The sequence below is a fragment of the Eurypyga helias genome, unplaced genomic scaffold, assembly GCF_000690775.1.
Source record: "Eurypyga helias isolate BGI_N326 unplaced genomic scaffold, ASM69077v1 scaffold8924, whole genome shotgun sequence".
Classification (NCBI taxonomy): Eukaryota; Metazoa; Chordata; class Aves; order Eurypygiformes; family Eurypygidae; genus Eurypyga; species Eurypyga helias.
Window position 1 is genome coordinate 1 of NW_010248162.1, and position 70,633 is coordinate 70,633.

The following is a 70,633-nucleotide window of genomic DNA, read 5'->3' on the forward strand; positions in this document are numbered from 1 at the left end:
GTCCCCCTCCCCTTGTCTCTCCCTCGCCTGTTCTCTTTACAGACCTTTGTGTCGCGCTTGGCGTCGCTGTCTCGGAGGGTGCACGCCCCGCTGTGACCGTGCCACCGCCGGACACGAATTGCTTTGCACGCAGCCGGGCCGAAAGGGCGGTGTTTTTAGGGCTGGAAGCACACCACCTCCTCGGGGCAGGGACTGCAGTTCGTCGTTGCGATGGTGGTTACACACCCCCCTGATGCTTGATAAGCAAGGCTCACTAGTCACCAATACAGCGTAACTAAGCTGCCTGCACCCTACGCAGTCTGCATCCCACAGCCTCCAGTTCCGGCAAGTACGCTGGAGTTTCGGCACATTGTTGAGAAAAACTGCATGGACTGACCCTCCCGTGCTGGGAATGTCCTGCTTCTTGACCCCACTCCAAAACCAGCCCTGTCCCGGACAGCACTAAGCACTCGCTGACGAGGTATGCAGCCCATAAATGCCAAAACATCAAAACTCCACAAGGATCCCTTTTTTTTTTCTTGCTTGCAATCTTTCAGAGTTGGTTTCTTCCAAGCAAAAACCCTGATCTTGGTTCTATACTGTAACACTCAAAGTACAGGAGACGCATTTACAGCTGGACTCATGTTGTCACCCCTTAACACCTCCCGTGTGCTGCAAACTACATACAAAGAACAAACTGAGCCTGTGAACCATTCCTTGAATACACAGATAATTTTTCTTATTGATCTTCTGCAAGAGAACATGGTGGGCACGATGCCTGTCTCCTACCACCGAGATCCCAAAGCATCCTCCGTCCCCAGGATCTGTTGGCTGAATGAAAGGACAAAGCAGACTGAAAGCTGAAACTGTGCCAAACCCAGGGTAGCAGGAAGATCTACAGAATTACATACAGATACAGGGAAATGACATCTCAAAATATATAGGGCACATCTGGAGCTGAGTTAATTTGCCACAGCTGCAGGTCTGGTCCACAGAGACTAAAAATCAAAAAGTGAACAAACAAATAATTCAATTTTCATGGAAAGGAAGGGTTTTTTTGCCAGCTTTGTCAATAAAACATTCCAGCAGCAGCGCTCCCCCGGGCTGCTCCGCAATGGCGGACCAAGAGGAATTTCCCCTTCCCAACAGGTGTGGCAACAGCTATGCAGAAGTAGCCTCCAAAGCATTCCCAGACATATTTTATTAGAAGAGGAGGGGTGCATCACAAATTAGGAGAAACAAAAAAAGAAAAACTTCAAGTTCATCCTTCCTTCAGATCTCTTTCATGTTGATGCTTAGGAGAAAAGGCAAGGATTGCAGCCCAGAAACTCTTCCCATAGATGCAATTTTAAGGTACTGTGTTACTTCCAGGTCTGTATCCCGTTAGTCTTTTGTCATGCACATCTGCGCTGCCTTTTTTAAGCTTAAATTGCATCTGCTCAAACAGCCTCTGAAGACAACTGTGGCGGTGGGAGGATTACAGGAGATCAGGTCATCCCAGCACCCTGCTCTCCTGCACTGGCACACAGGGAAGCCAGACAAGAGAAAATGCCATTGCAGGGAACCTCTGCTCAGCAGGAAAAAAAACGAGATCTAGTTCAGCAAAGCTGTCCCTGAACCACAAAATCAGGGAAAACAGGGCCAGAAGGACCTTAAAAAGCTCAAGACCATCTCCCTGCCCCAAGGCAGAATCAGCTATATTCGGCTCATCACCTTTTAAGCATACAAGAAACTCCTCCAGATTTAACTATTCAGATGCAATTCTCAGATCAAAGGCCCTCTTCTCTTTGTTGCTGGCTCCAAGGAAAACTCTGCAGCCCTTGGTGAGCCACTGCAGCAGTCTCTGCTGACCCATAGCAATAGCTGCTGCTGGCGTTACAGGGGTGTTGGGGACTTAACACCCCAGCACCTCCTCACTTCTCATCTTCAAAGCACCTCACAGCCATTAACTAATTAGCACTAGTAATTACGAGGCTGCTCTTCTGTGTTTATTTACTCGGTCCTAAACATGAGCTGTGAAACTCTGGTCACTTTACCAGGCTGCTATGGCACTGCTACAAATGTAAAGTGATCCCAGAGACCACTGCATTTAGAGTTTTAGGACACCCAAGAGGCTGAAGGGGGGGCTGCCTTCTTTGGGTGATGAGTTTCAGTCTTTGCTGTCATGATGAGAGCCAGTTTTGTACACATGTGCTTAGAAGCTGTGTTGAGGAGCGAATGGCTAAGAAGGTCCTCCTTAACCTGAACTCTCTCAAACCAGATGCTGAAGGAGTCTTGACCAGAGGAAAGGGGACAAACAGGACACCCCACGCACAGGGCTGCCACCACAGCTCTCCAGCTATTGCTGACCTCAGAACAGGGTGGACCAGCCCTACTTCTTATCACACATCACCATACAGTAAGTGGCAGGAGCGTGGGGCCACTCTGAGGGAGGCTCTGCACTGAACAAAACCCAAACCTGAAGAGCAATCAGAGGAACCCCTACTCTTTTAAGGGGCCAAAAATCAAAGAAAAGAGTCACAGGGAACGAGAGGGACTGCCCTGAGGTCACACAGTAGCAAAGTAGCAGAGAAGGATTTGAAGTAAGAGATCCCAAAGCCCATCTCAGCCTTTATCTAACAATTCTCTCTGAGCCTAGAATTATTTTCCATCATAATATAAAATTATTTGCCATCTGGCTCCCCGATTGGCCATTGCTATAATGTAATCCAGCCCTGCCCTGGGCTGTCAAGGAGTTTGGACAGCCCTTGACTTGACACAACTCCATATAGTGATGTGTCACTCAGGAGTGCAGGACCGCAACTCTTCCCGCTCACTCAGGCAATATTCTGATTTTATAACCATCCTTCAGCCCTGAGGCTGGCAGACAGGGGTCTCTGCTTTAGCATCGCTTTAACAGCAAGGTCAGATTTCAAAAATACATGGGGAAAATAGCTGTAAGAAGATTCATTTGCAATGCCTGCAATTACCAGAGTAATTTAAGCAGACTTCAGCGAGCGGGCAGGGGGCCCTGGGAGCCAGGGCAGCGAGTGCTCCCACGGCCGCGCGTTGAAGATGAAGATGGAAGGTTTTCCTAGGTTGATCCCAAGTGGGAACGGGGTCACTAGCATGAGGTTAAGTAGATGGATGTAATTCACATAATGGAATCAGAGTCTTTTACATTTTAGATGTAAATAAGTTTAAACAGACTAGCGGGTGCAGCTCCAGGGAGGTGATGAAACTGATATTTTTCAATTAGACTTTGCACAGGGACCAGTCATTTTAACCAGCAAGACAGATTCGGCTCCTTGTGTAGCTCTCCAAAAGGCCACTGGCTTATCTAAACACCACACTTGGTCCAGCAGATTCAGGTGGTGGCTTTTGTCACGCTGACAAACATCAGATTAAAAAAAGGTTGTAGCAGATGTCCAAACCGGGTGGCAATTACTGTAGAGCAGGAATAGGTCACTATCTCAGCAGCTAGTAAAGACCAACTCCTGCCTTCAGTGTCCACAGGCGGAATTTAGCCTCCAATTCAGATCGGAGCTCGAGTCTTTTGCTGCACAGACTTATGAACGTGATAAAAATCACAAGCTTGGTCATGAATAGAGCAGTGAACCCTCATTAGACACAGCAACAACATTAGAATTTACTGTCAGAGAGATACAAGCCTGAAATCCTGATGAAAACAGATCAAGCACGATGATAGTCAGATGAGCATTAACAGTGCTAAGCAAATCTTTAGACTGTAAACTCAGATGAAAAATGTAAGCGACACACAGGAACTGTCATTTTAACTCTTTAGAGCCAAAGCAAGAACTGAAAACTGATACGGTTTCTTCAAAGCACACGTAAGCTCCAGAGGTTGAAGACTGACAGCAAAAACATTTCACGTGGAGATTTGAGAATTGAGATAGTAACACACCTCTTCCCTCAAACCAACCCCTTAAAAATTTATATTAACCAAAGACGCCCCCAAATACACACAGAGTATGATTGAATAGCCTCAAGACAGCCACAATATTGAATATAATTACCCATAATTACTGGAAGGTGATTTAAAAAAGCTGAGAGAAAGGAGGACGCAATTAGACAGAGGGAAAGGAAGGACCCAAATGTCTGCAGTGAGGTGTTCAAACCAGGGGAGGCAATTAGCTGGGTGTGGATGCAGCACAAGTGAAGCAAGTGATGCCAGCACCAGTGCCCTTAGCCAGCACCACCATGACTTCCCACAATGGATCCAGTATCCCCACAATGTGTCCTGACAACCAGAGGATGCAGAGTCAGGTCCCAGCAGCGCACAAAGCTCGGCAGCTTTTCAGTGCTGAAGGCTTCTTTGCGAGCAGAGGCTGCACAAGGCAGCCTGAGCTCCTGGGACGGGCTGGGGAGAGGAGGGGTTGTTGGCCACAACCTGCTACACAACCCAAGTTGGGCAGCGCGGGAGGAACTAGGTCAGGCAAATTCAACAACTCCGCCTGGCTGTGCTGGGTAATTATGCCAAGGAGGCAAACAATGGCAGCTAAGGAATAATCCTCCAACTGTAAAGCACCTGTCCTGTTTACCGGCATTCACACCTACGTCTCAATCCCAGTGGTATCACCTGCTGTTCACACTGCCCTGTGATGCACCGGACATCCCATCCTGCATCGGATGCTCCAAACTGCCAAGCATCTCAACTGGGACCAATTTCCCAAAGACAGAAATGCTGGGCTAAGAAAGCACAGCAAAGCAAGCGTCCACCTTTGGCACATTAGGGAGGGAAAAGAAAACACTAAAGCAGCAGGAGATGCAGAATATGATCCCCTAGAGTAGCAAATTAAAAGGCTAGTCCTTCTGACCCTCCCCAAAAGAGCACTTGGGGTTTGCACTCATGCTGTACAGCCTAGATGGCTCAGGGGGCCTCACAGCTACTTCACAGCATGTAGATGGTCCATGACATCTTTCGTGTCATCCACTAAGCCTGCCAGCCAGCCTGAGAGCACAACCTGAGACCGAACACAGCTCAGTACACATGCAGCAGCCGCCACCGCTCTCTCCTGGCAGGACCTGCTGCTTCCCACGTCAGTGGCTTAAGCCAACGAGTCAAAAAAAGCTGGTAGTGCCCTGAGGTGAGCAAAAGCTTCAGGTTTCTGTTACACCCTTTATTTTGCTGTCTCTGCCAGCCACCCTCATCCACCTCCCTTGCGTTTTGTGCTTCAGCCAACGCTTAGCTGAAACTCCAGGGACAGCAGGAGCTACTCTGAGACTTGTCTGCACAGTTCAGGGCAGCAGGAACACATTTAGTGCTGCTTTTTTTTGCATTAATATTAGAGTAAAAGCAGAGAACGGGGGAAGGACATAAAGACTTCCCTGTTTGTAAGCCAGGTATGTGACAGGTGTCATTAGACTTAACATATAATCACAGCCTTCCTCTTTCCTACCCCAGCACCACAGCGAGATCTCCAGCACGACCAACAACACAACTGGCTGAGCTGTCACAGCATCTTTATGCTGTGGCCAGATCAAAGGTGGAAAAACCTTTCCATCGTAATTAACGCTGGTAGTTAGACCCAGGAGGAGGTGACTGCATCAAGAGATGCAGGGTATGAAACTTTGGCTGCAAACCAACTAAGCCTTCCCATGCAATGGGCCAGCCCAGCTGGGACACAACCTACACCTCTGGCAACAGCCTCAACAGGTCCCTGGGGAACCATCACCCTTTACAGCAGGCAGCTTTGGACCAACCTCAATCCCTCACAGGGGACCATGTGGAGTCCCTTGACTACCACGGCCAAGTCTTTCCGCAAGCCGAGAGCAGCCCCATGTGAGCTCTCAAGATGTGACGAGTAGGGGGACCCATGGAGATTTGCCAGTTTACAGCAGCATGAGGGTCCTGCCTCCTCCTTCTGTCATATTTTGTTCACAGGCATAACCATGCTCCGTTGTTCTCATCTGCTGACATGCTGCTGGCGGGTTTTGGGCCACAAAGCTGGCTGCCAGCACCCATGGAAGATAACAGCCCTGAAGGTGCAGAAGAACGACTGATCCTACTGACCTTCATCCTGGGCTTTACACGTTCCGTCTTTGGGAGCAGAACAGCAAATACAGGCAATGGACAGAGCGTATTTTAATAGCCTTGGCTGGGATCAGACTACACTGTGTTACAAGGCTGCATGGGAACGCTCTCCCTTGAGATGGGGGAGAATTAGGAAATATCTGTCATAAAACTTTCGAGAACTCTCTGATATATGACCACTTTGCTCCCCATGAGCTGGAAGCCAGCCAGACTTTATGCTCGCACCAGGGGTCTGTTTCAACAGCTCTTCTTGGTAAGCAGTGGTCTTCAGGCTGCCAAGTACTCACAGGCATTGCTGTTCATGAAGCTATCACGGTTACACACTCCTTTGAAAACTTCCATTTCCTTTAACTTTTTCCTTTTTTTTTTTTTAAAGCAATTCTCACAAGTCCTTGAAACAAATGGGAAATTAAATAAATAAACCCTCGACACCCAAATATAGAGAGGAAAAGGGGAACACAGCCAACTTGACCAAGATCTTAGTTTACAGAACGTATTTTAAGGACTGGCAAAGAGTCAACCGTATGGCTGCAGAACTATAAGGAGGTTAGTCCTAATGCATAATAAACTTGACAGGGCTTTGCTAGCCAAGTAGGGTGTTATTTTTCCAAACTTGGCTGTTTTGAAAGAAAAGACTAATTTATCTTTCCAAATTTATCATCAACATGTGCGTGACCAGTTTTGACCCACCTCCTCAAAAGTATCCCAGCTATGGTCACGGGCTGTGCAATAACACACTGAACGTGTTACAAAGCTGCCCTACCCCTGTGCAAACACCTCAATTCTGAGATACCCATTTCACCTGAAACCAAGAGCTAGCCTTTTGCTATTTTAAATGCCAGTTGTACAGAAGATTTCAGAGATTGCCATAAATCTAAATCCAGCTTCTTATGTTCAGTGACAGGAAAGCAAGCTTTTAAATTGAAGTTGTCAGCGCTGAAGGCTTTCAGGCAGCAGTTCTCAAATCCTTGAAAAAGAGAGGCACATAGGAAAACAGAGCCCAGACGTACACAAAGCATCCTTCCAGCCATTGCATTCTCCCAAATTACCTGTAGATAAACGAGCTTGTAACTGAGTCACTGTGAGGCCCTTCCATAGACCTGGAGATTTAAGTTTTACCGGTTCCAACCTCCTGCTTGGTGACTCAAGCTGTTCCTGGCAGCAGATAAGGCTTCTCCATGCTCCGACCCAAAGAGCACGAATGCTGGAGAGCAGGAGCCAGGCAGCTGGTTGGACCACACAGGACTTAGCGGGCCTGGGGACTGCAGCCATCAGACCGGGGACAAAAATGGGCAGCTCGACATGAAAGGAGAGTAAGGTGAGAGAACTGGCAGCATTTATTATGTCGGCTGGAGGCCAAGGTTTATGCACGCACCAGCGGTGAGGAAACATCGGGTGCTCTTACGAGTGGAACAGCAAACCTTGCATTCAGTTCATATGCAAGGAGACATGGGGAGGGCAAGGTCAGCAAACGCCGAGTGGGTCGTGTTGGCAAATCCAACAGAGGAAGCTCATTCTCTGTGTAAAGCCGCGTTACTACACTGTGCCGAAGGAAGATGCCAGTGCTGATGTGCTGGCGAGTTAAGGTGGGCCGCGGTGGAAAGGAGCAGCCACGGATACCTCACACAGTGCACAGTGATTCTTTGCTTTGGGTGCAGACCTGTAATGCTGCTAAAACATGATTCACAAGAGTAAAAGTAAGGTTTCAGTCTTATTTTTGGGCAAACGAGACCCCCCTCGCTCCCCAGCTGCTCCAAGGCAGAGGAGGACTGCATGGAAAACAATGTAGAGGATGCACAAACCTGGCATGTGGCAGCAAAGATCCCAGAGGCACAACAGGGCTTTGCCCATATAGAAGAGCACGGAGGTGGGGGAGTGGGTGGCGAGTAGAAAGAAATACATTTTTGGCATCGGAGATTTCATTGTCTATCTTGTCTCTCCCTTGCCAAAATGCCTACAAGAATTGCAAAACGCACAAGTCCCAGATTCCTCCAACCCCAGGCAGGGACAAGTGGTACTGGATTTGCAGAAAGGAGCAGAGGGATTTGCAGGAAGGAATGCGGAGTTGGAAGGTAAGGAGGCTGTGCACTGCAGAGCACCACGGCAGCCTTCGCCCTTTTCAGAACAGTTATGCAGGTTTTCATTCCATTATTTATTATTCAGAATCCATGTTTGGTACGTGTTGTATAATTAATATATTTAATATACTATATCACTTATTCTGAATTTTTATTCAGCGGGAGAAAAACCTCTCTGGAGTCATCTGAGGCAAGACAGACAACAACCTGCCCAGCAGCTCCAGCCTAAACCCAGAGAGATACTTCATTAGGAGGATAGCACCCTCCTTCATTAGATACAGCCACTTAGAGGATTTCACACACAGGATCGCCCACAGATCTCTCAAAGAATACTGTAAATACATTTATGATGCAGCCTCCAAACCTTGTATGCCACGGATAAATCCCCTCTAGAGGAGGGTCTGGCATGAAGCCTTGCCAACACACTGACTGTATTTGCCCAAGCCTTCAGCCGGCTCTCGTGGTCTCCCACATGATTGCAGCAGCCCCAACATGCCCCATCTCTCACACAGGGCAACATCACCTGATCACCCTCTGCTCAGGAAAGCATCACTTTCCTTTAAAGCACACAAGCCATGGAAGCACAGGTTGGACAACACACTGCTGTGCTGTGTTGTCAACACGTGCCAGTGCTCAGGAATGTCGACAGAGCACAAACACAAACTCCTTCAGGCCTTTGCACCACCCTGGATTGGGGCTTTTCACACACTGTGTCCTCTATGGGGAACAAGCTACTGTGAAAACTTTGGGAAAAGCTTTGTGAAAGCAACTCATGAGTGGCTCTTAAACAATCTTATCCACGCAGGTCTTCTCACACCCCAGTACTGCAGCATTTTATCCTCTGATCCACATTCCCAGCCCACACAGAGCAGAAGCCTCATGCAAAGATCCAGGTTAGGATACAGCCCCAGCAAGGGCATCCTCCAGCACACCTCAGGCATTGGGGAGCATCCCGGAGCACATGGGATGGGTGCAGGTTGCTGCATTTTAAGACACTGGGGTTTCCTCATTCATGCAGAAAGGAAAGGAGAGGTGGTGGAGGGTGGTGGTGTTGGGAAGAGAAAAGCTAAGCCGAGGTCGAACCTCCCTCGGCTGGATTAACAACTGAGAAATGCCAGGGAACATTCCTTGCTGTCATCAGCGAGTAGCAGCCACTTGCTTCACCAGAGCTGGGAATCTGCCCGTATTCAGGAGCTGACACTGTCCGTCCCGCATCCTGCGCCCCCTTCCCCGCAGCATCACGGACCATACACCCTGTGTCAGTGCATCCTCCTATCCACACCCCATAGGCTTGAATATGAGAACTGGTCCCATGTGCACTTCATGTGCTACTTGAAACCTAGAGACTGACCAGAAGTTCACCAAGTAAGATTAAAATATTTTTAAAAGACCTAATTTGAAGGTTAAAAGCCACCAGGCCAAATGTGTCTTGAAAGTAAATAAAGTGGCTTGTGCTGAAGTAGCTGTGGGCTCCTACTGAAGCCGTCTGCGAAGCTGGCCGGCACAGAAAGTGCTGCAGGCAGAGCAGGGGTTTCATTACGTGCTGAATCGCTGGGCGCTGCTCGCACAGATCCTTCTCTCAGGAGGAAGCAATGCTCCTCATCCCTCCGCCGCCCACAGAAACCGGACACAGCAGAAAACCCTCTCTGTTCCTGGCAGTTTCACTTGCAGGAACAGGGAAGCCGACACTTTGGGTTGCTACCAATTAGAGCACACCCCTCGCGAGCCATGGGGGGAAAATGCAGACCAGCCTTCGCTCAAACCTCTCCCAGCTCCCAAAGCCCTGAACTCAGCTGGATGATGTGCAGCCTGCTTACTGCAGCGCTCCGTGCGTCATCAGCTCTTCACGGGCTCTCATCACTTCATTTCAGTCACAAGAAGTTATGCTGCTAGAATAATTACATTTATCCCTGACAGAAATGACTCCTTATTGGCCTGATAACATGTATGTGTGATCAGTGAGGGCAGGTTTTTTATGTTTCTCTTCTTTGTTTTCTCTTATGCTTTATGCATCTATAAATGCATGTACTTGCACCCAAGTGTTTTAATGCCGACTAGTGTTTGTTTCAATAGCAGTGGCATTTTCCCCATTCCATCCTAAAACCAGACCCATTTTCCAATTCCAAATAATTTATGTTGTCTGTCTAGTTAAACTACACCAGTTTTCCCTGAAAGGATGAAGTTTCCAGGACCCTTCATTTAAAAAGGCAGATATGTCAAATAGAGATTTGATTTTTATTAACCTTAACCAGTGAGGCCCCAAGTTCTTCACACATCTTTAAAACTTCAGTGTGTTGTTAAAAGGCACCAATTTCCTCTACTCCAACCATCAATTCCTGTACAATGCACAACTTTGCCATTAACCACTTTCACGTCAGGTTTCTGATCCCACCATAAAATAATGAATAATGGATACCGAATAAACCTCTAAAATATGAAGCGCATTAAAGGTGAAAACTTTGGCTAGCTACACCAAGCTCCACCAGCTAATGATACAGGATTGTTTTCCAAGAAAAGGTTTTAAGAACTGAGTGACCCTCTTAGACTGATTGAACCACGAGTAGAAAAGAAACCCAAAACCACAAATGCCCAAGTTTGACATTAACTGGAATATCCCAGAAACATCAGGCATTGCTAGAATAAAGTTCATGGAACTTCAGCTGCTATTGCTCCGCCGGCTGTTACAGGCATGGCAAAGGTGGCTGCCACACCACTTTTTACAGACCAAGAGGTGTGTGCAGCACATCAACCTTATTTTTTTAATATTTTGGCTACCCTGTCATGAATCAACTTTAAAAAATAATATTTCACCTATTTGAATATGTTAAAAAAACAGTGGAAGCTTCTTAACCAGAGAAAAAATACAGCAGGTATTTTAATAACTAGCTTTGATTGCTACCTTATAGGATTTATTACTTCACTACTTCCCTGAATTAAGGCAGGAAAACAGGGAACTAGGAACCAAGTTCACAGCGTAGGACCTTCCCCACAGGCCTTTTCTTCTTGAGACAAGTTTGACTCGAGATCAGTAAAGAGATGCTTGCCTTGAGTGTTTGCTATGCAGTGTACAGAGGGATATGCCACTCAGACAGAGCCTACCCGCAAAGTTACAACCCAGATTTCAAACAACTTAAAAGCTTTTGAGTATTTAAGATTTACACTGGTCTGAGCACACAGTGGGGCTGTGAAAACAGAACCAGGAAACCATCGTTATCTTTATCCATTTGCTTGCATCAGCATTTATTTGAAGGAGGAGAGTAAGCACACCAACATCTTAATACTTCAATAAGATCGAGAAATCAGACGCAGCTCCTAGCAAGTTTGCAGAACCACGTAGGTGGCGGAGGAGCAATACAAGAGAGACAGACAACAAGGAGCTCCGAAGGACGCTGAGCCTTACCTGGTGCACACAGGACTTGGCATTCAAAAAGAACAGCTCTACTGTAGTTTTGTCCTTGAGAAAGGAAATGCTTTCAATGTAGAATCTGCAAATAAAATAAAAAAAGAACACTTACTTTCTTGAATCAATTTCTTCTTCCTCCCAAATAATTTTATTTCCTCAATGTTTTGTTCTCTAGCAATAAAATGGCACAGAGGAACTATGAGCTACTGCGCTTGATTTCCTGCCTATTAGGAGGGAACAAGCAGAAAATCACTGGCCAACAGCACACAGGGAACAACAAACTCCTTGTTCAATAGATCGTAGATATCTGATGACTTTTCATCTCATTTGAAAACCTTGTTGAATGCTAAAGGAGCAAAGCCCATCCCTCCTATCCAATAAAGCCACAGAAGTGGAAAAGGTAACTCCCAAGGGCCTGTTGCAGGTCGGGAAGCCGGCTGGACACATTGTTAGAGGAGAGGGACTGGCAGCAGCCCCACAGGACCCTCTTTCCTCAGGAGGAGAGAGCTTCCATGGGCTGAGAGCTGTTAACTTTGCTCCAAGCAACAGAGACAAGCAAAAAAACCACAGGAGGAACGTTTTGAGGTCAGCTCTATCCCATCAGGCACATCCATCCTAACAGGAACAGAAACCCAAACCCAGGGGTTTGCAGGGAAGGGCTGCAGCTGGCTCAGCCTTACAGCCACCAGTCTGCCCAACGCCCACTGCCTTCCTCCCTGGCCTCTTCCCAGGGCCATGGGTTCATCAGAGGCACACATCAACAACAGCAATCCCATTACTGGTTACTCTGGCCCAGCCAAGGTCAGCCAGTGGCTCCCAGTTTGTTACAGAGCTACACCAAACATCACGTATGCCACTGGCACTGCAAAATTGCACACAACCTGCCTGCGTGCTTCTGACTCACTCAGGGCATCAAACCCAGCAGCGCTGAGATGCATTAAATGGTGCAGAGAAAACATCTATAATTTGAGGAGTGCGGAACTGCCAAGTCAGTTTAAAGAAACGAATTTGTGTGACTGTGGTCCTGTCAATCCCCCTTTAGCTGGATTGGAAGCAGAATACCTCTGCTTCAGCTCCTTACGGAGGATGAATGCGTTGGGTCCAGACTCTCTCATTCAATACTAAACAGAAGGTACATGTTTTATTCCAGCCAAGCAAAGATTTGGGCCACCACCACCACTGCCCCAGCAGTGCAGACCACGCCATGACTTCTCAGATGTCTTGCCTTCGCTAGCAGGAGGATGGAGGGCCAACACAGGGCAGGCAGCCCGCTTTGTTTATCAGAACCAGCCCAATCCCCCTCCACAGCCCCATGGTGCTCCTAAGGCTCCTCACAGCCTCAAGCTCTGGCCATTCATCTCTCCACGTAGATGATTTGCAAGACACTGGAAGAAGTCCACAGCAGCAGCAATGAGAGTGTGGTAGGAAGCAATAAAGCCAGCGCCTGCTCCACTTGTTAGGAACGTACACAGTATTTACGCTGCGACTTGAGACAAGCAACGCATTACATCGTAATTGTTTTAATATTTCACATTCCTAGAGCATGTTACATCCAAATAATTTTAAAGCACTCCCCAGAACGCCTCTGCAGGATAAGGAGGTAATTTACCCATTTTACAGGCATGCAGCCTGTCCAAGGGGCAGGCCCAAACCCAGTAGGCTGCCCCAAACACTGAAAGGTTATTTTACATTTCCATGACTCACCTTTCACTGAGAACTGTACGAGCCACATGTATTTCTACTCTCTCTTGATCACACCTGATGTGTTTGTTTTTTTCAAAATCAGCTTTGCTAAACCTCACTTGAAGTACACTTGAATGTTTCTCTCCAGAAGTTCAGAGCATCAGAGGGCAGGAGCCTTGCTCTTTGTCCTTTCCCAACCTGCTGCCAGAGTGGCCCTTCACAGCATGGAGCTTTCTCAGCCTGCTAAAGCCTTTCTCCCTCTGCTACACCAAAAATGTGAATTTCCCCAACTAATGACCTCATTTGCACTTGCAGTTTCTTTTAACTAAAAGTCAGACATGGCTGACTTATCAGAATTCAGTAGTACAGTAGTACCCCTGGCCCTGAAGACAGGCAGCTGCCAGTCACTGCTGGTAGAAAGCAGGAGACTCTAGAATCTATGGATTCAGGGAGAGGGTACTGGGGAGGTATTGTCCCCTGCCCCAGCCAGCCCTGCATGCACTATTTCTTCCGTGGTATAAGCTGTACACCCTTATCACCACAGTACAGATGGGGAACACTGGACCACAGAGATAAGGATGTTCATGGGATGACAGGCATGTTGGGGAACACTGTAAAGTGTATGTTCTTTTATTTCTGATGCTGTCTGCACCATTGAAACTACAATGACAATTTTGTAGGTCTTAAGTCTTTATTATAGAGCCCTTCACCAGCTGTCTGTGCCATATGAAAACTTACAGGACTGGATTGAGTTTGTGCCAGCTGAAGAAATATAAAATCTGAAAGGATTATCATGTGTTTCATTACTAAACAACAAAAGCTCGGGGTCAAGGAGTTACGAACAAAAGGAGGATCATAACCAGGTAAACTGGGGATCCCCCCCCCATTTCCAGTACTGCTACTGGAACCTGCCCAGCGCAGTGCTGAGACATACTGAGGAACGATGCTCTTGTGCATTTGGCCCTTGTTCTGAGACCAGCAGCTCAGTGCCCTGCCTCGTTATGTGTGCATCTCACACGCGAGGGACACTGAAGCAGTATTTATTCTATTCGTGGATGAACCTAGTTCAACCACTCAGAAGGCATGGCGGGTGCAGGAGGGCTTGCCCAGCCCCAGGGACACCCTGTCCCAGCAGCAGCACCCACCGCTGTCATGTCAGGCATGGCTGGAGACTGTCCAGCCCAGGGGAGCATGAGCCAAGTGCTGGGGCTCCCTGCCCATCCCCTCGCCCCACACCCAACGACACTTTTCCGTTCCAGCCGTGGGCATGCACAGCTGCCACTGTGTTATTTCGGCTGCTCTCATGGGAGTTTAATTAAGGAGTAGGCTATGAGAAGACAAATGTGTTCGCACGAGATAAGCATTTGAACTAACCACCCAAGGCATATGCCATGAAGCAAAGGCCTGCAGTCACTCACTTATCCCAAAAGTTCTAACAGAACAGAGAGCTGCAGTTTTTGAAGTGGCTCTTCAGCTGGAATATCTATTTTCTACAGATCAGAGCTTCTATACTGCCAAATTATTTCTGTATCCTCCTCCTCCTGCTCTGCTTCTTTCTCACTGCCCACCTCCTTGGCTCCTAATTGCTTGTTTTGGATCTCACGACCACAGAATGATCAGGCTTAAAATTAGCTTCCAAAGGTTGATCTTTCTAAGCCCACTCCTCACACATTAACTCTTCACCAGGTTTCTGCACACCCTGTCCTGCAGACAACTATTTTCCAACAGAGAAGGCCAAAGCAAACATCACAAGCCAACAGCATTAATCCCAAACAAAGAAACGCTCCAGTCATCTGATTGCCTTCACAGCTTTCTTGGACAGTCATAGTTTTTAGCCTCCCAGATCCTCATTGAAACACAGTGAATGTATTGAGGAGCCCATCATCCCTTTTAAAATGGATTGGTGTCTTTCTGTTAAAAGGGGAGAAGAGGAGCTCTGAACTCCATCACAAATAAACACATATTCAGCAAAAAGTGCTGCTTGTTTGAGCCGTTCCCTCAATGACCAGGGTGCAGAGGACGTGGCAAAGCGACGGTGCCAACCGACCCAACTACACAAGAGGCTCTGCCTTGGAAGTACTTCAAATAATTAAGCACACAAGGCATAAATTTACCAAGATATGAAAAGCGAATGAGGTCAGTCTGCTCTCGTTTTCCTCATAGACTGTAAGGAAAACAAAAACTCCAACAATATTAAGAATATGATGCTTGGTCTTTTTCTGCCAGCACAGCTCTGTCTCGTAGGACATGGCTTTTTCAGGTCCTTAACCAGCAGAGCTTTGCCAGCAAAAGCCCTAAAGTAATGCTATTACATTGGCCAAAATCATTGCTTTGCCAGGGATTTTATTCTCTCTTGGGGACTGACAAGCTGTGTGAGCAAAGAAGCCATCAGCAATCTCTTTCAAGTACAGACAACCCTTAAGTAAACATTAGAAAAGAACTGTGATTGTTTAAACAAAATGTATTAAAATTTAGCACTTAAAGACAAGTCAGGCCAAAGAAGATATTTAAAATACAGGGTTTCAAAAAAAAAAAAAAAACCCCAACAACTAGGAACAATGTTCTTGTAACAGTTTAAAAAGTAGTAGGTTCTAAACTACTTTATTTCATAGTTAAATGCAAAAGAAAGCAGCACTTATCCAGGACCTAATCTCCTTCTAAAAATAATATATTGCTTTGACATTTATTTCCTTTATCAAATCTGTAATCAGTTCTTTTAAACAAAAACCCCTGGTGATAAATAAACCCAAGCAGTGATGTTTTCTTTGTGGAAACAATTACTCACCTAACAGCAAAGTACAAAGTTGCCGGGCCTGGTTTCTTGGGCAAGTCATGGTCCAGGACTCGGTGATCCAGCTGCAGCCAGACACTCTGACCTCTGCAGAAAGAGGTTGGGAAGCAGTTAAAAACTGGGTCAGGAAATACAGAAACATTGTCTCTTCAGTGCTCATGTTTACTTCAAGCGTTACTTGAAAAAAATATGAGATTCAGCTCTGAGACAGGCAAACATCAAATTATTTCCTTTTTAATTAAATTCCAGATTTTGATGTAATTCACTTTTGGATTGTAGAGAAGGCTCTCTGCAGTCGTTTTTAGCTGCAGCATACAAGTCATAGCATGGAACCCAGAAAACACTAAATATTATTAAAATATCCCCAGTCCCAGTGTGACATAAAGCCCTATTTTGGAGCAGAAGGGTTTACCGCAGGCACTCTCATTTAATGAGCTGTATAAAACAGTTCTCTCTGCAGTGTTTGCCCTGACTGAAACTGTAAGGAAGCCAGAAAGTAAACAAAAATGCTCCCCAAACCCCTGTAACCTTCCTGAGGACTCCAGGGCCAAGCAGGAGAGCAGAAGCCTGTGGCTGCCCCACAAGGCTGGGGCATGGGTGCCCTCCTGAGGCCATACTCCCTCTCAAGCACCCAGCCCAGCTCCGCACACCCACAGCACCCTCTGAAGTCCCACTGGTGATTCTGGGGAAGCCAACAGCTTTGAGGTATTCCCCTGGTAGCACTTTAAAGCTCACCGTGAGGGCATGCCAACAACCAAAAACCTCCAGGAGAATCTTATGGCAGCTCTTCTAGGGGTAAAAATAAGCCAAGTGCAAACAGCATCCTCAAGGGATTACAAGAAGAGCTGGCAGAAAATACTTTCCAGCACTTGAAAGGACAAGGATGTGGCAAATATATTCCAGGGAGAGCCCAAGATGAGAGTGGCTGGCAAAAATAACACACTGCTGCAGTCAGGGCTCTGGAGCGAATGGCTCCCACTAGCTCTGTCAACACCAGCCCCTTCCCCAGGGCCAATCCTGCACCTGCAGATGGGAACTGCCTTGGCAAGGTGGCCCCAAACACGCCTCTGACATGGTTTGTAGGTGAAGGCTTCCAGCCACGACACCATAAAAAGCAGCAATGGACAGCAGCAGGGACTAATACTATTCCCGTTAGACAAAAGGAGGTTTATTTAGGGGCTGTATTAGTGCAACTCCATTTCCCCACTTCCCTAGGCAGCTGTTTCAGGGAGCTGAAGGTAGCCTTCCTGCGGACGTTGGCCCTGGGGAGCAGAGTCCTGCCTGCGGGTTTCAGTCCTGGACCCAGCAGACACAAAGCACTTCAGTGCTGCCGGAGGAGTCCAAACACCAGCTGAGATTTCCATTAACCCAGATGACTTCGGGTTAATGCCACGGCAGCAAATCCCCTGCGGTGCTCCGAGCCTGGCCACGACATCTCAGCCCAGCCCGGCAGCAGCTGCTGGCGGAGGGGGCCAGGGGACGGGCAGCGGCTGCCCCACTCGCATCCGCAGCGATGACAAACGGCGCCCAACACCGCCGCGCTCGCAATAGTCCAGCTGCCGGGAAGGCAGGGTTGTGCATTTCGAGCATGTTCTGCTTTGGCAGCTCTTTCTGGGAGTCTGCGGAATAGCTTGGATACCTAAAAGTAATAGGGATGCTAGAGAAAAGTTGTTTATGGGAAGGAATAAACTCATATTTCATCGCTGCTAGGGAACTTTGGGTCTAAAAGACTCAATAATACTTTTGAGATTAAAGTGCAAAGCAGTAGGAGCAATTAGTTTTGAAAATAAATGCAAAACTTTTTCGTTGTTACTGAAAGTGAGGAGTAGGAAAGCTGGAGGAGTCCACATGGGAAATTATTGCTGAATTAATTTTTCCACCTTGTGAGACAAACATGAAAAGTAAAAGCGTCAGGAAGGTATTTTACAAGTATTCTTTGGTTTGTGCCCAGAAGATATTTTCCAAATACTTTGTTTTGTGCCTTCCCCTTTCCTCAGCCAAACAGCACAAGCACATAGTAGGAAAACCTTTGCTCTTCAAAAGAAAACGTAATTTTTCCATCACGCTGAGGTGCCATGATGTTGGGGATAGGTTTCACATTGCAATAATCACACAGCTCTTGAAAATAAATGAACATACTTACGTATCATCTATAAACGTTATCCCAAAATACTCCTTTTCTTTCAGGTTGAAGTGTGAGGCCACCAGATCCAGTAACTCCCGAGACAAAAGTTTGGGCTATTAAAAGAATAAAACCAATTTAATTCATTTCAGTTCAGGCTTTTCATATGTAATAAAGGTTTTCTTTGCAAATACTGACATTTAAGTACACATGGTCATGTTAAAACCCTGTTGTACAACTCAGTACAGAATTGGCCTCATCAGACTCGGGTCAGTCAGATTTGGTGTCTCCGTGGAGCTGCACGGGACATGGGGAGCATGGAGAGGCAATTATGGGCTTAACCCACAACATCCAGCTGAAATGCTTGGGCCGACTGCTGCTTTCCTCTTTCTGAGGGACAAAGGCAGCAGCTCAGGCTTTCCTGCACTTACAGCAGGAGGGATTTTTCAATTAAGAAAAATATTGTGTACTAGAGGATCTCATGCTTTGGGTTCTGTTATGGGAATAAAACACCAAAAAACCAGACTTCTCTAAATTACAAAAAACAAGTATGAGGCGTGCATTTACTACACTATAAATTTTGGTGAAAGCAGATGAAAAACTGAATGCACAACCGATGGCAGGTATTTTGCCCACTGTGCACCAGTGCCCAAAGGAAACCCTCCTGCTAATTCAGGCCTGAGGAGGGGCATGCATGCCTGAAACCACGCTTGTGTGTTCCACTTCTACGCGCTGCTCTCGTGAGAGATGTAACTTTTCGTCAAGCATCACTTACGCATCAGCCCCCAGTAGCAGTGCTGAAGAAAATAGGCAGAGAAATGTGGCACCGTGCTACCAGTGTCCAAAAGAGAGAGGGGTCTGTACCTGAACCAGCAGCTCCAAGTTCCTGTCATCGAGGAGATGCACCTGGCAGTGCCGGCCCTCTGTCATCTGCAAAGACAGCAACACAGCCCCGTGAGGAAGGGCAGGGCCCACGGCAATCCTGGCTTGTGCAGGACCACGTGCAGCTCAGGGGCAAGGACGGCGCGCAGCCAGCACCTAATCTGCGCTGATAAGGGAATCCACTCCGTACCCAAGCGTCCTTTGCCAAGGACTCCATCTGGGGAGCCTGCCTCAGCACTCTCAGCTCCCATCAACGTCAAGCTGGAATTAAGGGTGCTAAGCAGTGCTCGGGATCAGATAAAAACAACATAAATGCTGTGAGAATTTAACGTGAGGATGAACCAGCCTGGCTAGCACCACGCTCACAAGTGGCAGCAGTGGCCTTTTGCTCTGGTGAGGAGCAGACATGACCAGGGACCCACAAAACCCCCATCTATCCAACCTCCCTGCAGGTGGCTCAGCCTAAATTTGGTCTGGTGACAGAGGATCTGGTCTCTAGTCTAGATGAAATCTCTACCAGCACATGAGTGTCCTCCCTTGGATAACTTCTTACAAGTATTAGAAGCTGTTGCCTCCACAGGATTCTTCAAGACAGCTACTTGAACTGAATGATTAAGAATGGGATGAGCTTTGCAACCTCTGATGTTATATCAGGACCACCTATTTCACATCACATTTATCGTGTCTTTCTCTTTAAGAGGTGAGCAATTCAGAAATAGCTGCACATTATGTCCTTTTAATATCTGCCCTTTGAAATCTAATATGTTTCCATGAAAGCTTGTACATTATTTAAAATCTGTTCTAATTCTGGGCCCCTTGGCACCTTCGGCAAGGACTGGCTTCGCAGCACTCTCTGGACGAGAACCGGTGAAGGAAACCTGGCTTTTTTATTGATTTGCCCAGCCTCAGAGTAACTCATTTTCCCGACAGCACAAGCTTCTAGCAGACTATAAATCCTGAGCTGTGAGCAGAGGCTGAGGGTGGTTTGCTTAGTTAGGGGGTCCGGGAGGGATTAAACAACAGCACCCGGGGGTTTGTCCTGTCACATTCCCCTGGGTCCACAGGGATGGGGACAAAGACAGGGCTGAGCTCTACTGCCACCAGCACCCCCTCATCACTTACTGGCCCCGGAATGTCAGCGCACATCCAAACCTTAAGGACTTAAAAAATAAATACAGTCGATACCCGACTGCAGTATAACTGACAAGGGACCTCCCACCTCTCCCCAGCGCTGACCCCATTTCAACACGCGGTGGTTTGCATCGGGCTGCCAAGACACAGCCTCTTCTGTCACCAGTCAGCCCGTTTCAGCTGTAAGAAGCCAAATCAACAAAGCTTTATTGTTTTAACTAATTGAGCTCATTTTGACTGAAAGCTGGGAGGGAGCCTGCTCCCAAGGAGCTCTACAAACAGGTCAGAGATGAGCGTCTGCACGCACAACTCTGTGTAGCAACCAGGAAAACAGAGCTACGGCATCTGTGGCACCAGCACCGGCACCGCTGAACACGTGTCACTACATCGCTCACCAAATACTGGTAAAAGGGCCCTTGGCAGAGTGAGTCTGGCTGGAAGAAACCCCTTCCTTTTTACTTCTACTGCTGTGAACGTGAAATCGTAGAGAAGTGCCAGATGAAGTGGCATGTGCAGGGGTGCAGAGCAGACACTGCACCACCACAGAGATGGCAGCAATGCCCCCATGCAAACCACAGCCTCACCCCACGGCACTGCACCCCGAGGAGGCATCAGCCCACAGCCCCAGGCACGTGCTCCCAGCAGGGTACTGCTTCCAGCTCTTCATCCTCTGGGTTTTGGAAGCAAAGCTGCACCATCCCAATACCAGCCTCTAGCAACCGCTCGGTGATTTATCTGCTCATGGTACACGCCACGTGGAGCCCTTAAATCCATTCTGATCCGATCACAGGTCCGTTTGTTCCCGAGAGCTTAAGATCTGCCATCGCACACTTATAACTAAGTTGCATGTTACTGTCAATTAACGATTTCATCGGTGCACCCTTCAAGGTGGTGCATATTTCTGGCTCTGACATGCTGTTACCAATTCGCCCCTGTTGTGCAGTGTCTGATCCAATAGCGTTTTTAAATCATTCCCCATCTGTTGCTCCGAGATAGCACAAGGGTTGCCATTATTTAATTGCTAGCTGCTTTAGCTTTCACCCAGTGAAATCACATTAATCACTTCTGACTGTTTTAATTGCTTTGGTTGTCTATTGTTAAGTAAAAAAGGTTTCTATTATGGCAAACACATCCACAAAGCTTTGTGCTGAGGAGAAAGGAAGGTTGCCAGGAAAACTAAAACATAAAAGAAATACCAACCATAATCTGTGCGTTTATTCAGCTACCCAAGATAATTGCAAAGCACCTTGAAAGTAAAGTAATTAAACCTCATGACACCCCTGAAGATAGGCAAGATATAACTATCCCTGATTTTATTGATGACAAAAATGTAAGGACACAACTTAGAAGTCTAATTTACAGATAAAGATACAGATAACTTTTAGTACCCAAGTCTCCAGGAATCTCATCTCAGGAGAATACATACAGTTGCTTCCCCAAATACTCGAAAGCTCCACCCAGAAGTTGCAGAAGATGCCAGGGTGCTCAGTCATAAAGCACAGTAAAATGCCATTACTGTGACAACGCTGTCAGCTCCCGCCTGCATCCCCAGAGCTCTGCGTGGCCATGGGCTCGTGTCACCCCAGGAACGCTCCGTCGTGTGCTGGGACACGACAGCAATGTCCAGGGCCATGACATGTCTACTGCTGGCTGTAGCTCAAGCAAGAGTGGGGCTCTGGAGCCATTTCCCTTTGCCGCTTGCACCCCTCTGCCCCCCAGCCAATGGATGCACACCGGAGGGCTACATCCCTGCTCCTCCACCTGGGATGAGAAGCACAACACGGATACTCACTGCGAGGCACCCCAGCCCAGTCGAGGAATGCAGATCTGCCGGGGTGACTACCAGCTTTGCATTTGCAGGCTCCAGTCCCTAAACAAAGTGGCATTAACCAGGGCAATCCCAACATCAGCCCTTACCCTCCCCTCCTCTGCAGACCCGAGGCTGCAGCCACCAGCATCCTGGTTTCTGCAGCTGTGCAAGTACTTGCTCCAAGTATCCCCACCCCATTCCTGATGGGGCAGAGAGCACTTCACTTGGCTTACTCCATGCTTAAAACCCCAATCAGAAGCAAATCACTCCCAATTAAATACCACAGAACAATACAAGCCCATCCTACATCAGGAATGTCGCCCACCAGAGAGGTCACGTCCAGGAGACAAGTCTCTCCTCACACTGAGCTGCTCCCCTGGTTGGGCAGAGCTCCTGTGTAGAAGTCAGTACTCACATTTTGCAAGCCTCGTTCGAACAGGGGGCAGAATCGAAAGCTTACAGTGCTTTTGCAGCCGTAAGACCACCTCTCAAGCTTTGGAGCATCAATCACTTTCCAGCTGCCCTGTACTGTCTCAGCACAGCGACACGGAGATATCGCACGACCGCAACGCAGCAACGGCACACGCTCCAGCACGGTCAAAGTACCAACAGTCTGGTGTTCTCCTCTTGCCTGAAGAGAGGCTGGAGAGCTTCACCACCATAGAATCACTGGATTACATACAGGATTTTGGCCATGGAAGAGCGCCTTCAGCTCGGCAACCAGAGACCCTGAGCTCCTGGAGCCGACGCAGCAAAGGACTCATTTTTAACTCCCCCGATGACACCCATGTGATTTATATTCCTGCAGCATATCCGCTGGCAGGCCCGTTTCCTCGGACTCTAGGAAGGGACTCAGACTTGGCTCCCCAGCTCTCAGGGTGCTGGGCTCCTCAAAGACCCAAACACCCTGCGGGTACATTTTCATCTTTAATTCAGTATGCCGTGCTAATCTGAACAATATAATTGATTTTCTATGTAGTTGGACCAATCCATCACGAGATGAGCACAGCTGTCTGGCACAGTTGAGAGATGGTGTGAGCAGCCTTGAGATGCATATATACACACATCTATGTTTACAGATTATTCTCACTGATTTTGTATTGTCTGTATAAAGGAACAATTCTGTTGTATTTTTGCAATATCATACAATTGCAGAATGGTTTGGGTTGGAATGGACCTTAAGGATCATCTAGTTCCAACCCCCCTGCCATGGGCAGGGACACCTTCCACTAGACCAGGTTGCTCAAAGCCTCACACAGCCTGACCTTGAAGACATCCAGGGATGGCCCCACGCTGGTCTCTCCAGCAGTTATTTTTAAAAGACTGCTAATATTTAAGTTATTATCTAGTAAAAGTAGCAGCAGCATAAAATTAACGAAGTATCCCTGTATCATCTCATTCCCAATAGGAAATTTGTGGAGCAATGTCACGCACAGCCTTGGTTTTGGCAAAACCACACAGATACAGGATGCTGGATTCTTATTCTTTTCCCTGAAGTCATCCCTGTGTTCTGCATACCAGTAAGCAATGTAAAACTCAAAAATGGAAAGGAGATAGAAATACTGTCCAATGGAGAAATGCAGTCATACCAAAATATTGCATCTCTCCTAACTTACAGGCAGGAATGGGCAGTAGGCTTTCAGTGGGAACCTGGTTAACCCTCATTTTCAGTGGATGAAGCTCTGCACAGGACGAGACTGTAATTCTATACAGCAGGTTAAAATGTTCAGACAGGTTTCATATAGCTGGAAAAACACCTCCATTTTTTTCCTCCATCTCACTTGTGACGCAAAAGTTAACACAAATTCTCTACTTAAAGTCAATGAGGCAGAGTTTCCAAAACATCATGCATTTAAAAAGATTAAAAAAACCCCAAAAACAAAAAACAACAAGGCAGAGAGAAAAAAACCCCAGCCTTCTTGGCTACTTAAACCAAGTCACTGTGATATCCTGAGGCTGAATGTTTATTTGGAAAAAAAACCACACCCAAACATATGCAGGATATTTATGCTATTTCTCTTGAGAAGAAACATCCTCCCTATTCGAAGCTGGTTGTTATGTGCAATATTTTTAGACATCCATGTGTGTCGTCCAGTTAGGAAAAAATAAGAAAAAAAAAATTAGGGTGTAAACAGGAAACCTCAAAAAAAACTTAAACCAAAAAAAAAAAGCTGACATAATAACATAAGTCCTGAAGCGTAACCTAGAAATGGGAAATTACAGAGGGTCCAGGTCAGAAGCAAACCCGAGTGTGTGTGTTGCACTCCCTCTAGACCCGATTTCACCTCGCAAACTGGACAAATTACAGAGACATTGCTCGGCATAGCTGGCTGCATGTGTCACCGACTCCTATTTTTAAGACTTTTATTGTTTTAGGAAGGTCTGGAGTCTTCACTACTAGAAAAAGAAACAAACCAAACCCTAACAACTCTGTAGTCAACGAAAAGAGGATTATACATAAACTGCATGTAATTTTGAGACAAAATTTGGAACTGTTTCTACCATTGGAAAGCTTGGAGGTCTGTGCATGCATCCCAGCTGCTCTCCTTAGGGATGTTCCACAACTTGGGGTTCAGATCTTCTGGCACAACCGTGTTGCACTGATGGGTAACCATGAGCTGCCCAGGGACAGGATGGCTGCACCAGGGTCCTGCATCCACATAAAGACACATGGCTGCAAGGTTTGCAACCAGTCCCTCATCCAGCAAGGCTTCATCTTTAATATTCCAAACTCCACGAGCCACAAGAAATCTTCTGGAAATGGCAACCCTCTTCCCTTCCTCTCCAGATAAACCCCTCTTGCTCAGGCATGGGTGTTACTGTGACACTGGGGATTTGGTCCCAGCTGCACAGAACTGCACATGTTCTTTCCATAAGCTCCTTGCAGGGGAATCATGTGAAATAAACCTCCACTGGCAGGTGAATACACTCTGGAAGATAATTTATAAGCAGAAAAAAAACCCCTGCACTGATGCATCCAGTAACAAGAGAAAAAGGAGAACCATTTTCACTAAATAAACGGCCATCACAAAGCCTTAAACCTTCAGTTTTCAAAGTGAGGAATTCGCCTGTGGTGCATCATTATAACAGGGATGGTAAAAGCCCGATCATTTATCCCGAAAGAGTCACATCACCCCACAGCAGTTCAAGCAGAGAGCAGAAGATATCAATACAGATAACGAGCAGCAAGATTCTCACTCACTAGATGCACATGGTCTATGAGGAAATGCTGTCCCTTTGCCACACTGACCCAGCCCCCACAAAGCCTGTGGCAAAGGAGGGCCCCCAAAATCCTGCCATCCTGCTTTTGATGGGTGACTCAGAGGCAGCAGCGCTGCTTCGCAGGTGTGCGAGCCCAGAGAACCAGCCTTGCACTTAAAAGGGAATTTCAGCTCAAAATCGCTACCTGAGCTGCATTTTACCAGCTATAAAGCATCACCAGTAATTTCCTGTGAGGTTTTTTTCCTAAATCTCTCTTTTGTAACTCATAACCCTGTAAGAGATTTCAAAGCATAATATATTGAAGCCCTTACACTGACCTCAGATTTTCTGCAGCATTTAGGTGGGTTTTTTCCCCCCCCTCAGTCCCGAAGGCATTTAGGATCAGATCCTCAGCTGCCTTAGATCAGCATTGCTTCATTGACTTTGGTACAACCAGCTTACTTCTGGCCCATAAATGTGCACGACCGGATAAAAACTATGAAATAAGATGCAAGAATGTATTGCAATATGGAGCTGCCCTAACTAGGCACATCTCAGGAAAATAAAAGGCTTTGCCTGTCCTTCTGGAAGGAAGGGGCCTGCATGCAGCTGGGAGGGAAGAGGGAAAAAGTTATAATGCTTGAAATGACCTCAGAGTTTCCTGGTGTGTCTGTTGGGAGAGCAAAACCTCATCATGTTCCAGCACTCAGCATCGCTCAAAGCTTTAAGGAATAAGCAGAAAAATAACAAACAGGAGTTTTATATCATCGCTTCCATAGAAACTTTATTTAGAGGATCTGCACAGGTCTCCAAAAATGCCTTGATGTACACTTATTGTGTGCCTGTTTGCAGCTCCTGGGTCTTCCCTGACCCAGCGTAGGTGCCCCATATCAAGCGTCCATGGCAGGAGGTGCTCAGGGGAAAAATGGTGGGTGGGAGGTTGGAAATGCTCCATCTTCCCACAGGTGAAGATCTGGGGAAAGGAAACACGCCCCCACCATCCCACTGCGTGTCTCTCCATCACCTCCTTTGCCAGCAAGGTGTGCAGCACAAAAGCCCCCAAGGTGATGCTTCCTCTGCATGGTCGCTCTCCCCTTGATGTCTCCTGGACTCACCAATATCTCCTGCTAAACATAAAGGTTGGCTCCAGGTCTGAAAACTCAGGTTTCCCCCTGCTTTCTGCACATACCAGCCCCAGGCATGCTGTGGGTTCCCTGCCACGATGCTGCAGCCGGGCTTATGCAAATGAGAGAAACTGGACATGATCCTTTCGAAGGTGCTGGGAAGCTTCCACCAGTTTACAGGGGGAAGGACCTTCAGACATGCTGCCTCTTCTGTCTAATCTTGAAGTCATAAAGAAACCTTTGGCTGAAGTCCTGGCTCCAGTGTAGTTGAATTTTGCCGTTACCATTAACAGGGACAGGATTTTGCCTTAAATCATTTGTTATCTTGTTATCAACATTAACAGAAGCCAGTATCTGCTTAACGTTAAATAGCACTGAAGTGGCTGGCTACATCTTTCACCCTTTGTGCTCTAGCAAGACACCTTGTAGGACCCATCTCACCTTGCCAGAGCAACTCCAAGCGCCACCTCCATCCTTCCCAGGGGCTACAGAGCCTACCCTGGTTCTGCAAGCCCCCACCCCAACACCCATGGAGTATTTACCCACAGCAATTGCTGTACATAACGATTGCCGACCTCAGGGTATGCCTGTGCTTCTTGTCTCAGGTCCAGCCAATCAAGGACAGACACTGAAAGACTCAACTGAGTACCACACGTACAAAACAGTGTTTTAAGATCAGACAGGCTGGAGAAAACTTAAGTGGAAGCTGGTACAAATGCCCCTTTGATGATGCTTTCCATGAAAATGTTGGCTCTGCTGAAGTTTGGCAAAGAGTTAGAGATAAAACACAGTGCCTGGAACAGGGGGCCGAGGGGCTCTCTGTGTTGCATGGCACCTTCCTAAAACATGGACTGAAGATACCGTGAAAAAACTGGATCCTGCAGAGCATCAACTGACTTTCACATAAGCCCCACCAGCTGAGCCAGTAAAAAAATCTGGCAAAGCAACAGGCCAAGTGCTCTCCCTGACTGCAGGCACTGTGGCTTTTCAGGGCCAACTGCCAACACACTTTCCATGCAATTCTCCTTTCCCCAAATTATCCTACTATTTCTCGTTACAGGGAATGGCAGATCTAAGGGACTCTTTCACTTCCTCTACTGATGGTTTGCTGATTTGTACAGGACAACAAGCACAGCCTCTTGTGGTCATTAGAAAGATCCCACTAACTGGAGCAAGTTGTGGGGCTCTAAATCTCCCTCTCCTCTCCCAAAATGCTCACATGCAATGCTCAGAAATAATGATGAGTACACCAATTAAAAATCAAAAATCCAAAACCAGTGATGAATTAATTAATTCTTCCTCAAAATGATAAACAGAGTATCCCAACCAGGAGATAAAGCCCTCTGTCAAGAGCAAAATATATATAGGAGAGTTGCTGCTTCTTGGTCTCTACCAGGAGCATGCAGTGTAAAAAACTAATCCCTCTCATTCCCACAAGGAGATTTTGCAGTGTTGCTCTTTCCTGATGCTACCGATGGTAGTCTCACATCCTCCCTGCTGCTCCCTCCCACACAGGGGGTGTTCACCCACGCACAACCTGTGCACCAGCGTGCAGACGAGTGTGCCACAAGTGTGCAGGCAACATCAGTTCCTGTGGAATGAAACAGAGGGACAAACTGTTGCCAAAGAGCCTTTGCTGGCTCTGTTGGCCCCGTACTTTGCAGCTGACAAGTGGCATCCAGCCAGCATTTCACCTCACCTGACGCTGCCAAAGACCACGGGATCTTGCTGGCAGTGTTATCAGTAGATGCTGCGTCCCTCTGACAGAGGGGCAGGGGTTAGTCATCTTCTTGAAGGAACAGCCCCCTTGCTGCATCAGTATTCTCCTTATGCTATCAAGTGTCTCATACTCAAAAGTGACATTTCTCTCAAATAAGTCATGTCATTCCATGGGTACTGGTGTTACCATTCCTACCACTTTGCAGTGTAATTAAAATAACAGCAAGAAAAGAATAGACAGGCAACTGTACAGCTAATCCTAAAAATCAGGAAAATTAATAGGAAACAATCAGCACAAATCTGCCATAAATACCACGTCAGTGAAATACTTCATCCAACATCTGCTTTCCTTGGCAGAACACAGCTAATAAATTAGTGTCTGGTGGAGACATGCTTATCACCAGCAGCACTGAGATGCTGCAGTCGGGTCATTACTGCACACAAGCCCATGGTGAAATTTTGTTCCAGTGCGATCTCCTGGGAACACAGGGAGGAAAAAAAGAGATCCTGTGGGATCAGTGAGCTTTCCTGACGCAGCCCAATGGAGCAAATGAGGTGTCAGCCATGGCACGGGCAGCAGCATCCTCTGCCCTTGAATAAGCAGCACCCACCGTGGGGCAGAGCTGGGCGCCTGCCCTCCTGTGACCTGACCTTCGCTCCTCAGCCAGGAGGTTGGAAGCACATCAGTTAAGCTCCTGCGTCTTCACTTAAGTCTCTACAAAACCCTTCTCAGGAGGTATTCTATTCAGAGCTTCTGGTAAATTTTCCTGTGTTTTACCACACCCCAGAAGCCATCCCTGACCCACATGAAACAAACTCAGCTTTCCCTGTTATGGCATTAATTATCGAGGGCTAAAACATCCCCTTCGCGAGGGGTTTCCCATCCCCAAAGACCCACACCTCCTGAAGGCAGGACACACAGGCAGAGCAAGCCTTCACCAAATAGCTGCCATCCTCTCCAGGCAGCACCACATCCTCTAAGGGCATCTTGCACCTCTTCCCCCACCCTTGCCCCACTGGGGTCCTTGCACCCAGCTCATCCCCCATCCTGTCCCCATGCTCTCCCTGGACCTTCCCAGCCACTCTCATGTTTGGCAGCAGCCCCTCAGGAAACCCAGATGCCATCCTTGGACAGACATTGGGTAAGCAGGTGATGAAACGTATTTTCTTTATTAAAAAGGGCTATATCACAAGTCTATCTGAAGAGCCTTTAACTTTTCTAACTCTTTGTTTGCTTGCTCTTGGTATTTTTTACTAAGCCTGAAGTCCTGAGCTCTTTGGAAACAGTGGGTATTGGCTGGAAGGGGGGGCTGAGCATTGTTTCTGCAGCCAGGAGCCAGCCTGCCCAGCTGCCAGCACCTTGCCAGGCTCTCAGGAGCTTTGACAGATTCAGACTGCTCCATACTCCACTTTTAAAGCAAAACAAGCGCTTTGGATCAAAGGCTCTTTCTCAGCAGCCGTTAACGCACTCCATGTGCGCTGCTGCATCTCCAGTGCCAACCTCTTCGTGAAGAGGTTTTTTTTTCTGGGCAAGAGGGGTGGGGACCTTACGGATGAGACATTTAATAGTTACATGCTGAAAGGAGCTACTGTACCAGGCACTGACCGCCTTTTCTCGGGACTTATGAATCTGTGCTTTGTTCGGTCTAAATCATATCTCAGAACAGCCTATACGGTTAATCTCTGAAAATGCATGTTCTCTGTAATCAGAAATTACAGACCTGCTCTCCAGCTGCAGCAGCAAAGTTACCAGAATCAAATTTGGATTCAGCACTTTTCCTAAAGCAGCCAAGGCAGCACTTATAACAAAGGCAGGAAAAAGCAGCTGTAAATGCTGGGAGTAAACAAACAGCCCCTTATCTCCACAACTGAGTGCAAAAGATGCAAAGAAATTTTAATAGACTGATCTTTCAGGGAAAAATAAAAAGAAAGAGCAAGCAAAAAGTACCCCAAAGCAAACTCACTTGGCTCCGTGCTGCTTTCTGGCTGACCGCTCCCCTGCTCTCAGCTCTGAGGTCTGCATGATGTTTAAGTCGGGGCACAATGGAACAAGCACTTAACGTTATCTGTCACTGCTAAGCATCAGAAATTAAAATACAGCCTCTTACCTCTAAGTCACACGCCTTCCTGGTTAAAAAGGACTGGAGAAACCCAAGAAGTATGCACTCAACAGTGTGCATGTACTAAACCTTCATGTTTTCTGTACATTCGAACTGGGCTAGAAGGGAGACACGATCCCAGACTTCTTCCGTTGCCATATAAGCTTGAGGAAGTGACCTTCGCATTTGTTGCTTTGATTACAGATTGAGAAACAAAAGCCCTTCCAGCGTGAGTCAGGGGACACAAGAGGTTGAAACGTGATTGTTAAAAATGGAGGCGAGCTGGGAAAGCATTACAATTACTTTTTTTTTTCCCCTTTGTAATATTAACCCCTTTATTATGAAACAAAACCAAGTGAAAAACCAGCAGGCATAGCACACGGTGCCAGCCCTGGAGCAGCAATTCACCTTGCTGCAGGACCACAGCTCCCTGCCAGCCCCCCTGTGACACGTTTGCCAGCCAAACACCCCCACGCCAACAGCCCTATGCTTGTTGGGAGCTGCCATCACCCCTCTGGCCCTCCCTCCCCGCACATCCCTGCCCAGGGGACAGAAGGAGCCTTTATGCTAAAGCTTGGCACGGTCCTAAAACTTCAAGTACATCAGGGAGGGAACTGGGAGTGTGGACAGAATTTACACCCTTGGCCATCAATCTGAATTTGTTCTGGGGTCAGGGCTATTTGCTGCTATCGCAGAAGTAAATCATCTACCTGCTGCTCCCTTTGCAGGACTCTTTTCTGTGTGCAAAACATCAAGTTACACTTAAAGGATGTCCAGCTCCTCTCCTGGATCTCTCCTGCTCTGGTGTGTCCACCTACCAGGGTTTGCAAACCTCTGGGCTTTGACACAGCAACGTTAAGTGTGTCAGGAGCAGCACAGGTATCACACAACAGCATGAAAACTGAGCTCTCCTCCAAAAGAAATGCTGAACAACTATATAACACTGCTTTTACTACAAACAGAAAAAAATAAAATGGAAAACCAAAGATCTGTGCACCTAAACGCAGGGGCCGTAACCTCCTGAGCTCCAACCTGGTCTCCAGGCAGAGGCACAAGATCTCAAATTTACACATGCAGTTACTTCAACATCTAAAACACAAGCCTCTTCCTCCTCACAAACACAGCAGAAATGCTAAACAACTATATAACACTATATGAACCAAAGAACTGTGCACCTAAATGCAGGGGCTGTAACCTCCTGAGCTCCAACCTGGTCTCCAGGCAGAGGCACAAGATCTCAAATTTACACATGCAGTTACTTCAACATCTAAAACACAAGCCTCTTCCTCCTCACAAACACAGCTCAGCCTTAATCTCCTTTTATGTGAGGTGAGTATGGGTCCCAAGCTTTTACATCACACCACTGACTCACATCTTCTGGCTGCATAAATTATGGCACGAAGGCTGATACTAAAGGGAACAACACAGTCCAGGACCACAGCATCCAACAAGGGCTGGAAGATACAGGCCAGGGGGAACATCACAAAATGCTACCAGGGTGGGGAGGAGCTCTGGGCACACACCAAGACCACCTCACCCTGGGGTGCGAACAACTTCTTCCCTTGAGCTCGATGCTCTCCAGGCATTTATGCTCCCAACTGAGCAGACATGCACAGAGAGGACAAACCATGAAGGACTTTTCCACTCAATTTTTGTAATCCATGGATCTATTTTAATAGAAAAGTCCAACACCTGCAACAAACGAACTTGCTTTTATCAGAATGGGAAGCAAGAACCTTGGGGTCAAAATTTTGAAAGCAACACCCAGACACTCATGGTTCCCACTTCTTAGAGGTACTGAGTCCTCTTGATCCAGCTAAAGTCCCCTAAACCGAGGGCTCCACGTACTGAGTGTTTGAGGCCAACAACAGGCTCTGTCAAGCTGCAGAGCACTGTGCAAAGCCAGAGCCTTACTGACACTGCTGGGAAGAGAAGCAGGGCTGCCTGGTTGACACGATCAAACAGCGAGTCAGCCCTGATCCCCTCACCTCCATAAATTCCCATCAGCCCAGACACATCCAGAGGGAACTCACCCCAGCTACCCAGACACCTGGGATGAAGCAAGGTGCCAGAGGTGTCTCGCCCTCCTTGTTTAATGCAGAGGGACTAGCTTTGATCAAACAGACACCTTTTAAATAGCTGCAGACAAAGAGGTAGGTTCTTTTCCCAAAGTTACTTTGTAAAAGCTAACAAACACCCCCATAGTCATGAGACTACAAAAGTTCTCCACGCAATGCTCAGTATCACAGGTTTCATGAAAAAAACATAAGCTGGCCCCACATCAGGCAGCAGGATGCCAGGTCTGGTCCAGCCAGCTGGTCCAGACTGCACCAGCACCCCAAGGGGTGGCAGCTGAGACAGTTTCGGGAGAGTATTTCAGAGTAACAAACTTAATTTTGTCTCCAAAACACAGACTCCAAAGCCCAAAAATAAGACGGAAAATAGACAGTGAGTCATTTTTCCTTAGAGAAATGACATGGAGGTTACCTGGGTGGTGCCAGCTTCTGCCCTGCTGGGATAACCACAGGAACAGGAATAGCTGGGAGGAGGGGAAGAGCACAGCTCCTTGGAGGATCCAGGGCTTCCAAACAAATACAGATCTGGGCTGTTTAAGACAGCTGTACTTGGGGCCACAGATAATTTTTCTAAACAAGAAAAATCAGAGTTTAAAAGAAATACAGTGCACCCATAAGAGGTTCCAGCAGTGAGAAGCTGTTGAAGCAGCAAGAATTGAGCAGGCAGAAGCCTCTGCAGCTCAGAGGCCACCAGAAGAGCTCCGAGCTGGGGCTTGGTGATGGCAGCGCTGTGACCCCTCGCCAAAGGGTCCGTAACCCTACGGCAAATGCAGCAAACCCCAGGCTCCAAGTAAGGTGAACAGATGCAATGTGCTTGGTGTTAGAGAGGAATTACTCACTCCCACTTTCGCCACAGCTTAGCAAACACCAGCTTGCACGCCTGCTAAGGGCACCTGCCTGACCAGATTCCTGATGGTCTTCATCCACACCAACATATTTGTCTCTCCCAAAACTGTGGCAGGCCGTGCCATGTCCAGTCTGGCATCAGCCAAACAGCTTCACATCCAGCAGGACAGGCACCTCTTTGCCTAGGGCAGGCACCTTTCTGGGGAGATTGTTCCCCTCATTTTTGCCTATCTACCACCTCAGCTTTCCTTTTCTACTGCACTTCTGCCTTTTTTTTTTCCCCCTCTACCTGCTTGTTCTCCCATACTTCCTTGCAAGAAAGTTTGTGCTCAGTTATTAGGGGCTTTGACCTATACCCAAGTGGGTTCAGAATGATTATTTTTTTAATTCCCTGGTCTCTCCCCTCGATTGTTCCCCTCATTTTTGCCTATCTACCACCTCAGCTTTCCTTTTCTACTGCACTTCTGCCTTTTTTTTTTCCCCCTCTACCTGCTTGTTCTCCCATACTTCCTTGCAAGAAAGTTTGTGCTCAGTTATTAGGGGCTTTGACCTATACCCAAGTGGGTTCAGAATGATTATTTTTTTAATTCCCTGGTCTCTCCCCTCTCTTTCGGTTGTGCTGCCTTCTCCTGCTCTTCCAACTTCTTCACTCCCATCCTCCAGTTCTTTGCCTCCTCACCCACACACAAGCCACTAACCTGCCTGCGTGGGATACCAACAAGCATAGCCTTCTCCATGCCTTACACCCTCTGGCCAGCCCCCATCACGCTACCTAGAAACCAGCAGCCCAACGAAAGGTAAGACCAGGATGCTGAGGAAACAGTGTGTAATCAGCAGTGGCCATGCGGTAGAAGAGCTGCATGCACTAACATCATCACCACTCCCAGCTCTGCTGGCACACCACTGCACCCCATGGCAAGCAGGAAGATAAACACTGGGGCACCCATCACTGGGGCAGCACCTTTCTACATCAGCTGGAAAACAAACCCCAGAAACATCAGTCTTGAGTCTCATGCTGCTTGGCTTGAAAATGGCTGCTTTTAATGACTAAACAGCAGCATATTCAGGCTATTCTCAGCATTTTGATGACCCTTATTCTCCCACCCCTCCCTTACACAACACAGCATTGATGCATGTTTAAATGAATGATGGGCCAATTAGCGGGGAAAGGCATACATGTGTATTTGTGTGTGGGAGGGTATTTAAGCTAATATATTCCAGCACTGATAGCTTTATCCTCTTTGCAGTCTTTGAGAATGAACTGGCCTCCATCTGTACAGAAGATTAGTAGAATTACTAATCACTAATTATGACTCAGAGGTTTTAAGAGCAATGCAGACTGTACAAGGGTGGCCTGATTTTTAGAAAATGAGGAGACAAAGATAGCACAGTGTTATTTTAAGCACATGGACTGTCCATCCAAGATTGCAAAGAACTGCAGTGACAGCGCGAGCAAAAAGAGTATCAGAGAGCAAAGCAATCAGAAAGCCAAAAAATGAAGTATGGAAAAACCAGCATGTGCCTAAAATACTTTTAATTTGCCTTTTCATAAGTCTTTTGTCCAGAGAGTGTGAGCTGGCCAGCCTCTGCACAAGAGAGATTTACCCAGGGAAGGTCACGCAGCGATACCTTTGTACAGGAGCCTGGTTCTGACAAGTGGTGCCAGCGACATTTGAAATCCAACGTATTTTGTGAACTGCGTCAGAGCGAAAAAAATATTTATACAGGCCAAAGCGGGTAGTGAATAGAAGGTACTGTTTGAAACTGGCACCGCGAGACCCCGAAGGAAATGAGATGAAGTTCACAGTCTGGTTGTGAAGTTTGTCTGCTGGGGAAGAGGGAGGAGCGGCACAAAACCCGTATTTTAGTTTGAACAAACTCTACCAAACAGAAAATGCTATATCATGAGCTCACATGGAAATATGTCTGGCAGAGAGCTCTGGAAAGCTGCTGTTGGAAGCGTATAAAGCCAAGTTTAACTCTAAACTGTCAGGAGGCAATGCCCGGAGCCAGTCCTGTTCTCAGCTCTGCCAGAGGCTCCGCCGAAGCCCCAGCCCTGGGGAAAGCCTCGGTGTGTTGTGCTCGGACATGCTGGGGGTTTAAAGCAGAACCAAAGCTCTATAGGTGATGTGTGAGCAGTGCCACAGCATTAGATGAGATCCCTTCAAAAAGGAAAACAGCTGGATGAAAGCAGTCAGAGTAAAGCTTTTCCAGAGCAACCAGTAATCTCCCGGCCCAAGCTTAAATCTTTGAAGGGGCACCTCTGCAAAGGTCTTCAGGCTTATTTTTGAAAGCCCTGACCTGAAGGCCTGAGATGCTTCCTGAGCATCACTCCCAGGGTCTGGGAGGAAGGAAATCTCTGCCCTGACAACACAGCACTCCCCGCTTCATGCTCACTCTCACCGCTCCAGCACCACTTTACATCATTGTGGAAAGAGAAGGAAAAAGCAGGCATCTCCAATTTGTTGTCAGCATTTTTTTACAATGAAAAGTTAAGGTGTGGGAGCAGAGGAAACATGGACCTTGCTATCCAAACCAACTACGTTAGCATCATAGGAAACAGAAGTCAACTGCTTCCTCTCTCGCTCCTCCACCCCGGGTGTGTATGGGACGGACACATACACAAAGCTTATTTATTGTGCTTCATCAGCAACATTTCTTTCACTTCACACTGAGGAAATATGACCTTTCAGAGGTTAAAAAGCACTTTGTCCAAAAAACCCACATGAATTCAATTAACACTTTTACACCAGAGATTGTTAGCCAAATTACCAGTGTAACCAAATGGTTTAATCGTGGAGATGCTCTCATACCTGTTTTCATATCCAGCAGATCTTAGAATCTTAGAATTGTAGAATGGTTTGGGTTGGAAGGGACCTTAAGGATCATCTAATTCCAACCCCCCTGCCATGGGCAGGGACACCTTCCGCCAGACCAGGTTGCTCCAAGCCTCATCCAGCCTGGCCTTGGACACTTCCAGGGATGGGGCATCCACAACATCTCTGGGCAACCTGTCCCAGTGCCTCCCCACCCTCTCTGTGAAGAATTTCTTCCTGATATCCAATCTAAACCTCCCCACTTTCAGTTTAAACCTGTTACCCCTTGTCCTACCAATACAGACTCCACTACAGACTTATAAAAAGTCCCCCCCAGCTTTCTTGTAGGCCCCTTTCAGGCACTGGAAGGCTGCAATAAGGTGTCATCATATAAATCACGTGTCATCGTATTCGGCAGAGAGTTTGGGGTCAGTTTGCCTGTTTTTTCTTTTCCCCTTTGCAATGAGCAGACTGACTGACATGTACTTTAACCCTGACACTTGACTGGGTTTTAATTTATAAAAAGTCAGTTGCATTATCAACTAGATTTTGATGCAACGTTTCTTTCACACTTAAAGTGAAAATCCATACCTCAGGGGAAGACGGACACCAGTGTGTGGTAGCATTGACATCGCAATGAAAGTCCGGCCAGTGGTAACCTCGGTAACTGACAACAGGATAGACATTGATCCTGAAAGTTTTTGTCTTTGCTGCTGTTTATTAACCTCATTGACATAAAAATTTCACTCTGATTTACTGCTTTATGATTAAATTTAAGACAGGTGGCCTATAAAACCAGCATGTGGAGAGCCTTGCCAAAATCTTTATTTTGGAAAAAGCATCAGGACACCCAGAAGTGCCACACTTTCCCACTGTGGGTGTCGGGGGGACTCTGGGAAGACAGTGCCAGATCTCCACAGCAAAACACAGCCCTCACTCCTTTCCCTCGTAGCAAGTGGGTACCCTTGTATGAAGGTGTCTACGCTGAATTCTCACCCAGGATTTTTTCCAAAACCTAATAGCCCCAGTAACTCTTACTGACTTGCTGCAGTTCGAAAGAAGCTCTGTGCCAGCTCTTCCATCAGCTCTCTCTGCAAGCCTCTGATTTTTCTAGGCTTTCAGACGCTCTCTGTCACAGACGAGACAATGGTCTCTGGCATACAAGCCAAGCACTCACAGAGAGGATAAATTCACCTACTGTACAAGGCCCTCCTCCCCTCACATGGGTTCAGAGGTTATTTCAGAGTGAAATGGGACACCCCGTTGGCTCATTGGCTCACAAACTCCTCGAGATGAATAGGCTCTGTGGGGTGGTGAGGCACTGGAACAGGTTGCCCAGAGAAGCTGTGGATGCCCCATCCCTGGAAGTGTTCAAGGCCAGGCTGGATGAGGCTTGGAGCAACCTGGTCTGGTGGAAGGTGTCCCTGCCCATGGCAGGGGGGTTGGAACTAGATGGTGTTTAAGGTCCCTTCCAAACCATTCTATAATGTTATGAAATAGAACATCCCTTCTCTTTCAGCAGAAAAGACATGATTGCAAGCACCCTGGAGCAGAGACCAGCTTAGGGAAGCACCTGAGCTTGGCTTGCTGGGCTGGGGCTGAAGTCCCTGCACCGGTGACCAAGTGAAACAACAGCCGGTAAGACCTTGGAAGGTGTTTCCCGCACACACATGCTGGGAACACGTGTGCTGGCTAAAGAGGTGACTGACAAAGGCTGGTTTGTTCTTGATGAGGTGGTGGGTTTTTTTTTTTTTTTGTACCTAAAGCTGCTAAGGCAGGTAAAGGCTTTATCCTGGCAGAGAGGATTTCAACCTCCCTGGTCAGACAGCTCTGCCCACGTGACAACCTCTGCACCTGCACATTTCAAAAGACATAGGTGAGAGCCCTGAGTAGTGGCACAAGGGTGTTTGTGGCTTCTCCACGCTGGGAGTCAAGTTCAGGTCTCCCTTGAGGCTAGCGAGTATCTTCTATTTTGAAAACAAGACCAAAAAATCCCACCACCACCACAACAAACTTATCAGTCCAGGGAGAAAATCCTACTGGCTTTCCTTTCACCACTGATGGCTAACAAGAGACCTGCTAGCAGCATCCAACTCAGCCAAAAATAGCCACTGACCCACAAAATAACACAAACCCCAAATATGGATCAAAGTGAACCGAAGCCTCCAGGGCTGACCAGCAGCACAAGTGCCTGTCACCTCACCCTTTGCTGCATGTCCCTTGCACATAGCTCAGTGACAAAGTTCTGACTTGTTTCCTGATTTGTTACACCGTGCACAGCGCAGGGAGTCCTCAGGGAGGGCAAGAGTGTAAGTTTAGCGAAATAAGCCTTTATATACAACTCATGGTGTTTTTCACACCTGGAATATTAATGTGAAGGAGTTACAGAAATGTGAACATTCTTGATGAAGCCAAGGTGGGAAGGGACTTTATTGAACACCTGACCAGACGCCAATATTAAATAAGAACACAAGGCAGAAATGTGAATTCCTATGGCTGCGCTAACTACAGTTCTCCTAGCAAAAATTTGAGACAAATAGTATCCTTGGCAGGTAGGAGAGTGTTGTTATATCCATTTTACAGACAAAGAACAGGGACACAGAGAAAGAAGACAATCTAATGCCCAATATAATGCAGGATTTATGGTAATGGAACACAAGGGCCACCTGGAAGGATGACAGAAGGACCACCTCCTCTTTTATCCACTTTCACATCCCCATGTTAGGACTCAGGCACAAGTCAGGGATGCTTTTCATAAAGACAAGTCAGATTAATCCACCAACAGACAGCAGGACACAGTAAGTTTGGGCAGAGATACAGTCACACTTTGTTTTGAAAAAAAACCTCCTCACTTCGAGCCAACCGTTGGAGCTGAGCAGGCTGAATACAGTTGTTGTCAGAGCTGGTCCTTACTGAGCCGTTATTCTAGTCCTGGAGGGTTGGGGTTTGCCTCCATGGGGATGCAGCAGGGAGCGAAGGCAGTCTGAACTCCATGCTCTTTATGTCAACGGACTCCAAAAATAATACCCACACAGTACAGGTGTAGCTGGATGTATAGAGAAAGAAGAGAGCCAGGGCGGCATTGCACATTTCTTCAGGTCAGTAAAGGTGAGCAGATGGGGAGCAGTGATGCTTGCACACCTGCATTCCCTACCTACACATGGTCCCTATTCCTCAAGTGACACGTCACCTATCACAAAGTGTTTACATCCATCATCTGTACGAGATGCATTGAAGCACCTCAAAGCACTTTTCTCACAGTAAAGCTGCTCTCCCACTCCTGAGCATACCTGAAAGCTAAATAGCAACAGATCCCTTTGGGATTAAATAGGCACAGATGTCCTTTTAGCATGACTTTCCCATGGAAGTTACATACTGATGGTTCTGGAGAGCTGTGTGTTACAAGCTGTGTCATTCTCTGTATTTCAACACACCGGGGAGAGAGGAAAACCAGCTTTGTAATATTCAACGTAATCCAGCCAACACGCGTGCTGACACTGTGACCAGGCACACATCAGAAGTTTACATGTGAGACAAAAATAAATACAGACATACAAAAATAAATAACTGCCAGTAAAATCAGACTCCAAAAAGAGTGACACCACCCTAACTGCAGCTGGATACCACAGTAACTCCAAGGATGGTGCTGTATTTTTTTGCCAGCAGGAAAGGGAAGCCTCCCGATTGTTGTTTCAGGACTCACTGCAGCCCCCCAGAAAGCAATCCTGTTGCAAAGCAAAGTACTATCACATCACAATCTGCCACTATTCAGTAACACAAACACCAAACAAACAGCAGAAAAAGCTACAGCCAGTCTCTCCCATGACAGCATTGTGCTCTGACTGCCCGATGGCAGCACAGGCTGAGAGCTGAGCTCTGTCTCCCAGATCCCGAGCGCAAGGAGGGTGACTAGCAGGAACCCCAAGGGCCTGGATACAGGGGGCACTCAGCTGGTGAAACACTTTTAAATAAACTGGCTGATAAGACACATTTAACATGGAAAATATCCACCCCAAACCCTGAGTTCAAGGCAGAGGCACAGCGCTTGAAAGCAATATTGGACCCATCAGCTCAGACCCGGAGTATAACCCTGCCAAGTACCTTCGCAGCAGGGCTGGGGGAGCCAAGGCTCTGGCTGGGTGCTCCAAACCTCACCCCATCCCAACCACCTCACCTGGGGCGTGTGCACTGAGGAATCAGCCAGGTGAGCGAGCACGTGTCTTGTCTGGCAGCACGACACCTTTTTCTAAACAAACCCCGGGGTGATGACGGGTGGGTTTCTTACCTGGTAGACATCCCGGAGGCCACACCACGCTCGCAGGGCTTGCCGGCATGCCCGCAGCCGGGCAGCGTACCACCTCCTCAGCGCTGCCACCGTCACCGTCCAGACCAAGCGGCTCCCGCTGAACAGCAGATCCTCCACCCCGCACATGAACACCGAAGCCATGAGCTGCTCCGACGGCAAAGCAAATTCCGCGTCCCGGCTGGCTCACGCTGGCTCTCGCTCCCTCCTTCAGACGCCTGGCATAACGGCAGCCCGGCTTTATAGGGCAGGCGGAGGGCTGCGGTGTTGCACACAGCCAGGGTCAAGCCTTAAAACAAACTCCTCTTTGACGGCGCTTCCTGGGCAGATTCCCAGGCATGCCCCGGCCGGCAGTGGCTGAAGCCGAGCCAGCGTCTGCAGTAGCTCAGCCCTCCCGGCAGCTCACACAGCAGCCTTGTCCTTCTTAGCAGCTTATATAAATCTCTGTTAAGCTCTAGTAGCTACCACGATGTTTTCTAATTAAATTTTAACCCTTTTGCCATATGCCCCGAACAACCAGCCCATTTAAATGCCGCGGGAGAAGGAAGCCGCTCGCCGGCGTTCATCGCAGCCGCACTTCAGTGAGCTGAGCAGGGGCTTCATGCAGCTCCTGCCTGACACCCCGTGCTATCTGCCTCCGACACCTCATTATCTGCCACGCAGGGAACAAGCCTGTCATCATTTTCCCCTGGCTGATCCTGTGCTCAAATTATACGCTAGAAACCCTATTTTAAAAAAGCACCTTTGGGAGCCAGAGAATGGAGACGAAAAAAAAAATCAGGGATCAGGATACTCCCGCAGAAATAGATGCACTAACTTCTCTTCCAGCTGGGATTGTGGCAGATGCCCACAGTGCAAAGCCATCTCCCTGCTCCACCTCTCCTGCTTGGTTGTTGCATTGTACCAGTTAAACGCCCAACACCTGCTAAAGGGGCAATTTTGCTCTACTCTTAAACTAGCAAACTTCCTTGATGCAGTACTTGCTGCTCGAGAAAAACAAAGCTGCCCGTGCTAGCGGAGCTCTTCACAAACAGCCCGCAGCAAATAAACACTGACATAATAGCCCACAAGAGACTCCAGCCTTGCCTCCACAGTCAGTGTAAAATGAAGCAGCACCCTGCCCTTCTGGGGCTCAAACTGTTAATGGCAGTAAGCTGCACCTTTCATTTGTGAGCACTCTCCTATTAAAAGCTAAGAGAGGGTGGAAGTCAAAGGGCAATTAATCTTTTAAAGACCTCTCAGGGGATTTGACATTTCTTAAGCTTTTTGGGACAGAAGCTGTTGGGGGCCCCACACGCCACCATCAGCACCTTGCTAAAGAAACTCTTCAAAGAGCAGATTTTTGGCTAAAACCGTCAACAAGAGCAACCTCTCTGTCAAAGCAGTCTCTCTTGTGCAATGAAACGAAGGAAAAAGGGGCAGGAACAGCTTGCGTGAAGGCTGCATGGGAGAGCTAAATCCCAGTGTTGCTGGTACTGCTGCCCCAAGGGTGCTGTCTGCGAACAGCCTCTACACCAGCCAAACGCCCTTCATGGGAGGAAGACTCCCTGCATACCCGTAGCACAGTGCAAATGTTCCCAGAACTTATTCGATTCCATATTAATAACCTTCTTCATATCGCAAGAGCCTTCGCTCATGCGCAGTCATCAGCTCCCGGGTTGCAGCTGGGGTGATGTAGCTCTGTAGACAGATGACTGCCCGTTTTAGACAGGCTTTGGACCTGTGTCTCTCCAAGCATCACACTTTTTCCTCTCACACATAAGAAAGCAACTCTTGGTGCTCCTACCTATTAGCTATGCTGCTGCCAGGGAGTTTAAATCTCTTTGAGCCTTGCTTTCACACAGGGAAAACAACAACTATATTTCAAACGTTATTTGAAGCTGTTACAAAATGAGCTGGAGCAGAGAGACAGGCAACAAGAAGCATGTAAAGATTCGGGCTCTACAATTGAAATCCAGCATCCATATACCCATCTCAAGAGTTTTATCACTTCTTTAAACGCTGTCTTAGAGCCTGTGGGCACAAGAAAGTCTTCCTCCTCCAGTGTTGCCCATCATCACCGTTTCGTGTTTTAAGAACTTGAACATCAACAAAGTTCCCCATTTTCTACCCAGAGAGAGTGGTGACAAATATCTACAGAGATTATTCCAATAACCTAAGCCAGCACCAGGCTTGGCAGTGGGTAATTGCCATTCCCTCAGACAACACTGCTTCAGAGAGGAACCAGCCAGGAAAATCTCCAATGGCATCTGTGTGTTATGGTTAAGTCATATCCAAATTGAAACATAAGAGATAAAAATGAAACCCCCAGTTTTCAAGTTCTAAAAGAAAAGAAAAGGAGCTTTGTCGTTAAAGAAATAGTGGAGGGAACAGCCCCATCCTGTGCCAGGAAAATCCAACCAACCCACTATGAAAAGTTTTAATGCTTCTGCTCTGTGCCTGCTGTCCTCAGTGCCTTACTGTTTTCCTTATCTCCTAATTAGAGAGAAAAATTAAGGATGAGGATTTTCTCCTTTAACATAGCACAGGGGATTGGGTTTTTTTTAATGTTGGTCTCTGACCCATGGCATCTTTAATTTGAACACGTTTTGCAGTTACTCTTTACGCTTCACAAGTGACTGTGCCTGAACCATGAGCTCAGAGGGCTCCATCTCAGGAGGCAGGCATATGCATTCAGGCTCTCACTCCTCAGTGCTCCCAAACACTTTACCCATCAATATTTCCATTACCTTTTGCAGCCTTTATGCTCTTCAGGTAGGGCAAGGACCTTTTTCCCACCTTTAAATTACGTGGACTTCATGTCCAGTCTCGTGAATTAAAGCTTTGCACACATCTTGTCATCTCTTCTGCAGATGAAGTAGTGACAAAAGTAGTAAGTGCCATCTGGAATTCACCTTCCCAGTTACATGAGGTAGTCGTCCGACAGTGTTGCACTGTCTGTTGGACCTTGGGCATAGTTGGACCCACAGAACAAAAAAGAGCAAAGAGGTTATGATGCAAAGGGCAGCTAAATGCAATTTGGAATAATTTTGGTGTTTTAATATGCAGGTAATGAATTACCCACTCAAAACAATCTTAGTCTTTTACTGACCTCCACTTTCAGAACCTGCTTGCAAGTGGATTAATTTGAAACACCTAAATAGTATCCAGACTCCTCAGAGTCAGAACAGAGATCACAATTCAGCAAGGGAAAGCCAGAAGGATACCCATATGGTTTCCAAAGGCTGTAATATCCAGATCTCTAGTCTATAATGAAGCGAGGGAAAGATAGATATCTCAGGAAAGGTCTTTGTAGATGTATGTACCACTTCAAGGGAACACAAGAGACAGCTACTGCAAATCAATTTGATGTACAATCATATGAACAACAGGGCATTCGTTTCTGGTAAGGAATTATCCTACACAACAGCAATCCAAGGAGATCATCACTTAAAAAGATGACAGAAAACTTGATGTGTGGCAGATTCATGCTTTTCCTTACATTATTCATAATAATTCCGGAATAACGAGCATTAAATGAGAACAAAGGTTTGCTACCAACATAATAGGAAAAGATGATCCTAAGTGCATTCTCTGGCTTCCTTACATGTTACCTTTTGTACCAAAATGAATGGAACGAGGCTTAGCCAAACTGGTTCTTTCCAAAGTAGCTCACATGAAGTTCACATGAATAGAGAATTCATTTACCTGTGAGGCCACAGGACAAGAGCATCAATCTCCCCTTATATCTACAAAGCAGTAGTGCTCCTGGATATGACTTTTGATTAGACATATAGAAAGGAAAAAGGACAAACACACAAAGTCCCTAGTGGCAGGTAATGGAACTAAAGCTTTGATCATTTTTGGTGTCTGAACTTTCAACAGTAAAAGGTGAGTTATTGTAGAGATACACAAAATGCCTAATTATACAGGCTAGCAGATGTCTGTCCTAACCAGTGCCTTAAAACACACTTTAGTCCATGATTTGTCCTCATATATTGTCTACACAATTGCAACCCTAATATTCTATAGAGCATATAGTACAGTTCAGCAAAGATTAAAAAAACAACCAACAACAATCCCCAAACCACTGAGACAGCCCTCACAAGGTCATGAGAAACCGTTCTGTTTTGTGGCACACATCACTGTTTTGAAATCTGCTGTTACTTCATCCCCAGGGGTTCAAACCCTCAAGCCCTGATTCCCTGGGATGGGCTCAGAGCAATGGTAAGCATCGCTGAGGTCTGTGCTGGGACACAAAGAGCTGTGGTACCACTGTCCACCCGAAACCAGCTGCAGCCCTGTCTCATCCCCTTACACCCAGACGAGTTTCCCCTTTCTGCACAAATCCACACATTTAATTTTCCACCAAAAATATTCCCATTTTGCTGTAGTTAAAAGCCAACAGTGCACTATTACACTGCTTTTGAAATTAGATTTTAAAAATGCCCAAAGGTGCTGATTTATAGGAGTTATCATGAGCATGAACAACAGGATTACTCAGGAATTAGGACTTTCTCAGACAACGCTGAAGCTGCATATCCTCCTAACACTTTTTAAAAAATTACTGTCATGAAACAAGCCTGTCAAGCTGTAAGCATTAATGCAATTAACCCCAAATAAAGATGAAGTGACTTTTCAAAAATCGTTTTTGCTACACTCTGGCCCTGAATCACCAACTTAATAAAGATAAAGTGCAATACAGTCATCGGGCACCCTCTCTTTGATGTTGTAACCTCTCAGTACATAAGATGCTTAAAAAGCAGCACCGGTGCATGGGATAAGTCTGTAATCCAACCTGCCCTGGTCAAGAGCTTTCAAAGCAAGATTCAACTTCTGGTAAAAAGTGTTTGCAAACCAATTTTGTTCTTTAAGATTATGGGGAAAAAAAAAATTACAATAGATTCCTAACTAACCTACTTTAATCCTTTATATTAGCAGGATTTTTGGGGACATCTCAGAAATACGTCTACAGTTCCACAAAGATTTATCTACCCCCGTTCACATTATCAAACGTTAATTTAGAAAGCAAATCAAATCTGCATTAAAGAATTATGCTACCCTAATTTAAGGTTAATAACAGCATCTGATATAGGTATTTGGATCCCTCCCCAGGTGCTACACAAGGAACTGCACCCAAGCCAAGTGACTGATGTAGCTAAAAACCCCAGCTACACCCCAGACAATCCACAGCCTTGGAACCTAATGCTCTCCTCTCTGGTTGAGGCACAGCCTCTAATAAGCTCATTTAACAGCTACCTTACATACTTCTAAATGAGGTGCTGCCTTTTTACATGCTCTTAGGGAGCTTGGGCTGTACACGTATCGCTCTACACTGATAGCATAAACATAACACCCTGACAAATAAACACATTTTTGAAGGTGAACAGCCGCTGTGCCAGAAACATGAATTTCCTGCAGTCTGTATCCCATAGTAAACTAATTAGCACTTCACATCAGAAAGGAAGTGCCACTGCCTTTTCACTTTATAAATGATTAAACAGCTTGCAGTCTGATACCTCAAACAGCAAACTTTCATACCCTATACCTAGAACTACAAAACCAGGTCAGGTTCAAAACAAGCAGCATATGCTCCAGTTTCATAAGTCAGGGTTTATCATCTTTCACTACCACGCTATTGCCATCAGACTGTGTCACCCATTTTTTATAACACAGACCTAGTTCCTCCAGTGCCTCATGACCAGCGCATCAGGGTTATAATTTGGCACAGCTCCACCGACTTCAGTGAAACCTCACACATCCATACGCATATTATCAGGTGTGGATGCAGTTCAAGAAGTCTACGTGCCATTTGGCAGCAGTGAGCATGACTTCTAATACATGTCACTGTTTAACATATACCTATATGCAAATTGCATTTAAAATTCTAAACACACATATTTCTACATCAGTAGAAGTCTATAGCCCTGTCAAGTCAGTTAGCATGGAGAAGATATACAAGGGAAAACACCCTCCTTGACTCTGGAGAAAGAAGAATGAAAGAACACGAGGAAAAATATTAATTTCCAGCTAAAGGAGGCTTTGTTTCTATCACACACACGGAGCCTGCGAATGCTTTTGGACAAACTCCATCTTTATGCCCTTTCTCAGAGGGGTGGGTGATGGCAAGCTGAGCAGGCTGGGGACCTGCAGGAAGGTTGCCATCTACCCAGACACCAGCGTGGCTGTCTGCAGCTCTGCAGTGGAGACCTGCCCAGAAACCCAGCATGGTGTGCTGGACAGCCACGAGGTTTGTGTGACGATGCTCCAGGATGAGACAGGAGCCTGGGAGGTCCATCCTGTTCTTCTCTGCTTCATGGGAAGGGCTTCCTTCTCTTAGGGGAAGCTTCGTCAGGAGGGGAGAGCCACCACCAGTGACGTGAGGAATCATCCTGCACTCAGTGCTACTCCCAAGTCACATCTGGAGGAAACGAGAGAGCAAACAAGCACAGGGTGGAAACCAGGGGCATCCTTAGGGCTGCACAGAAAGTGACACCGCTGCCACCACCACCTTTCCTAGAGAGGGCTTTGCCCAGAGCCGCACTGTGATCAGGCGGAAGAAACGACGCACACCGTGCAAGCCTGCTGCTGGGCAGGGTCTTGTGAGAGGGAGGCACCCCTGACCTCCGCCTGTGCAGGAAGGACCCACGGGAAGCGATGGGACAGAGGAGAGGCCGTGGCTGCTTTTGGAAATTGTGGCAGGAGGAGCGATTTCTCTGAAAGCCGCTGATTTTGCCATCCTAGTGTCCAGCCCTGCAGCAGGTCACATGCAGATCATGCACATGTCTCCTCTCCCAATAACCAGCCCATGGAGACGGTCCCCAAGCCTGAAGACAGACAAGGAGACCCTGCAGAAGAGGGTTGAGACCCTGTGGGGCAAAGGGACAGACAGCTGTCACGTGCCACAGAAATAAATGGTAGGAAGGGACAGAACCATGTTTCCCTCTACACCTGCAGTCTCATACCTTTATCTCCCCCAGAGTGGCAGGGGAATAATGGATACTTTTAGCATCCTGATTTTGGAAGCAAAATTATAACAGCTTCAGTGCACTGACACACCATTCTGACACCTCATGTGCCCAGATATTCAGGTGGGTCAGCAGAGTCCCCTCCACCTCTCATCTAGACCCATCACAACAGCTTCCCAGCAGCTCGGAGCAACACCACACTCCTCTGTGGTTTTCATTTTAGCAGTGGATGTCGCTCTACCTGACTGTCCCCTTACTGGAACCATGAAATAATTTGGGGTCTTATTAGTGGAGTGACTGATTGAGTCCTCCAAAGTCTGGAGGACTGAGGGGCTGGCAGGACAACATGTGCAGCCCCACCAGTTTGTCCTGCACTTCCCACAGCCCCAGCAGCAGCAGGAAGGTTCCTCCCTGGCTCTGCCGACAGGTCACTCGGACAGGCACTGTGCTCCCTGACTGGTACCAAACCTGCTCAGCTTCCCTCAGACCCAGAGGCATTGGTCCATGATGGATACTTGCATCCATACCCCTGCTGCTGTTCCTGCCAAAAGTGAGGCAGAGCTTCCTGCCTTTTGAGGTGTCAAGGAGTATTAAAGGGAGCCTGGAGAAGTCAGGTAATTACTTTTGGATGAAGTATTTCATGGTAGATATTAATACGTGAGGAGCGTGAAAATCCAGGGCTGCCCCAGCTTTATGATTATTTTATAGCCTCGTTAATCTATGGCAAATGGGGTAGAATTACTACATAACCTAAGTACCGGGCAGAGATCTACAACGCTGCAAGAGGAAGCATAAATTAGGTAGTAAAGTTTCAGCATTTTGCATGATATATATCGCCACAAAGAGAAAAATAACAACCCAAACCTATCAGTCTCCTGACAAGACTATTTTAAAGAGTAAGAATAAGTGATGTCTAACTATTGCAATTATATCCTCAGTGCATTCATTCTTTAAGGATGAGTAACCCGGGATGCTGTAGCCTCCAGAAAAATCATGACTCATAGTAATGCTCTGCCCTTGATTACACTTTATGGGTTATGCCTAGCCCAGGAAAAGTGTACACCCAGGAAAGGACTTGTCCTTCCTTACGTACATGCTCAGATGACAGTTTAGAACGCTGCATCCTATCAAACATTAACCAAGAGATCATCTTGGATGTCTTTGTGCTTCTTCTCCCTACCCCCAGTTTCAGACCATAAACCCAGCAGAGCAGGATTAATTTCCATTATAGGCTTTCCATCAAAATTCATTTTTAAAGTAACTGAGCCCCATCCTCACTATTGCTGGTTGGCAGAGGTCAGCAGGGATGAGGGCAATGCCATGGGCTCTCCCAGGCCACACCACCAGCATCCAGCCTCACGTGCTTAAGTAAGAATGGTCCTGTTGCCATTTTTATTTGGGACTTGATCCAACACAACCTGAAGTCAACAGGTCTTGTTACACCTGCTAAGGGTGAGTTCAGTTCAAGGCCTTTTGAGGCAAAGCAGTGCCTTTTCCCAGCCACTTTTTGCAGAAGGAGAATCACAAACCAGTGGGAAAAGACCACCGGTAAGTAGAAGAGGCAAAAAGAAGTTGGTATTGTAAATCTATATAATAAGTTGCCAGCAATTGTGGAGCTATAGAGAGATGTTTTCTAAGAATGCAGTTCTGCTGCAAACCACGCTTCCTGAGCTGGGAAGCAAAAAACCATCATTTCACAGTGTACTATCTGTTATTACAGCAAGTAGTGCCTCATTTTACTAACAAAGTCTTCGTACAGTGTGTGTTTGCCAGCTCTGGACAAATAAATCAGGAATTCCATCTGGAATTCCAAAGAAGGCAAATCAGTACGTTCTGTTGTTAGAATAGGTGAGCTCCGGTGTAAACATTTCTTGAAGGTGAGCCTCGATACTCAGGGTTTGACCATGGAAAAGGAAATAAGCAGCTCATGGCATTTCCCCACAGAGGGACCACACCACTTACACAGGGCAGTAAATGTTGCCACGGGTAAGACTGAAGCAGGCTTTCCAAAGCACATGAGCTGCTGGCTGCTCAGAAAGTCAGGGTGCCTCCAACAGCACGGGGTGCAAGGAGCAGCTAAACCAAAGAAGAAGGAAAAAGAGCAGCCATTGAAAGGATGCTTTTATCCTCAGAAGGCCTCCAAATTAAACAAGCAGCATGCCATGGGCTTGATCCAAAGCCCATTGAAATGGATGGAAAGACTCCAACTGCCCTCAATAGTCTCCAGCTGCCCTCAATAGGCTCGCAGCGAGGCCGGGCATACCATGGGAGCTCCACACGCTGCCCTACCAACATGCCGATCGCCAATGGTGACTCTCCATCACATCCCACAGCTCCTGCTGTTGCTCACTTCTTGGGCTCAGTAGGCATTTTGCAATCGCTAACTACTCAACCCATCCCAAGTTATTTATACTGAAATGAAACTAGTAACTAATACAGGAACACAGATGGGTCAGGAATCAATGACCCACGTAGCTGGGACCCACCGATATACATCAGCATAGAAAAGCCGTAAGTCTGCCTCATACTTCAGGATGTGCCTTCTGGAGATACCACACAGGTCAGGCCTCCCCAGGTTACCACTCCTGCATTTTCCCTCAAGTTTTCAGTATTTACAGAAGAAATCTGCACTGAGAATACAGAAATTCAAAGTTTCTCTCACCAAGAAAGAAAGGACAAGTTAAGAAAATGAGTATTTTGCACATTCAAGCTGAGCACAGCCCCTCCAAGAAAGCAAGCAAGGAGTTCCAGTCCATTTTTCCCTCCCTTTTTAAAAAAACACCCAGAGAAAAGTCTGAGATCAGCTGTGGCTCTATCAGATGCCACTGGGGCAGGAGCGGTGACATTGGCAAATGTCAGAAAGGCCAACAATGAGAAAGGAAGCGCAGAGGGAAAGGCGGAGGGGATGGGGAGGATGGTGGGATGGCCACAGTGGCCCCAGCTGCTGAGTCAGCCCTTTCAGGTCAGAAGGACCTCACCCCTTCAGAAAGCAGCGTGTAGGACATAGAGCCTTGCCCCTGCCAGGCGAGGTTTCCTCACATCTCACCCCTTTCTCACGGTCTCCCACCAGACACGTGTGTGAGACAGCGCTGGGGTCCCACCCATCCCAGCTCCCTGCTTGCTGGAACACCCATCACCACAGCTGTGGCCAGATCCAGCAGGTAAAGCTGTGCAACCCCTATCCCGGTACATGCAGAGGGTCAGGACATGGGTGCAGGGGTGTGGGTTACCTCAGCCCACAACTACACCAAGCAGAGTTGCCTGTTTGGTAGGTTACTGGGAGGAGCAAGAGGGGAGAGGTGATGGCAGAAGAGGAGGGTGGACTCTACAAAAGGGCTGCTGACAGCATGGACTGTTAAAACTCAACTTCAACAACAACAAAAAAAACCCCTTTTAAATATAGTTTGGATGCAGTGTTTTGTTCTGTTTAACCCCTTTAAACTTTTCCCTTGTCCCCTTGGCAGAGAGGGAAGCCAAGCAGACAACACTGGGAGCAGGGTTTACCTCAGCTAGGTTCCCCACAGTCTCCTCATCTCTCTTCTGGCCATCCTGCATCAACATAAACTCCCCAATGGGGGTCAATCCGAGATCATACATATGCATAAAAAAGTTGCTCCTGCTATAATGGGCATAAATAAGAATTCAGCATTTGTTAACAATTATCCTAGGCAATTACTTCAGTCTCCCCCCATACTCCAAACGGAAACACAGTAACTGAGCAGTACCTGTTGGCAGAGAAAGTTTTAAATAGATGGATAGGAGTGGCTGAAATGGCTTTCTAAAAGAAAAATTTTCATTTCTTCCCCCCTCCTCCCCCCTTTGGGATATAAAACCAGCTTGCAAACTGCCCAAGCCATTACCAGAGCTGTGATTCAATCAGCATTTCACGGTCCTAATTAACTGGTATTTGTTTTCATGGGCATGATTCCTGATTTGCTAAGACTGCAAAATTATAATGCATTTTTCCCCATCCTCATTGGAGAGGACATGATGTAAGGTTAGCCAAGGAGAGGAAGCCATTTGGAGCAGGAAGAGGATGCTTGGAAACAGAGCCAGAGTGCTCATATTAGGCTCTGAGGCCAGAAGATCAAATTGACATAAAAAAAAGAAAACAACAAAAACCCACACAAAAAAAACCCAACCCCCAAAACCTGCTATTCTCATTCAGATTAATGGGCAAAACTGTAGCACGAAGAACCCTTTACCTGCCTGTTTCATCAGGTTGTGCTGTCCTGCCTGGCTGCTCCTGGAAGATGCTTCCCAGGAGCCCTGCTCCCATCCTGGTTGGAAGGGACGGGTAGGACATCAAGTTTCATCACCTATTGTCCCATATACTTGTTTCTCAAGTGCTGAAAAGCCACACAAGGAACAGAGGGGCCAAACTTGCTTCTCCTTACCTGCACCTGCCCCTCTCAGTATAGGATGCTGCAGGTCACAGGGTACCAGGTGGCTCACCAGGTTCTGTCCTGTCTTTATCATCCAAAACTGAGGTTGCTGTATGCCTCTTGCCCCCTACATCCTAGAAATATTTTTCATCCTTCCCATAGGCAAACAAGGGTATTTGGGCCACAGTGAGGAAAAAGGATTGGAGGAACTGTCCGGAGACAGGCAATAAACTTCAGGGTGGGAAAAGCTCCAAGACGAGGGTCTTGGGGCAGTAGAAAAAGCAGAGCTGTAAGCAGCCAGGGGCTCCAGTGTAGTACAGGCTGCTTATGGAGTGAGTAACATCTCTCATTAGAGAGACAGATGGAGGGGACTGTCCCTCCCCTACACAGCCCTGTCCTGCCCACCCATCCCCAGGCACTAGCTGACCTTGGCAGGACACGGGCATCAGCCCCTTCCACAGAGGCTGGAAGCTCCTTCAGCACACAACTCATTCCTCAGATTTGCACAGAAATTGCAAGGAGAAAAACTCAGGGATTCAAAGAGAAATCTAGTGGATGCTACTTTTCCAGGTTCTCTGGGAGTAAAAACAAAAGAGTTACAAATAATATACTTTACCCCTTTCTCCAGCTGATTGTTAAATGAAACAAAAACCCCCACGAGAACAGAGCAACCACTGGAGTACGATTCATGTTTGTCTATTACTAGATTATGCACGGGTGGTACAGAAGGTAAAATTGTAGCACAGCACCATCTGTTTCTCAATATGCTTACTGCTAGCTACAGTAGCAGGGATTTACTCACATATCCCTTTGGAGATATGGCTGAGCAGCACGACCTACAGCACAGAAAGGGACCTGTCACTTGCCCACTGCACATTTGGGATACATCCTTCCAAAAGGGTAGGGCTGATCATTTATTTTCTGAAATACAAGACAGGCTCACAGTGCCAGCTCTAACGAATAGCCCTTGATGATGCTAGGCATCTTTAAAATACTGTGGGAGAAAGCACATTTTCCAGCTGTTTGTGTCTTATGCCAGAGCATATTTATATCAGCAATTTAATTTCTATATATTCTGAGGGCCGCTGCAAGTTTTTCCATTATGATAGATGAAGGGGGAGGAGAAAAGCAGTCAACATTTCCAGATCTTTAGAATGAAATTTAAGGGGTTTGTACACAAGCACATGTGAAAGTCTCTGCCATTAATCAGAAAACTTTCAGCTTTTTGTATCTGCCTGCTCCAAGCAGATTTCTAAGAGACAAAACACCAGGGAGCTCAGCATGGAGCAGATCCTGAAGGCAACTATCCCCTGGGGGTTTCAGTGGGTTCCCAGGCCCAGTGATGGAGGTGTGGGGTGAAGAGCCCTGCAGGGGCTCATCTGAGGACTGGCTGCCCCATCCTGCAGCTCCATGGGCAGGGTACGGAGCTATTGCTAAAGGACAGACTTGGCATGCAACAGAACAAAACCCACACCCCTGACTCGCCCCAAACTCCTGCCCTTCTGCCTGCAAAGCAGCTGTTGAGGCTCTGTGCCTAGCAAGGACAGCAAAGTCCGCCACAGCCAGAAGCAGCGCTGGCTCCTGCTGTGGTAGCAAACACTTTCAGCCTGTGAGGTTCTTGTGGTACAGGCTCCAGCACCCAGCCCAAGGAAGGGCAGCATCTCTGCCTGGTTAAGCCTTGGTCCCCCTGACATCCATGGCAGACGTACCATCCAAACAAACGCCTTACCCCCCAGCCAGCCCCAGCATCAGGAACCGCACCAGGAGTGGGTCTGCCAATGGCAACACCCGGCATAAGCTTAGGAGCAGCTTTTGAATACCCTTCATGCTCAGCCACCTCTGATCTGAACCCCCAGAAGCACCTCCAGTGATCACAGGAACACACATGGCCAACTCAAAAGGCAATAACACTCTCCCACGCTCAAGCAACAACTTGTCAACTCGACCAAGAAGTTTCTCTCACCTGAGACTCAGGAGACAGGTACCTTCTGGAGGCGAAAGCTGCTTCCACACCTTACCCTCTGCCAAATGCCATAAAAACTTCTCCTTAACTCCTTATCCTGATGCTCCACTCAGTCCCCCAACCTCAGCTCAGGTCTTCTGCAAAGCCTCCTCTGTGGGACTGCCACTGGTCGAAGGCTGCTGGCCACACACCGCGGCACCCGAGCCGGTGGCTGGAGGCAGGGGAATTCCTGCAGCACTGGGAGAAGAGGCCAACCACCTCCCAGAGCGCCTGGGACAAGAGAGCGCCTGTCAGGAGAGGAAAGCAATGAGCAAACTGGTTCAGCCTGTTGCTGCCTATGCTGAAGGCCAGCCCGGCACAGGAGGTGTTTAAGTCATGTGTTTGCTCCTGCCCCAGCTTGGAAGGAAAAACAGAAGAGAAAGTGGCTTCATAGGATAAGACTTTCACTTAACCATTTTCAAAGGGAATATTTGATGCCTAAAAGAGAACAAAACAAGACTCAGAACTTCAATGCCCAAGATGTAAAAAACCAAGCTCTTCCTTCTCCCAAATTTTTACATACACACACCACCTCTTCCACAGCCCTAATTTTACTGTTCAGAGTCAAGAATGGGGAGTTTTGTTTCCACTTCTCTTCCTTCCAGCCTCATCTATCCCACAGGCTATTAGGAATCAAGACAACCAGCATCACTTTACAAATGACCAGCCCCCATGTCCTAGCTTCCCATGGAAGGCAAGAGGAGGATCCATGAATATTTCAAGAAAGTTTCGTCTGATCTACAAATACAACCCGCAATACCTTTCTTATGCCTTAAATATCTCAATTCCCATGGTTGCAGGTTTCAGTAGCTGTTTGGCTGCATACAGGATGCACCATATGAATGCATCAAAACACAGCAGCTGGCTGCTGGGGCTCTGAACCCACACTGTGACGAGGAAAAAACTGATCCTGGGTGACTTAGCCTGGCTGCTATCAGTACAGCGAGTGCAGGAGGAACCAGCCTGTCCACAGCTGCAGGACTCCCCTTCAGCTGTCGGAAACACACTCAGGCTTCAGCTCTTCAGCTCAGCCCAAAATGCTCAGATTTCAGGTTGCTTTTCCGAATTTTTTCTCAATAAAATGGCTTCCTAGGGAGAACTGGAGTATTAAATGTCCCATTCCCCATCGCTGCAGCCCTGTTAGTGCCTGTGCTTTGCTCCATTTCAGCTACCACTGCCTTCTACCAGAGAACTGTTTCTATATGGGGAGGTATTCACCCACCTCACTGTGCATCCCTGGAGGAGTCAGGTAAAATCAGCAGCCCCAGAGGAGATGCTGGCTTCCTGACAGCATCCAAAGTGCTCGGCTTGGAGAATACAACATTCAGAACGTCAAACATCCACATGTAGGTGCACCTCTGGCATGCTATTGGACTGTTTTGCTAGGAAAAGCCTTTATCAGTTCATACCTGTAGATCTGGTGCATTGTCCTGCCCTTGCTTAATCCCCACTTCCCATTACCACATATGGATTTCATCCTTTTCATCATTTCACACTTCTTCCTTTTATCCAGTCCCATTGCTGGGACACTACAGCAAAGAGACTATCTATTTTCCCTTACAAAAGTCTCATGCATCCTAAACTATCACATTTCTCCAGATTATAATACCCAGAGTCACACAGATCAATCTCCCTATCCAAGCCTCATAGCAGACTTGGTCTGCAGATGAAACCAAGGCACTGATGTGCAGACTGAACTGCGGCGTGGCTCCCTGGTAATGGCACTCCACTTTCTAGCAGCTGTGACGGCTGTATGCCCTGGTTCCTTCCAGACCTTGCTTAACATCTTTTAAGTTCATCTCTGCATAATCCTTCCCTCCATTAGATTAATGAATGAAGTGTTTCCAAGGATCAGAGATATACACGTTAGCTAATTACAGGAGCCAGGCTGAAGCAGATCCTTTAAACAAACACATCCTGACTAAGCTCTTCTAACCCCGCTTACCCAATCCCACCCCCTGGGTATCCCCTACAAGCAGCTCCTCAAAGCACCAGCACTTTGCTGCTGCAGGACCGGTCTTTCAACAGCCCAGGGCAGCAGTGCTCGTTTCAAGCCTGCTCTCACACAGGGAATTCAGCCAATTCACCTCCGGGTGAATTTTGCTATGGTGCCCCTCCTGCATCCACACGCCTGCTCTTCAGGGAGGGCAGCTCTAGCACTAAAACCATCCAACTCTGCTGAGGTCTCCTCTGGATTTTCTCCTCGGCAGGCTGCAGCACACGTCGCTTATAGTTTTGGTGACCCTCGTGTAAACCTCAAGCCTGGAGGAGCTCCAACACACTGCCTGGGCAGCGCCCTAGGATTCCAGTGTTGCCAACCACATCTTAATAGTCATATTTTGCATCCTAGTGCTCACAATGATGGCAGCTGTCAGACAGAACTTGCACCAGCTTCAGTCCTCCCCATGCACATCCCCACCAAGACCACTGCAATATACCAACAGCTGGAGAAACACAGGATAAAAAAGCCCACCCTCAAGTACCCCTCCCCTATGGAAAGGCAGCAAAACCCTTCCCAGTGCTCACAGAGGGGTGCGAGCACACTGGTGCCAGCAGCCAGTCCCGCAGGGCAGTGGGGCAGGGGGGACAGGGCACAGGCCCAGTGAGGGCTCTCCCCACCAGAGACAGCAGCCTGGGCACAGGGCACACACTGCCCAAGCCCACTGAGCCACCCCTGTGGCTGTTAAAAGACACCCTATGATTTTACTATATGGACAGAAATCAGATGCAGAAATTTGCTGTTCATCTGAGCTGGCAGTTCCTCCAAGGGATCAGTCCCTGGGATTGCTGCTGTTCACACCAAAAAGCATAGGGCAGGGGCAGAAACAGCCCCACAGGTTCGATACCCCTCCTTCACACCTCGCCCGCAGCAGTGTTATGCTCCAGATATGCAAAATTTAACCTTCCTTCTGCTTAACACACACTAATTAGCAATCAGATTCCTACCAGCGAGATGGAACATCATCACTTTGAGATCCAAAGGATGACATTTGTCATCACAGGTGTCCCTGCCCGTAGCAGGGGGGTTGGAACTAGATGATCTTTAAGGTCCCTTCCAACCCAAACCATTCTATGATTCTATGACATTGGTCCCAAGTTTGAGCCATGCTCCCCACTCCTGCAGCGACTGACTGCAGGCAGCAGCTCACTGCAGAGGAGCAGGCACATGGCTCAGCTCCACTGCCCAAACCTCCACAGGCAGAAACCCTCAGCTGTGCAGGGCTCAGGTGTAAACAGCACAACTGAATTTGCACCAGTAATGCTGGGGGGAAGGAGCAGTAAAAAAAACTTGTTATCCCTATACGTAGTGAGGGTCAAACACAGGCTTGGAATCTGAAAATTAAAAAACCCCACCCTAACAGGTAATAAAAAACAGGCCACCGTTTTGCTTTCTAGCTCATACCATTCATACATAAATCAATAAACCAGCAGCACCAACAATACCACCCCTCTCCCCACCCAGGGAAGTCCCCTTCTCGCATGGGAATATCTACAATCTCATACCAGCCAGAAATTCAGATCTAATCCCATTGCTGGGAGATTTACCCTGTTTTTTAAGTATTTATTCTCTTGGTAAATTCCTACCAGGGTGTAATTGCCTTTGTATGGCAACAATCTATTATCCTATTAGGCTATACCATGGGAATAGGGATTTAAGTTAGATAGTGTAAGTTCTCACCAGGCTATAATAACCTCCAGTGGGACTGATTTGCTTATATCAGTAGTTAATCACATCAAGTATTCCCAATGGACCCTTTTCTGATAGAATGTTATTTATGTGAGGGACCAGCAATCCAACCCAAATCTTTCTGGAGTCACTTGGAGTCTTTCCAAGGCCAACAGATGGTTCTGCAGGGGGCTCAACCCAGCTCATCTTGGCAGTGGCAACCCTTCAGCCAGTCCTGCTTCGTGTTTTAACTGGCTAAATTCAGTTCTGTCATGACTAAAGTCTTCAGAAACCAATATCTAACAGAAGAAAATTGCTCTCAGACTAGAAAGGAACATAATTTAAAATAGACCACAAAAAAGAACATTGATTTTTAAGAAGAGGATGTTTTTCCTCTTTCTTTTATAAGCTGCGCTCAGCAATTCAAGGCCACCAATGTTCCCAATTCCACACCTAGACCTAAGTCAGATCCCAGATGTCTCCTTGCATCTAAGGAGTGAAACAACCCGTCTCCAAGAAATCCCCTGTGGGAAATCAGTCCACAGCCACTATGTAATTGTTATTTTCCTGCTTTGGTATTTTAAGAGCATGTTGGCAAGCTGGAATTCGTTTCATAGATTTTTTTTTTTTTAATAGTCTGTCCCTTAATTCACCTGAAATTACAGTAAGACAACAGGCCAGAGGTCACCCCTTAGTCTGTGAGCAGAAAGCGAGCCCACAGCAGTAACACTGCGGGAAAGGCTTTGCAGGGCAGCACATGAAGTCACCGCTCGAGACACCTGCAGTAGCTTAGATACTTGGACAGAATGAAAGATTAGCCCTCTTCCAGCATTGCCTATTATTATTTTACCTCTCCCTGAACAAGGATTTTCACTCATGTAGACACTTACATATAGATTAGAAATGAAGAAGCAAGTCAGTTTGAATTAAAAACCATCCTATCATATTCTAAGGAATACTCACCTGCTGAAGCCTCTGAGGGGATTTTTTTTTTTTTAAATTATTCTTCAATTCCAGTAATTGAGCAGCTCATATTGATTGTGGAAGAATGGACAAAGCTAAGTAAGCAGGATGCAGTGGCAGGCAGGAATAACTGGTGATCAAAAGAACTAAGAAAAAAAAAATCTCTAAATCACTTAAAGATCAGAGAAAGATCCCATGTCTTCCCCCGCTTGAATGGCAAGCTTCCCATCAGTTTAAAGAGACCACTTAAAACCAAAATTGATTCCACTGGGAGTCTAGGAAAGCCTGGCTGCAAAAGCAAAACCAGCCCTTGTTGTCCAGAGGCTCAAAGATTATTTTAGTTTATTCTAAACAAAGAGTTTCATATGAAGTGTACGTGTGGGGGGTTTTCCCACTAAAACCATTATAGTGCAGTCACCCTAGTGCTTTCATGCCCAGTACAGGATACTGGCACTGCTAGTTCTGGCCCAGGGATGCAGAACCCACAACCCGCGGGGGAGCCCAGGTCCCTCCCAGCAGCACCAGTGCCATACGGGAATACCTCCCTCACCTTGCTCTCCCAGGAACCACACCAGCAAGAGGCTGCAATACAACAGCTGAGGGTCAAGCAACATTTCAGGTGAATTTAAGTTTCACACGTTTTGGATGGGCTTTGTGGAAACCTCTAGACTCTCAAAAACAAAAAAGTTCTGTGCAGGGCAAGGCAAAACCTCTGCAGCCCTGGGGACAAGGGGGACAAGACAACCCTCAGCTTTCTGTAACAGAGTGAAACCTGCCCATCCTCTCCTTGGCAAAGGCCTGTGTTCTACTATCTGAAAACAGAAGACAAAAAGAAACAGTTTATAAGGAAGGGATTAGTGTTAGAAATTAATTAACACATAATGCCCAAACAAATGAGTTCCATCCCAGTTTATTCACTCCATCCCAGAGGGAGAACATTCTTCTTATCAGAGCAGCAGAGAAAGCAAGGACAAGTCTTTTATATAAGACATGCTGGGCTTCTGAGAGTTGTTATTTTTAACTAATTCTCCCTTTTTGTTCCACATTATTTTAATTAAAGGGTTGAGATTGTACTAAGAGCCCAATCTTGCACCAGCATTAATCTGCAGCACCCTGTGAGGCAACAAGGATTTTGTCTCAAGTTGCTGAGCACAATTTCTAAAGAAACTGTTTTGATACACAGCACAATTTGAAGTCCTCGTCATTTTACCTCAGGAGAGGAAAAACCCACGTTCCCGCAAAGCTGTGACTCTGCTGTATTTGCCATGGAGCGTTATATTCTCCAAACAATGTTTTCCAACCAAGCACAGAACAAGTACGTGGCAATGGCAAGGTTAACAAGACAACTCTTGCTATCCTGTTACATGACAAATCCAGAGTTGTGGTTGTGTTTTGGTGTGTTTTTTCTTTAAGAAGAATAAAAAGGGAAAATAATAAAGTTACATCTGCTCAGGATGAGCATCCTGCACCAGCCGTGGAGAAGAGGACGTCTACAACACAGCGACAATATCAGAAGGATATTGACCACTTGGAGCGAGTCCAGAGGAGGCCACGAAGTTGATCAGAGGGCTGGAGCACCTCTGCTATGACGAAAGGCTGTGAGAACTGGGCTTGTTCAGCCTGGAGAAGAGGAGGCTCCGAGGAGACCTCATTGCAGCTTTCCAGTATCTGAAGGGGGCCTACAAGGGTGCTGGGAGAGGACTTTTTACAAGAGCCTGTAGTGATAGGACAAGGGGTAATGGGTATAAATTGAAATCAGGGAGGTTTAGATTAGATATCAGGAAGAAATTCTTCACAGAGAGGGTGGTGAGGCACTGTCACAGGTTGCCCAGAGAAGCTGTGGATGCCCCATCCCTGGATGTCTTCAAGGCCAGGCTGGATGTGGCTTTGAGCAACCTGGTCTAGTGCAAGGTGTCCCTGCCCATGGCAGGGGGGTTGGAACTAGATGATCTTTAAGGTCCCTTCCAACCCTAACCATTCTATGATTCTATGACAAGAGCTCAGGCATGCGCAGACTCGCTGACACCTTTGTAAGATGCCACATCCCAGCTCACCCCAGGGTGGGAGATTCTGCTGGTCTCACTCCCAGCTGCACAAGAGAACCCAGAGAGACCTGCTGGGACCCCAGTAACTGGTTTGCCTTTCACAACAGGTAAGGAAAACAAGAGTCAGTGGCTCGGGTGTGTCATCCCCAGGACAGTTGACAGTGCCATTGCTGAGGGGAGGGCCACATCACATGGAGAAAGACCAACGTCCTCTGGGCACCTTGGAGAAAACACAGTGAGGAGGAGATGGCTCCGTAGGGCAGTGCCCTCGTGACAAATCCATCGGGGGGATGCAAGGGTAGATGCTGCACTCAGGCTGTTCAGAGCTCTCCTTGTCTCCTCATTCAGGAAGGAAACAAGGGGCCTGAGGTCCATCCGTTGTCACCCACCAGCCAGGAAGGGGCCATAACAGCTCCCGCTAACGCCAACCACATCAGCAATGAACAAATGATGTAAAGCAAGCCCTGTCCTAAAAATTAAGTTAAGGGAAGGGTACGCCCCAGCCTTGCATGCTGCAAACAGCAGCTGGGCAGGAGGAGCTCAGGATCCTGCAGCCGTGCATTTTCAAACACTTACCTCCTCCCAGCACACTAAGATTTAATGTAGAGAGCCAGAACAGCTGCCCTGGGAAATCTCCCGTCCAGAGATGCAGCTTTGTATTTATGAGCTGTTACTTTCTATGCAAGATGGGAAGGTATCTGGGTGAGTGCTGGGACAGACCTAGGCTCAGCAGAAGCAGAGCAGAATGCTGCAGCAGCACTCCCAGCTCCCTGGGTCAGTAGCAACCAGCCTGACAAGGAACAAAAACTGGGAGTGAGTGATTTTGGGTGTTTCCAAGTGATTTTCTCACTTGCCACTATCTCCCTGTTGCCCCTGCTTTCATGTATTTTTCTATCAAGAAGCATCTTTTTAAATAAAGCATTGCTCTGCTCTGTTACAGTTGAAAAAAGCTCACCACAAAACCAAGATTTGGACTAGAGAAAACAAGCTGTTCCTAAAAGCCACGCTGTACTTCAGAGAAATTAGGCCCCTGCTGCAGGACTAAGGATTGTGTGAAGATGGGACTAGGGCCCCTCCCCGACACACATCCTTATGTACCCCCATGGATGGGTCAGTGTGCAGTACCAGGCAGTCAAACTCACAGTTGCTGGGGTGAAAGGAAGGAAAAAGGTTTTGACACAGGAGTGCAGAGGTTCAGCTGGCAGCATCCTCCAAATGTAGTATCCCATAGCATCAGGTGTTCTAGGAACAGAGATGCTCTCCTCTCCAAAAAAGACTGCAGTAGTTTCACTTCAACTCTGCCCCAGGCAAATTAATCCCCAATGCAATCTCATGGGGTTCCTGATGCTTACAATTTTCCAGTGAGCAGGACTGACAGGTCCTCAGCTGCTGCCAGCCTGCAGGACCCTCGGCAGCATGCTGAGGGCTCGCTCTGCCACAGCCATGGCGCAAGTGGCAGAAGGACCTTGCTGGAGAAACGAGATTACACCACACAGCACCATGTGCCTTAGCCAGGGAGTCTCTAGCTGGAGACTTCTGTCTTCAGTTTGGATTCTGATAAATCGTTTTCTTAGGCAAAAAAAAAAAATCACTAATTCTGTAAGAGGAGACCCTGATGACAACAGCACTGACTCAACCCTCTTGCATACAAGCCCCCAATTCCTTTCACCCCACCCTTCCAGTATTTGATTCAAACCAGACCCTTCAGTTTTCAAAGCCTCTTATCTGTTCACTTTAGCCTGAAGCTCACAAACTTGCTCTTTTCCCCTTTCCTTTGGGAAAGGCCACGTACGAGCTCGGGCTGTGGGTTTAAGCAGCAGCCAGGAGCTACGAGTGGACGTGGTTTCTGTAATTACTGGTCTGACCAATTGCTGCGCCCTGTATCACATTTCTGAGCTGCACTTTGCTAGTGTTGTCCTACACAGCTGCAATTTAATGCAGCCTAGAAAAGCATCTATTCCCCCTGCCACCTATTGATGTTTATTTTCTTTCACTATGAACCATTACACAGAGTATGATCCAGAAGATGGCAACCAAAAATAAAACCAGACAGGTTATAAAATGCTAAGTGTGTAGAGAGTGAAAAATATTCATTCCAAGATGATTCAAAAATTTCAGCCATGGGTTCTGCTCATTTTCTGGGACATGTATGAAAAGTTTAGTTTTTTTTTTCTTCCCCTCAAAAAAAGGCAAAATAACAGTATCTCAGAGAAAACACACTCGACACAGCTTAAACTGAAGGGGAAGGTGGGAAGAGGAAGCAGACCCCATCAGCAGCACATTACTTAACCATATCTCATAGAAATCTAAATGCAGACAATCCTGTTAAACAGGCTCAAAGTTCTTCTCCTAGTGAAATTCATGAAACTAGGAATTTGCCCTCAAACCTTTCCTTCTAGGACCAATGTCTACACTTGGAGATCATAAAAAGCATCTAATAGATAAAATCAACACTTTCCAAAGCTCGCTTTAAGTCACCCACAGTCAATCACATAATTATGGGATGAAAGATAAGGCTTTGTCTGGCATCAGAATATAGGAAGTATTGAGAAATGCATTATAAACTTATTTGGGCTTCTCTTCATCTGCCTTCTGAGTTTCCTATCTCCAAGGTCTCCTCAGCTACCCCAAAAGCTACAAGTCTCCCAAAGGGAGAGCAGCTATTGCAGTGTCAAGACTCCAAGAGTTTGTAGTTTCAGATGTAAGAAAAGCAAACAAAAACAAAGGGCCACGAGTCTTTAAGAGCCGCAAACATCATAGATATCATCATTCCCCATCATTAACAGGGAGGGCTGGCATTGCAGCAGCATCTAAAAACCCCATGCACAGACAGTAAGGGCGTATAAAATACCATTCTTAGGGCACAGACCAACCACTAAATGACAAGGATCAGGATAAAAACTCCCTCTAAGGACTGGCTAGCCCATAGCACTTCTGTAGCAAGATGCAACTGTCAGCTGGCTCCTGTCCCTTAAAATTACTTCCATCTGCCTTTGCCCAGACCAACAGCCAAGCTTCTGGCATAAACAAAACACAACTAAACATCTCACTCTATGCCCCACCGTGCATTCCCTGATGGGAAGAGCAGTTCCCATGCTCTATAAGCTCTGCAGGCAAGCTTGAGCAACCCTGCCTTTTTTTTTTTCCCCAGATTGGAAGATGGTGGGGGCAGTCACCCCCCAGCATAATCTTCCTTCCTGGTACAGGAGAAGTTAGGGGATAACTCCTCCTTGGGTCATACCAGCTTCACTAAGAGACAAACAGCATGCCCCACATTAAAACTTACAGCAAAGATGAAATTTGCAAATTCCATGCATTTTCCATCTAGGAGCTGCTTCCATCCCATCTCAGAGATTGTCATCCCTTCAGAGAGTGGAGCTTTGCCCCCCAGGACATCCCAGTACACACTAAGGACTCTTGCTGTGTATTTTGAAGCACTCAGCAGCCAGATTCAGAACATGTTTTTCTCCAGGATGGCAATCCTGAAGTGCTGGACTTGACACGCGTAGAGCTGAATTACAGCGATATTCAGCTTCAGTGCCTTGTGAGGATGCTTCTCAAAAGACTGAATTAGAGATGATACAGTTTCCAATGGTGTTGTCACCAAAAAAATTGGGAAGGACCATATTCAACAGCTATTCCTTTCAACAAAGTACACAAAAAATACATTCCCACTCCACTTACTAGACGGATCCTGGGTTACCCTGCATATGTGGAGTGGTTTAACACGGAGGGATATATGATACATAACCACTTGTGTCACTTGCCACTGCAATTTGTATCCCAGTGCTCAGAAACTGCTTTGTAGATCATCCCATCTGCCCTTCCTCCTGCAGCAGATTCTGCAGCACCTGACCTACAGCAAGCCAAGGCAGATGTACTTTGCTCTGGCATATGAAAGTCAGAGTGTATTTCCAAGCCAACATAGAAAACATCTGGTTTCAAAGCTAGATCATAAATGCTCTTCCATCACTATGAAGGCCTTCTCATGGATGCCACTCCTTCTCACAGGGCAACTGAAACACAGACCGGTAGCCTGACTCGACACAAAAAGCAAGTTTCTGAGCACAGCTGTGTCTCAGCCCAGTGCCCCATCCAGAGCTACATCACCTCCTCCAGACAGCCTGCTGCACCATACTAAAATATCACAGAAACAGTTAAATCCTGCAGTAATCTTGCTTTTGCAGCTTTTTTTTTTTTTGTTACTGCATGCTCCAACCCCTTCTGTGGAAAGATTTCTGATGCAGGCTCCAGGTCCACTTAACAATTCCACTAATAATTTTATTTCATTTCTCAGACTATTAGCATGTAATGGAGCAGCGGCAGCCTGCACTCCTGCTGTCTGGGATGAGAGATGGTTTGTGCCAAGGGTTAAGCGCACCACCTTGTGTCAGCTGGTCCCTCCGAATCCCAAAGAACATCTTGGGAGCAGGAATCCCCCTGCTCTGCTCTCAGCAGGATCTAGGGCTTCCAGTTGCATTTCAGAAGATGAAGAAAAACATATCAACATGATTCCCAGTACTTTCTCCCCTTCTGTTTTTCCCCAATAACACAAAGATGCTTAAATGAGATGTGCACACACATAAAACAAATTAATGGTCTCAGCCTCAATTGGCAAAATCAGCATGCCTTAAGCAACGATTTAGCAGTTCAACAAGCTGCACTGCCAGACTTTCTCCTTCCACGCAGTCCTGATTTCCCCTACTAGTGTTCAGCTCCTTGCTATGGAGCCGCTTCCAAAACTCAAGCTCTTTGGAGATTTTGTTCAATGCAGGAGCAACCCAGAGCTCCCACTAACCTTACGATCTGAAGCACCTGCAGCAGGCTGCAGAGCTGAGCAGGAACCAGCAAAAGGATGAACATCTGCTTAGGCCAGAGAGAAACAGAAGAGAGAGGAGCTCTCCAACCCCGTTTAGACCAGTGAAAGGCCTTGTTTTTCAAGTACTTAAGTTTTTTCTGTTGCAGGTTTGAAACTGAAATTCCCTTGCTAAAGCCTATTTTGATTCAGCTTCATCCAGCTGTCATCTTCTCTTGCAAGGTGTATTTTCTCATCTTATGTGAGGGAAGAGGGCAAAGAGGGGAGGGCTGCATAAGTGGAAAAACATTCCTGAGCTACACAGTTGAGTTTATCCAGCACACTCTGATTCCTACTGCAGCAGTTACTGTGCCCAAGCATCTGTAGTGCACACCGGGACAGGCTGATGACTCTGAAGACCCAAACGTCAGTCAGTGCCAGGGTGATCATCACTTCTGCCTGGGACAACGTCCATGTAGCAGAGGTGACACGAACCACCGGAGAGGTCTGTGAGCTGTGCACAGATTAGCAAGGAGCCTCCAGCCCATCAAGGAGCCAGCTCCTTCCCCTCTTCCAGAAGACTTGGCTGATTCCTGGGGATGCAAACCCAGCTGCTTTTCACCAGATAGGGAAAAAGCAAACCATGGGTCTCCCCACATACCCACCCCACTTTCCCACTTCGTTTCTGGGAAGAGCAGTGTGGGCAGCACACCCCTGTTCCCTGTCCAGCTGCAATATAACCCATCTTTGCTGGGACACAGCCAGTTAAAGCACTGGGTCAAGGAGGGGACATAAGGGCAGCAAAACCCCAAGGGTGTAACACAGCATTTTGGTACTCTCTGGCTAAAGGATGCCATCTCAGCAGCTATGTACAGGAAGCTGCTCCAGCATTCACCCAGTTTTTATCTAGTTGAGAGATATTTTTTTTCTTTCTCCAAGAGGATTAAAGAAACAAAGAGAGATCACGAAGGGAGAGGTGGGAGGACTGCAGAGGCATGTGGGAGATGAGAAACCAGGGGCTCCTGCCTTTGATGTTTTGATGATCACATCATTGCAATTACTATGTTGAGGGCTCTGCTGTGTCACTGGTAAATAAATCATCCAAGGAAATTAACTGTGCAGGGAGCTTGCACCACAAGTCACAGCAAGTAAAAATGATAACAGAGAAGTCAAAGCATTTCAAACAGAAAAAAAAAATCCAAAATACTAGGAAAACAAAATAACATTTATTTCAAATAATTTCTCTAAAATATCAAATACAGGTAGGTACCTGAAGAGGTAGGATAATGGAGACTTTAGATTTATCTACTGATCTTTGGGAGATGAAGCCATCAATTAACCATGTGTATTCTGTCAGAGATACAATGAGGATCAACTCAAGAACCTGTCTTCTACAAGGAAGAGTCTGGCACTTGGTGTTCTGGAGCTACCCCTCTGTACAGCATTAAAAACTACACAATACGCTCATTATCTTTCCTCATCATGAAAAACACATGAGTTGGCTCTTCTCCCTCTCCCCTCCAATCACAATAAATGAGGTGATCCATAATACATCATGAATACACAGAATTTGATACCCCACTGTTTCACAGACTGATCCAAAGTAAAATACCATCCCAGGTACTTAATTATGTCCAGTTCCTGGACTTAATTATGATACAAGTTCCATATTAGGGCTGATGCTCATTTTACAGATAAGTAAACAGACACCGACCAAGGCTAGGACTTTTGCCCAAGACCACACAGCAAGTCAACACTGGGGCTGCGAGCAGACAAGGCTTGCACCTATTCTACTCTGCCATAGTACCCAGCAGAAAACACCCCAACACCCATCAAGCAAACCAAGCACAGGAACCACAGACAGCACACAGAGAGGATGCAGCAGGGGGGGTAAGGCACTGCTGACCCCCAAACCTTTAGCCATTCTTGGATCTGCAGCATTACCTTCCTCATCTTCTGCTCTCATTCAGTCTCTCCAGGCTCAGTCAAGTCTAATTTCCCCTTAGCTACTTGCCCTAAGCACCACCTCATCCCTCCCTCCATGCCTTCCCAGCCCACATGGTTCCAGAAATGCTTTCTAAATGCCTGCTTTGCAATTCAGAACATCCTTAAACTCCTCCATCAGCTCAGTATTTGCTTATAATCCCCTTTGGATCTAAAGTGTTTATACAGTATTACTTGCAAGATTTAACTCAAAGATGGATTAATTCGGTTCTATGATTTTTGGCTTCATTTTGATTTCAAGGCAGCAACAGAAAGCCTAGTTTTCAGTATCTTATGGACTTTGCCTTGAATCAAAGCACTTGTGAATTTGACAAACAGATTTACAGCCCTGAAGACTACTTGGCTTTTTTTTTTTTTAATACGAACTATTTCCACTGTTATCCACTCTCTTGTGTTTAAACTCACCAAGCATTGGTGGGAGCACAAATTCTATAGTCACATTTATAATAGCTGTGTCATGTTTATTTTAGATCAAAATCCAGCCCATTCTACTTGCAAGTATTTAAACTTTAGAGCTGGAGAGGAAATGAAACTGAGAACAGCAGCCAAAGCGATGGCACCCACCAACATGAGCAAGCCCAGCACCTGTCACCGCTCTGCAGTCGCAGCTCCTGGGTACGGGGAATGCAGAGAGAGATTTTTGGCAGAGCAGTGCACTCCACTGAGCAGGATTAGTAGAGCAGTGGCAGGGCCAGCTTTCGAAAAGGCTAATACAGATGCTGCAGCTTATTACTGGCAAGGGCCAGCATACTGTGGCCAACACGGTGCTGCTCCTATTCATGATAGCAGAGCTGCCACAAAGGAATGATACACACACACACACGCATTATATTACACCATTTAATGGCTCTGCTGGGTGGAAGAGTAAGGGGACAACATATGTAGATTCATGCCTCTGCTTTGTTTTACCACTTGCATGTCAATACCCAGTGTCCTCCTCGCTTGCAGTGATTTCTGAGCAGCTGAACCATAGTTGGGGGCAGGTTTGTCCCCTCCTGGCTCAGGCAATAGCTGCCAGGTTCTGCTCACACTGGTAATTAACATTCATGCTTCGAGGCATAAAGTGGCATTACAAGATGGGGTCATGACAAAGTGTTATCTCGTGGACAGGGTCGGCAGTAATCCCTTCAAAGCAGAGTTACTGACATCAGCTGCCATCTAACCTGGAACTGCAGATGTTCTCCTGATTCCCAGCTCTTCACACTGCTTGAAGAATAACCAGCTAGATCCTTAGCTGGTAGAAATCATTAGGATAGCACTAAGTGTAAGTGGAGCTCTTCTCACATCCTCTGGTGCTGTAACCCATACTACCAAACACACAGGATCCTCCAGATCCTCACAGGCAAAGACCCCACGTGATTTTCTGCTGCCGAGTTTAGGGACCAGGTTTAGCCCAGGCTGCTGCAGATGTGGTACCTACCCCTACAGCAGTTGCAAAAGCACCTGCTTTAATCCAAGGAGTACTGCCTCCTCAGCATTTCATGAATTAAGCAAACATCAATAAACAATTTCAATCTTGACCACAGAGCGGTAAATTTTAGCTCAAGCCAACTACAGCTAATACAGAAAGATTTTCTCAGTTTTTCCAGGGAAAGTGGTTATATCTCTCAAAATCCTGGATTTCTTCCCCTTATAACCCTGATACAATGATGCAGGAGAGCAGGAACACCACCAAACAGGACGCTGTTCCAGTTTTGCCTGGTAACTCTGATGTTCCTGTGCTCTCAAGCAGTTAACTCACTTCCTTCAAGTTTTAATCAAAGACCACAAAAGCGTTATTTACTGGCTGAGGCTGTTGACATACAAGAGAAGCAGTTCCTTCTCATCTGAATTTTGCTTATTGTACATCTAATCATCAAAAGCTATGCTTTTAGGTCTTCAGCAGTAGCAAAAGTGCCCCAGTTTTGAAAGCAGCCTACCTGCAGGCTGAAGCACATCACACTGCAACTACTGCAGCCCCAGCCTTCACCACTCCTTCGCCACTGCTTCACATGAAAACTCTACTGCAGCCCCAGCCTTCGCCACTGCTTCACATGAAAACTTACACTTGAATAAAATCTAAAAGTGCTCAAGCTGTCTCCCAGCAAGACTCAACAGCTAACACCACATCTTCCCTGCAAGAACTGTGTTTAAAATTGCTGCACCTTTGAGTACCTCTAATTTCTCTGACTGATGCAGCACCAGCCAGAGCAGCGAGTCTTCCCACCCGCATGACCCTGCATAATAGAGTGCTCTTAAAAAGTAGTTTACCCTCAGAACAGAGTCAAGAAAGCCTTCCCTGGCAGAAGGCTTATTGCACTCAGAGTCAATACCACTTACATTTTCACAGCAATAAGAAACACGATTTCAACTAAGAGATCACAGATCGCTTTACAAACACCAGCGCATCCTCACAGACCAAACTCCCACCAAATAACGATCCTTTCAAGAGTCTGAAAGGGTAAAACATGCCGGACACAGGAAAAGTCAAGGCATTCAAGATCACCATACACTCATCCCACCAGAAGCAATGTCAGAAGCTATGAGTGGGAAGGTGCCCACAGATTTCTTCAGTCCTTAGACCAAGATGTGACACAAACTAACTCCCTTACAGCTTTACGGGGTGACCACATCGCGCTCAATCTGTGCAACCCCAACAGTATTGCAAGCACACCTTTAGTCTCATGTGACTGCCAGCCAGGGCTTGAGGACCAGCATGACAGACAAAGCAGCCCAGCTGCAAAACACATTAAAAGCTCCAAGACCCTGGGAATGGCCTTGATCAGTCTCCCCCAAAGGGACTACTTTTGCTGCCAAAAATGGATTAATTATTTATAGCAGAAAATAGGGTGGCTCACCGCAGCTGAGGAAGCCACTTTAATTTTAGTGGATGTCTTGATATGGTGCATTATATAAATGACAGCTACATGCACATGAGCTTGTGTTGCCACAGTAAGAATTTTTCCCTGGTTTTAATCAGGAACACAAGCTTTTCCTGTTAAGTTCAACAGAGTCAGGGTCTGAACTCTAAATCCTCTATAAGCCTGATGGGTGACAGCCAGGTTTGCTTCTCTCCACCTGAAGTTCTCTTCAAAGATCTGCGGGCCACACTCCTGTATCTGGCCAATTTCCAGTCGATGAACATCCGATTTTCAACCATTAATTCTTCACAGAAACACAGCCACTGGATGGCTAATGTCATGAGTTGCTCTCCCACACCATTTACAGTCCAGAGTTATGAATTCAGGGCACACACTCTGACAAGTGACTGTTTTGATGTAGCACTTTCTTGCATAGTTTAGAAAACTGCTGTGCTAGTTTTGGTTGGGATAGAGTTAATTTTCTTCACAGTAGGTGGTATGAGGCTGTTTTGTATTTGTGCTGAGAAGAATATTGACACCATACTAAAGTCTTTAGTTATGGCCAAGCAATGTTTGTATCAAGTCAAGGACTTTTTCAGTTTCTCATCTTCCAGTTGTAGAGAAGAAGCTGGGAACACAGGAAGCTGGGAGGGGACACAGCCAGGACAGCTGACCCAAACTGACCAAAGGGGTATTTCATTCCATTGGATGTCATGCTCAGTGTATAAGCTGGGGGAGCATTGGTCTGAGAGGAGTGTGTGTCTCTCGAGACACTCTCAGGCTCTCCTGGGCACTTTCTAGCTCTCACTGCTCTAGGACTGGCTGGGTGTCAGCTGGCACTGGTGAGCTGTTGTATCATTTAGGATTTTTCCCATTGCTGTTTTCCTTT

The 70,633-nt window shown here is 46.9% G+C and overlaps 1 protein-coding gene across 1 annotated transcript; it reads right to left on the minus strand.

Moving 5' to 3' along the window:
- Positions 1-11,491: 11,491 nt before the first annotated feature.
- On the minus strand, positions 11,492-40,240 carry LOC104509128 (FERM domain-containing protein 4B-like; the record flags this gene model as incomplete). Its single annotated transcript, XM_010150967.1, has 5 exons — positions 40,079-40,240; positions 18,955-19,020; positions 18,112-18,206; positions 15,963-16,055; positions 11,492-11,576 (listed from the first exon to the last, which is right to left on the minus strand). Coding segments are annotated over exons 1-5 (501 nt in total), but the record flags the coding sequence as incomplete, so codon positions are not given.
- Between the last annotated feature and the right edge of the window lie 30,393 nt (positions 40,241-70,633).